This window comes from Hibiscus syriacus, unplaced genomic scaffold (assembly GCF_006381635.1).
Source record: "Hibiscus syriacus cultivar Baekdansim isolate YM2019G1 unplaced genomic scaffold, ASM638163v2 tig00116971_pilon, whole genome shotgun sequence".
Taxonomy (NCBI): domain Eukaryota; kingdom Viridiplantae; phylum Streptophyta; class Magnoliopsida; order Malvales; family Malvaceae; genus Hibiscus; species Hibiscus syriacus.
This window is the reverse complement of record NW_024063495.1, coordinates 4,305,093-4,377,181: the sequence shown is the minus strand read 5'-3', so window position 1 is coordinate 4,377,181 and position 72,089 is coordinate 4,305,093. Positions and strand designations below refer to the sequence as shown.

Genomic DNA, 72,089 nt, shown 5'->3' with positions numbered 1-72,089 from the left:
GTGTTGGGTAATGGAAAAGCTCGTCTTTATCCTGCGTGGTGGGAGGTCGATAAGGTTAGTATTTGATGTTCATATTTAAAGGTGTTCATAAATTTTATTTGATATACTCAATTAAATTATTATTTATGATTGCAGGTGTTTATCCCTGTTATGGAATGTTGTAATTGGCTTCTCGTCGAGCTTCAGCTCCCATCCCTGAAGATGATAGTATATGACAGCATGTTGAATTACATATCATTGTTTGATTTAAAAGATATTATTTGTAAGGGATGGAGCGCTCATTTGGCTAAATACTTGGATGCGATTGATTATTGGACTAATTCTGGAAACAAGAAGCCAAAAAAGTTCAAAGTTACAATGATGAGAGACGAGACAACGCCACAACAAACGGCTGGAGCCAGAGGGGATTGTAGTCCTCTTGTCTGCATGTGCTTGAAACGTTTGACGACAGGAGGTAAACAATTTTTACCTCCCACAGATAGAGATAGAGGTGCAGTAGGGTTGTGGTTTCATCATTTTATGGCTAGAGCGATATATTACAGACGTTGCCTACCTGCATTCGCGTGCTGAAAGTGTGCATAAACAACCATTTGTTATTGGTAAGTTTGAGCAAGTGTTGTTAACATATATACTCTTTGTTGGTTTAAAAATGTTTGGTTTAAGTACCTAGAATTCAATAATTTATTGTTTGTTGGTTTTAGATACGTAGAAAGTGTTGTTTGAGAAAATGTTTGGTTTCTACAGGTTAATCCTGAAGTAAGCTGCGTGAATGTATTTGGATGTAAGCTCCCTATTGTTATGAGCATTTGGATGTACTGTATGGGACTAATTGTATCAATGTGTTGTTGATTTGTTATTTTTAGATGTGTAAATAAGAATTATTTTTTTCTTGTTTAATTGATTTGTAAAATTTGATTTGTTGTTTAAGTCCATCTCTATCTGTATTATGTTGAAGGAAAAAAAGACATGTTGAAGGTACACTTTCGCAACGCGAAAGTCAAATTCGCGTTGCGAATTCAAGGAAACCACCTTAAAAAAGATAACAGACAACAATCTGATAAGTAATAACAACTGAACATATCATAGAAATATTCAAACTCAAGTTACTAATGCATGTCTAACTGAAAATGTATGCATTCACAAATAAAATACACATAATACAACGTTTGTATTTAAAAACCACCTAAGTTAATAAGTCCCAAAAGGTGAAGCCGGTTGTGATTAGGATTTTTTTTATTGCGATTTTGATTTCCTTTTGCTTTGCACCATATGTGCTTTGGATTTTGATGAGGATCCATATTTGGGTAGAGGAAAAGATGATTGTGATGGCACTGGTGATCCACATGTCAACCTTGTATGACCACTTTCCTTGCACCGACTACATGTCGATATCCTCTTCTCTTCACCCTTAGACGATATACGATCGTGATATTTTGGTCGGCCATGTAGCCTGCTGTCCATGACTGGTGGCAAAACTGTTTGTAAGTAATCTGGTATGTCGCACTCAGAAGGATGTGGAATAGGGTAGACAATCTCAGCATAAGTCTGTCGATATACTTCTGTAGTGTAGCAATCCATAGCGTATGCGCTTGAATCATCTTGGTTTAGATGAAGAACAACTTTTATAACATGGCCACACGAATAATCAGATGTTTGCCATTTTATACAACTACACGTCTTTGCATTTAGATCGATAAGCCCATTTAAGTTATTATCCAATACATCAAACAAAGTGTTTGAACATGGTTCAACTCTCCATGACGTTGACTTCACAACACGTTTCGTTATCTTTTTTTCAGTCCATTGTGTAACACGACGTTCCAATGTTCCTGTAAATTTAAATAAATAATACTTAGTAAAATATATAAATATGATAAGTTACGAATTTAAAGAAATAATACTTGCATGGTTTCTTTTCTTGTAGTACCACTGTTGAATAGAGGCTCGAAAAAACTCCATTAACATAGTAATGGGTAATTTTCGGGAATGACGACTTAGAGCGTTGATTGATTCTGCACTATTAGACGTCATGAAACCATATCTTGCTCCAAGTTGATATACTCTTGACCATCTTTCAAACCCGACATCTTCTAGTGTTTAAGCACATTGAGGCAAAACACATCTTAAACAATTTATATGCTTATTAAAATCCACTTCCCGATAAGCTTTTACAGCCTTCCAGTATGTCCATTTGTGATTTTTTATACCAACAGACCTTGATTTTAGATTTCTGTACAAATGAACACCACAAAGTCCATGAAAAGCATCTGGGAAACACCTTCTAATAGCATTGTCAATTGAGTTTGCCCTATCAGATATGATTTTCAGATTGCTAATAGGACCTATGCAATCCCTAAGATACCCCATAAACCATGTCCATGAATAAGAGGTTTCAAATTTGCCAACCCTGTAAGCTATTGGCAGTAACCCATTGTTAGCATCCATGGCTACTGCTAATAAGTTTACTCCAAGGTATCGACCTTTTAAATGTGCTCCGTCAATTATAATAACTGGGCGCATGGAAGTAATAAACTAACGAATCTACTAAATAATATACACAAAAAATATAATCATTTAAATGTGAAATGCATGTAACTAACAAAAATGAGTCAAAAAAATTATATTGATTTACTAACCGCAACACCAATGGTGATAAACAGCAACTCAAAGCGTCCATCTCTATCTATTTTGATATGAGTTACTGACCTAGGATTTTTCAGCTTTAAATTGTGACACTAAGCCGACAGTTGGGCAAACGATGTTTTTGGGGACCCCCTCAACAATTCCAAGGCATAAAATTTGGCTCTCCAAGCTTGAGAATATGAGATACTAATCTTGAACCAATCATTCATCTCAGTCATAATTTCATGTCCCCGATATACTCTGCCATTCAAAAACATTAACTTAGCCAAAAAGCCACCCAACACCTTTTTGTTTGCCTATCTATGGTGAGGAAAAACTTGGGTTCTTGAACATGTATGTTTATCAATAAAATTCCTAACTTGAAACATTTCGTAATCTTTTATCCTCTTTGCAATCATACGCCACGTACAATTTTTATCAATCATACACTTTGTTTCGAAACGATCTTTGCTTGATTTGTTAACTTTTAGTTGATAGCCATCTTCCACACATTTCGTATACAAAGCTATCTTCAAGTCTTCCTTTGTATTAAAACAATCATCTTTCTTGATACAAATAACTTTTGTGTAACAATCAACTGTTATCTTTACCAACTCTTCTTCCGGTATCTGAAGTAATTCTGGCATATTCCAGTTATACTCCTGTGATATTTTCTTCTTTTCCTTTTCTTCGGGGACTTCTTCTTCTTCTTTTTCTTCTCAGGGTTATATGAATTACAGAATGGATGTTCAACATGTTCATTCACAGTCGTAACTTCCTCCTCATTATTATCAACAACATCTTCCTCGGCAGCGGCTGTTTCATCATCAAAATTCAGGTATTGACCAATATCAAATCATTACACGCAGGGTCTGTTTCTTCTTCTGAAACATCATCAAATCCGAGTATTGACCAAGATCAAAGTCCGGGTATTGACCAAGATCAAATTTTGAATATTGACTAGTACTCACAATTTTTTCTATTGGCTCATAATCGTCTAACAGGTCAATACGAAAACCAAAATTTGGTGCTGAGTATTGACCAATAAAATCATACACGCAGGGTCTGTTTCTTCTTCTGAAATCATCAAATCCGAGTATTGACCAAGATCAAAGTCCGGGTATGACCAAGATCAAATTGAATATTGACTAGTACTCACAATTTTTCTATTGGCTCATATCTAACAGGTCAATACGAAAACCAAATTTGGTGCTGAAAGTTGATTGTGATTTGGATTAGGAAAAGGTTATGGGTTTTGAGATTGTGTTTGGTATTAGAAATGTGGTGAAATAAAATATTCTTGGTGATGAAATTGTGGTGGAACCATTAAATTTTGAGGTTCATAACAACGTTGTATATTGTGAGCACCATAAACTGGGGTTAAAGAACTTAGGTTACTACCCGCTACTCTGACCAACTTCACTACTTCTAGGTTCAACAACTAATGTACATCATCTTCTTACAAAACACTAATGTAAGCAATGAATCGTTCAACATCTTCATTGTCGGTTAACAAATAACTTTACCTTTTCTCTGATAAGATAGCCTAAATCCACTTAGAGGTTGTAAATTCAATTTCTTTGCAACATGTACATTAGAGTTTCATAAGTTAACTTTTTTAATGTAGTTTTAGTTGAAGATTCATGGTAAAGACATATATTGTAAAACACCATGAACATTCTCATGACCCTCCAAAAAAAATCTATCCAAACATGATCAACATTAGATGATTTCATTCTACAAATGTAAATTAATTTACTAAACAAACGAGCTAACTACATATCATATCACTAACTTAGAGAAAACATTTTAAGTTGATAGTTGATAATTTGGGAGAGAAATCATTGAAAAATTATATAGAAATAAAATTATGTAAAAAAAATAGAGATGAGGAAGGATGTCGTTGGATATAATAACGGATGTCGTCGGAGAGAGTGATAGATAGAGATGAAATGAGTTGTGATTTAGGGAAATCGAGTTGGGAAAACAAAATTCGCATTGCGAATTCAGAAATCGAGTTGCGAATTTGAAATTCAATGTTGCGAATTTGGAAATCGCGTTGCGAATTTGGAAACTGTGTTGCGAAATTGGAGTTCGCGTTGCGAATTTGTTGATCATTTTTGCAAATCCAAAAAAGTTGGTTAAAATCGTATATTTTAAGGCATTTTCGGTCATTGAAGTTATTTTCTCTTCAAAAAAACCCATGAAATTATTAAAATTCTAAAAAAACACCTTAAATTCCATAAAATCTCAAAAAACTCCTAAGTTCCTAAAAATCTCATAAAAAACCATAAACTCTAAATCGTAATCTCTAAAAATCATAAGATTCACTTTTTTAGGGAGTTTATAATTTTTTGGTAATCCCTAAATTCAATTTAAAAAATAAATCTTATGATTTTTATGATTTTTTGGGATTACGATTTCAAGTTTATGATTTTTTTTGGTAATCCCTAAATTCATTCTAAAAATGAATCTTATGATTTTTAGGGATTTTGATTTAGAGTTTATGTTTTTTAGATTTTTAGAAACTTAGGAGTTTTTTGAGATTTTATAGAATTTAAGGTGTTTTTTAGAATTTTAATAATTTCGTGGGTTTTTTAGAAAGTAACTTTTGGAATCCTGACTAATATTATCTATGTTATGTTTGTAGGGAAAAAATCAAACTTTAATTTAGTGCAGTGGTTAAGCCTTGTTTTTTTTCCCAATAGGTCCTGAGTTCAAATCCCCTCAAAAGCATAATTTTATTAAATTTTCTCAAACAAAACTACGTCGTTTTGGGTTTTTTTAGCACCAAACACAGTCATGTCAAAACAACGTCGTTTTGGTGAGGGAGCCACGTCAGCAACGTCACGACACAAAGATGTAATGTCATCGTGTCGTTAATCCATTAACGGCGGAGTGACATAATTGCAGTTAAACTTAAACGTTAGTGTTAAAATTGGCAAAATTGAAAAGTTGGTGGCATAAACGAGCCCAATCCTAAAGGTGAGTGGTATTTGAAGTAGTTTACCATATTAAAAAATATAAGGATTTTGTTAACAAAAAAATATAAGGATTTATTTAAAATTATTTATTTATTAAAATTTAATTATAATTTTAATAGAATTATGATTTTTATTAAAAATAATAATTAATTTAAATAATTTAATTTGTTTAGAATTAATATTTTTAAGTTATATAATTTAGAACTGGCCATCAACATCAGTCACCACCGACGATCATCTTCACTCATTGGAAAATCAACTGCTACAGCATCCGGTGCTTCGATCTGTCGGAAAATCAATTGCTCCTGGTAAACTATACGTTTAGTACCTAAACTATTACTTTATTCCGTTTTAGTATCTCAGCTTTCAATTTTTTCAAAACAATACCTAACGTTTATTTTTTTTTGTTTAATTTTAGTATGAAACAAAAACAAAACAAAAAAATGTAGGTTTCTGTTTATACTTATTTTTCTTGCACTTTCTCTCATTTTCCATGTAAAATAAAGATAACTCATTTCACTATATCACCAACCAAACAAAAGCAACATTACCCCTTTTTACTTTCACGGACCTAATCATAAAATCAAAATGAAAAGAATAAAAGAAAGAAGATGATATGGACTGCAAGGTTATTTTTTATTTTTTGTGTAGTTCCACTCAATTGTAGCACTACCTCTAGGGAAAAGAAGGGAATGAAAGAAAAAACAAGGGCTAATCTAGGTTTTTGGGTATTATTTGTTTTATGAAGATGAAGTTAGGGATGAATTTAGATCGGCATTGGGTTTGGAAATTTAAGATTAAGATTAAGAATTTTGATTTTGATTTTAAATTTTATTTGACATTAATAATAATAAATTTGTTATGTCATGCCAAAAATAATAATAAAATAATTCACGTCATCAAGAGAGATCAAAGTACAAGTAATTTGAAAGTTTATTGATTAAATTGAAAATCTTTAAATTTTAGTTAACAAAATAGAACTGAGAAGATAGTTGACTGATGAACCGTGTAATTTACCTAAATAAAAAACGCCACGTCAGCTATGCCGTTAACTTTTTAACGGCGTGGTACTAAAATGAAATAAAAAATAAATGTTAAGTATGATTTTGAAAAACATGAAAGTTGAGGTACTAAATTGGAACTAAAGTGATAGTTTAGGTACTGAAAAATAGTTTACCCTAAAATCATAATTTAATTATAATTCTATTAAAATTATAATTAATTTTTAATAAATGATCAATTTTAAATAAATCATTATACTTTTTAATATTTACATAATAAGGATAAAATTTGCTTGTGGTATGTTTCGGTACATCGCTTTAGTGGTATCTTATAGTATGCGACGTGCACTGTAGAATTTTCCCTGCGGTGATACATATAGTATTAGTTATTTTTTAATTTTTTTTTAAAACCATTGGATAATTATTTGTATTTTTTATTAAAAATAACAAAAAGATAGTTTTTATTAAACAAATTGCATTTCCTTTTATAAATAAATATTTAATTTAATTATAATTAAAATTAAGTAGGAGTTAAAAAGTTGGGTAAATTATGCCAATAATCCCTTTTGTTTGGGTATGTCCGACTTTGATCACCAATTTAAAAATTAAGGGTAAATTGTCCCGGACATTATCGGTCCATTTGGTTTAAGTCATTCCGTTTTTAACCTTGAACGAATATGTGACATAGTTGAGGGACTAAAATCAAACGGGATTTAATGGCCGAGGGAATAAAATTGAACGAATTGATAACATTAGGGACTAAAATTGAATGAATCGATAACGTTAGGGACCATGTACCCTTAATTTTAAATTGGTGATCAAAATCGATCAGACCAAAAATAAAGGGGATCATTCGCATAGTTTACCCTAAAATGTTAAGAGGCAAATTTATCAAATAGGCTTCAAAATTTAACAATGTTAGTCTTATAAACTAACTTGTGTCCGTTTTCCAACCTTAGGAGCTAGTTTGACCAAAAAAGTTCCGTGATCAATTTGATAAAATTACTAAACTCAAGGGCCAATTTATGTATTAAGCCAAATATAAAAAACCTTTCATTGGATTTGAGTAAACTCTTGATAAAATCTCGTCCTGCTTTTTTCAGTCGTTGCCCTACTGCTCCCTTGCTTTTGCAACAATTACAATTTTTTCTCCCTAGTTTTTCTTTTTCTTCTTCTTGTTGACTTAATTATAGGTTAAAATTTATGAATAGTCCCTACAGTTTACTTGTATTGAAAAATTACCCTATATATATTTTTAATTATATGGATCCTGTATTATCCCCTATTAACTTTGATACCATATTAGTTATTTTTTTAAGATTTTATTGATTTGACATTTTCTTAAATGTCAATTGATTGTTAAAGACACGATGGATTTTGAAAATAACAAAGTATTAAAGATTTCCAAAGGTTTCATTTATAATAAAGTGGAAACTTAACTACTCCGACAGTCATTTGACAAATAAAATGTTGGCAAAATGCTAAGTTAGTAAAGTCTCATAAAACAACCAAACCCAAAAATCAAAATTAACGGCGAAAGCAACAAATAATCGTGAATTTTAGATCGAATCGAATAGACTCGAATAGAAAAAATACGAGTTAATTAAGTTTATAATTATTATTTGAATCGAGACGAATTAAATATATTTGTTTAAATTTTTATTCAAATTTGAATATAATTATTCATAATGTTATATATTGATTGGTTCTTAATTAATTAACTCTCTAATCATATTTTTCATATTTTTGTTTCACATATGTAAGTAAGATTTTAATATTATTTATTATATAATTATTCTCTTAAATTATATAATATATTTATAATATTATTTTTATAAAAGAATATATTTTGAGTACAAAGTATAAAGGAGTCAAAGAATTGATGGAAGAAAGAAATTGTAAAAGGGTTGCTATCAAAGGATCAAATTGAAGAAAATACAAAATTGATAAATTAAATTGAAAACAAATAAAAAATTTGTTGTCAAAAAGAGGTGTGGAAATTACATAGGTATTCTACCGTAGTTGAAGAGCATATGGTTCAAATTTGGTCGAAACAGACTTAAAACGAGTGAAGAATGGGAAAAAGAGAAATCAAGAACCAAATCACAAATAATCAAATTGTTTAACTATAGACCAAACCCATATCATTTTAATTTTCAGTGTTTTAATTATTCAAAAATATCAAATTTAATTTGAACTCAAAATCTAAAAAAAAAAATTAATTAGCTCAAATAATTTCAAAATAAAAATAATATTTTAAATAAAATTCTATTATATATTCGAGATATTTTCTGTTATACTTTATAAAAAAATATAAGTTGCCAATTTTGACTAAAATAAATATTTGAAAACTCAACACTGTATTGACATATATGTGTATGAATTCATATTCATTATTTTCAACCAGCAAGTTGGAACAACTTGTCTTTACCGTCAAAACATATCAATGATTTGAACATTATCTCATCACCTTAAAATATCTGTCTGCTGCTCCTTTGTTCATCTTCTGCTGCACCTTCATGGAGGAGCCTCAAATGGGTGTTGAACTGCAAACCAGAGGTTTGTACCAAGTAAATTCCTTCTTTTCTCGGTCGAAGAGAATTTCGATAAAGTTTAAAGTCGAGTCAGATTCGAGTTCGACCCCTTCTGTTATCTGCAAATTTCTTAAAATTTACTGTTTTCTATGTATGTTTTATGTTATAGTTCATACCCAGAATCAAGATAAAGACCTTTCTTCTGCAAATCAGCCTCAGTCTTCAAGATTCAGGCATTACAAATGGTGGATTCGTGTGATAAGTTATATTGTTTTTCTTATCGCCGGCCAATCGGCGGCTACGTTGCTCGGAAGATTGTATTATGACAAAGGAGGGAACAGTAAGTGGATGGCAACGTTTGTTCAATCGGCAGGGTTCCCAATTTTACTCCCTCTCTTGTTTTACTTCTCGTCACCATTCTCCAAATCAAACCATAGGGGTGTTTCTTGCACCACAAAGCAACCGACGATTTCGACCCTTGTTGTGCTCTATTTCGGTTTCGGTTTACTCTTGACGGGAGACAACATGATGTACTCGTATGGCCTTCTGTATGTCCCGGTGTCGACGTATTCGCTACTCTGTGCGACTCAACTGGCCTTCAATGCCTTCTTTTCCTTTTTCCTCAACTCCCAAAAGTTCACTCCTTTTATACTCAACTCTGTTATCTTACTTACCATCTCAGCAGCCCTCCTAGCAGTCAATTCAGGCTCAGAAAACACCTCAACCGTCTCGAAAGAGAAGTACGCGATCGGATTCATATGCACCATCGGGGCGTCGGCGGCCTACTCTTTATACCTTTCACTTGTACAGTTTTCATTCGAAAAGGTCATAAAAAGAGAGACCTTCTCCGCGGTCCTGGACATGCAAATCTACCCTTCATTCGTCGCCACCTGCGGGTGCGTCGTCGGGTTGTTCGCGAGCGGAGAATGGAGGGGTTTATCGGATGAAATGAACGAATACGGAAATGGGAAGGTATCCTATCTGATGACATTGATTTTTACGGCGGTGACATGGCAGGTTTCGTCGATCGGATTGCTGGGATTGGTTTTCGAAGTGTCGTCTCTGTTCTCGAATGTGATTAGTACTTTGAGTTTGCCTGTGATCCCCATTCTTGCTGTGATGTTCTTCCATGACAAGATGGATGGTGTTAAGGCCATGGCCATGGTTTTGGCCATATGGGGTTTCATTTCATACCTCTATCAACACTATTTAGATGATTCTAAATCCAAAAGGGCAAATTCCAATGAAGTTGCTCAGGTCTAGGGTATTTCAATATGCCATTGAATCCAGTCTCTTTTTTTTTTACAAGAATACCTCTCAATGTTTCGCTTCGTTTCGTTTCGTTTACCATTCACGAACATATTAATTTATATGGTTTGGGTCTCATAGGCAACCAACACTCTATTTTTATCCTTTTATATGCAAACTAAAAAATGGTGAAATTACTTCACTAGTCTTTAACCTCCTTAGGTTTCACAATGTAAACTCCAAAGTTCACCCTTCAATTTTAGTCCATACCTTCACTCATATTTCAAATGTGAAAAAATAAAATGAAAAGGAGAATCGGGTAAATGAGCTTATAAACAGATTTATAAATGTTTCGATAAATGAATCTTCAAATAATTTTGTTCACGAACATAAACGAAACGAACACACCTTTGTTTTTGTTTGTTTGTTTATTAAATAAACATGAAAATTTTGTTCAAACTCGTTTATTTAACTGAATAAAAAAACATAAATAAATAATTTACAGACAGTTCGTCGAACGATTTGTATATTTACACCCCTAACTAAATATAAAACTCTTTAAAATGTGATTAAAATTCTAAATGGATCCAAATATAAAGTATCTTTTAAATTTGGTACTTTAGTTATCGGTTCGGACATTAAATATCAACTTACATCTAATGTGTTAAAAACTATTTATTAATCTATGAGTATTTTTTTAAATCAAATCAGTTGATTGACGAAATGATTTCATTGGAAAAATATTTTAATTTTGAGGATTGAATCAGTTTCAAAATATTAAGACCAATTTAAAATTTAACATACATCTCAGTGATGTCTAGTATTATTAATCCTAATTTTAGTAACCCAACAACTTTAACCGAAAGGGCAATAATGGCAAGAATTAAGATTGCCATCCTGTAAGGAAATAGCAAAGCTTAGATAGAAGGCGTCCTTCGATTTTGTACATACCGAGTCTCTCCCTCTCTTATTTCCCAAAAGATCATCTCAGTTGGCAATTGTAAGTGATCTATTCAATTTGTTTTTTGTTTGGTTTGTGCGATCTTAGCTAGAAATTACATATATTTTAAGCATTGGGTTGTTTTTGATTTCACTTGTAAAGATTATTGCATAAATGAGATAATTTTGTCGAGCAATTCCTTGGGGATTTGACGATACCAAGATTTCAGGGGACCCATTTTTGTTTCCTTACATTTACCCAGAAAAAAAAGGAGAAATTTTGTTCATTTGTTTATAGAGGATGGCTTGTAGAGGATGCTTAGAATGCTTGTTGAAGCTCTTGAACTTTTTGATGACTGTTGCTGGTTTGGCAATGGTTGGATATGGGATCTACTTGTTTGTTGAGTACCAAAGAGCTGCTGATGTTGCCACGCTTTTGTTGCCTGCGGGCCGTGATCAGCATTTGAGACAGCTCGGTCGGCCCATGCTCGTGGTGGCCGAGTATGTTTCGTCTGATATTCTCGATCGTCTTCCAAAAGAATGGTATTGTTTTTTTCATTTGCTCGTAGTTTGAATGTTTGATGTTGTTACTTCTTTATTTTTCCTTATTAGTTTAGCAATGCTTGCAATAGTTGAATTAAAAATGTGTTCATGTAGCATTTGTGATATTTCCCCATTTCTTTAGTGAAATACCGGTATGTACTATAATTTTTCACGGTCCACTTGAATTCGAGTCATACTAGATTGAATGAAATCTGCTTCCAAGATCCCCAGATGAATTGGACAAATCGGTATTTGAAATGTCATTTGGTGCTTCCTTGTAGGTATAGTTAAGACAATTCCGAGGCAGCGAGAAGCAATGCCAACTATTCTTTTTTGTCTAGTTTTTCTATAACTCATGCGAAAAAGAGCCTCAAGCATGTTAGATAATTTTGGGTTGAGAGTGGAGACTGGGTAGATCTTGGTTCATATTTCAAGGCCAGCTAAGCTGGAGCTTGAGCAGCTGTAATTTGTGTGTAGTCTTCTATCACATGTTATATTTTCTAGTTCATAACACGTTAACAGTTTGTTTTTCTTATGGTCATGTGTATTGCTGAAGAATCTTCTGCATGTTTTCATGTGTTTTAACTTTTCAATCTCGATTTTGCAGGTTTATATATTTATTCATTGGAGTAGGTGTGGTTCTATTTGTTATATCTTGCTGTGGTTGTATTGGAGCTTCAACTCGGAATTTATGCTGTTTGTCTTGTGTATCCTCATTATCTGTTTGATATTTTCGACAGTGGTAATTTGGACATAGATAAATCATGTAACGTCCTAGCAAAATTATAATCTAGTAGTTCTTAATTTTATTTTATCCCAATCATTTTTCTTCTCTTTCATGATGATCGATTTCCTTAAGGCAACCTAGTATTCAGTGTTGGTGTTTCTGTTGATCTTGGTGGAGCTGGGATGTGCAGCTTTCATAGTCTTCGACAAAAGCTGGAAACATGTGACTTTTGCTTACTTTTTGGTCCATTCTCCCTTCTATTTAATCGAAGATAGTGTGCTTGATTATCTAATTGGTGCTAATTTCTTTAGGAACTTCCTGCGGATAAAACAGGATACTTTGATATGATATATCATTTTCTGCAAGAAAACTGGAGTATTGCTGGATGGGTAGCTCTTGGAATTGTTGTCTTAGAGGTAAACGTAATGTGATACTGATCTATATCCTGAGAACTTGCATATTACTTCACATTCATGAACAATCACTTTCAACAGTATGCAAAAAAAAAAAAAATAGAGCAACAATCTAATAGACTGATAGAGGTTAAATAAATGAAGTTGTTTTCTAATAAAAGGCTTTCCTATTTGATTACTAATCGATTAGAGTTGTATTCTTTATTCTCAGCCCTTATAATTTGTTTTTTTTTCCGTAGCGTCATTTGGCTTTCAAACATATGGTTCTTTGTGATAACAATGCACAGAAGAGTCCAGGGCTTTCTTATCCTTACTGAGTAGATACAACTTAGTCTTGGATATCTATCTGTTGCAAATAAATTTGGCATAAGAAAAGAGATACGATCTTATTTAAATTCCATAATCAAGTGTTAAAGTTGAAAATTATTCAATTTAACCGTACTAAAGGAAAGTTGAAAACTTCAACTATAGAAAATTTGGAATGCCGCATGTCCAGTTCTTTTCGGTATTTATTGTGGTTAAGATGATTGCATATGACATCATTTTAGTCCTAGATAACTTTTAGGAGGGTTCCATATGGAGAAAGATGTTGGATTATGATTCACCGAGGGAAAGTTAGTTGACAAATTGCACCACGTAGTACTTTAGATTGATGGTGATTTGTTTTATGACTTGTTTATCTGCTGTATGATACTGGTATAGTTTCTCTAGGCTTTAACTTATTTGTATTCAAAATCAACTTCAACTTGCAGGTTCTTATTTTCTTGTTAGCCCTTATGGTTAGGGCTGCCAATGTACCGGCTGATTATGACAGTGATGATGAGTTCATTGCACCAAGGCAGCAAATCAGACAGCCTTTGATCCACAGGCAACCAGTTCCAGTTACAGGTGTACCTGTTGCTGGCGGCCTTGATCAACGGCCCGGAAGAACTGATGCTTGGAGTTCACGTATGAGGGAAAAGGTGATTTCTTTTCCATAAATTCTTTCTCTTTGATATAAACATATAGTTGTCTTGTCTGGTAAATCTTTGCTTAGACCAATTCTTACATCATGTCTTGGTTTCCTTGAGGCTTCAAATCTCAACATTGAATCAAGTAATCCTCTAAACATCTAGGGTTTGTGATTATCATCTAATTTGTGTAGTAAAATCTTGAATCATATGGTCTGTTTGGACATATACCCCAAACTACAAACTGATCCAACCCGAACACCGCCACTCGTCCTCTTCTATTCCAGCATTTTGTTCTCCTTATTATATCCCTTTGTCTCATCTTTTTTTTTCTCTTAACCTTTTTCCTATTTGTTTCTCTAACATTGTTTTTCACTGGATGTATATCAGTATGGGCTGGATACGTCCGAGTTCACATACAACCCTTCAGAGTCAAACAGGTATCAGCAGGTGGCCCCTCAACCAGCAGAAGAAAGCAGCCGTTGCACCATTATGTGACGATCATCTGGTTGATTTGGCTTCCGAGGCTATTGCATTGTCGATTGAATGACAGCTTCAATTTATTTATCATTCAGATTACAGTCTTATTTTATGTGTTTCCCACTCATTGATTTCTTTAGAAAACAAGTGTTTCAAAAACGCATAACCATTTTGAGTGTAAAAATTGGACTGCTAGTCTGCTACATTAAGGTTGGGCAATGAGTTGAATCCTGAGCTAAATGCAACTCTGCCTTTTACTTATATGTTCCTTCTCATGTTATGAATATATATGGCAAAATAAGTATAGATTCGAGACATCAATGCAATGTCGATATACACCGATGTCTCATATAAACCACTGAAATAAGTTCTTTTCTTTAGACAAGTGATTGAGCACTTGAAATTTACAATCAGAAACAGAATAAAAATGGTTTCTTTGAAAATTTATGCTAGGAGATACCCATTTTCAGCCCAGGAACAAGGAGATTTTTTTTTTATTTTTAAATTTGATAGTTACTGGGTTTTATACGTTTCTTCTAGTGTGCTTTGATCATAGACTCAAATTATGCAAGACAATAGAAAGTTGCATAGGATACCTTTTTAATGGTGTTTAAATGACCAACACTCCCTTGGACTAATTACACCCAACTCTCTAGATTTTGATGTTTTGAACAAGGATGGTAATAGGTCGGGTCGGATTTGTGGGTTACTTAAACCCAACTCGATAATTGAAATCCCCTATTCATATTTGTTTCAATTCAGATTTAGAAGGGTCCCTGTCCGATCCGAAATTCGATTCGATATTTTTGGTTAAAATTTGCACTCGATTCAATCTGATTCAACTTGAATCATTTATATATAATTCATTTTTATTAGATAAAATAAGGATCTGATTGAATAAAAAAAGAAAAATAGAAAAGAGTATTATTGTAATAGCCTCTAAATATACAAAGGATGATTATAATATTATGTCAGATCAGATCGTGTCAGTTTTTTTCACCCTAAACTTGAACCTAACTCGACATAATCAAATCCTAAGAAAGCTTGATCAGGTCTGACTTGAGCCTGAAATTTTAAAATGGAAAATTAATCCGATTAAGCTGAATTGGATCAAAACCCGTCGGTCCGGATCATAAAATGTGCATATCTAGTTTGAAGATGAATATAAAATTTGGTTCATTGGTTGAAGGATGCAATTAACCCTAGGAATCTAAAACCTGCATAGTTGCATATCAATCTGTAATAAAAACAAAAGTCATTTAATCTGACTAATCTCGTAACATACCGCCATTACTGAAAAGCTCCATCGACATTTAAGAAATCTGTATAAATTCCCAGCTTCTCGTTCCAAAAGAAACCAACCAGTTTCTTGCTCCTTCCGCAATGGGTTCATTTCAACGGTACCTCTTTCTCTTCACAACCATGGCATTCGCCATAGCCATCACCCCAGTTTTCTCGGTTCTCGGATGGGAAGAGAGATACTCGCCGGACCCGACGGTGTGTTGGGCGGAAACAGTGATGAAGGTAGATGGGTGCCAGCACGATATTTTCAAATCCCTGGTTGAGAAGAATATAAACCTCAGCTTTGGATGCTGCGAAGCGATTTATAGTATGGATTACAGGTGCAGGAACTGGATTTTCAACCATGGAAGATTCACGCCGGAGTTTGGTAATGAAATCAAAAGGTTTTGCGGTACCTTGGGCGTCACTCTTCCGCCCAGTTATCTGATTTATTACCCTGATCACGACGCTCCCGGTCACGATGACATGAGGGATTGAATCATTGTTTAAAGAGTTGAACGATGCAAGAGTGTTTTTCATATGTAGAAGCAAAGTGGATAAAATTATAATTTAAAACAGGGTAAACTATACACATAGTCACTTATGTTTTAGTCTGGTCAATTTTAATTATTGATTTTAAAAAATGAATAATTTTAATTTTTATATTTTTGATCCGTTCGATTTTAATCCCTCAATCGTTAACTAGATTAGTATTTAAAATTACCGCCGTCACAATAAATTGAACACAAAATCACGAAGAAAATAACAAGAGGAAATGAAGTAGTAATTAAATTGAAGAAAACACAGAAATTTGAAACGCTTAATGAAAAAAATAACAAGAAAACATACTAGCGACTTTTCCTGCGCAAATCAACTTTAAATCCAAACAGCTAGAAGATTTGACAGCGAATATTAAAGAAAAGAGAAAATAACCTCAGTGATCGAAAATGTCTTAAAATATACGATTTTAACTAAATTTTTTTAGATTTGACAAAATGACCAACAAATTCACAACGCGAACTCCAATTTCGCAACCCAGTTTCCAATTTTGCAACACGAATTTGTAAATCGCAACACAGAAGTCAAATTCGCAACACGATAGTCAAATCCGCAACACAAAAGTCAAATTCGCAATGCGATAGTCAAATTCGCAACGCAATAGTCAAATTCACAACACAGAAGTCAAATTCGCAACGCAATAGTCAAATCCGCAACACGATAGTCAAATCCGCAACACAAAAGTCAAATCCGCAACACAAAAGTCAAATTCGCAACACAAAAGTCAAATTCGCAACACTGAATTTCAAATTCGCAACACAAAAGTCAAATTCGCAACGCGATAGTCAAATTCGCAACGCGAAACACAATATTAATTTCGCAACACAAATGTAAACAGTATTATCGTAAATCATAACCTAAAACCTTAAATCACAACTCAGTCCCATCTCCATCTCTCACTTTCTCCGGCGACATCCGTCCCTATCTCTGGCGAAATCTGTCCCCATCTCCGACGAAATCCGTCTATCTCCATCTCTCAGAGCAACCCTCACAACCATTCACGGTCAGAAATGGAAAATCAACCACCGAGGGTTAGTTTTTTAATCTCTTATTTTTTATTTTGAAATTTTTGTATTATTATTAGATTTTTCTTATATTGATGATAAATTTACTGGTAATTTCAATATATATAAAGATTAACCATTTCACTGAGATTGCTTAATAAATTCATTCGGTTGCTGCCAATACTGCTAAACTCTTTAGTCTTTAACCCTGTGAAGTTAGTATTTGTCTTTGTTTTGTCTTTTTGTTGAAGAAATGCAATTCATTCAAGTTTTAATTTGCAGAAGAATAGTTTTTGAAACTTAAATTCCCAACACGAAAATGAAAATCGCAACACCAAAATCACAATTGCGAATTTAAGTTTCAGAAACTACTCTTATTCTGCAAATTGAAACTTGAATGAATTGCATTACTTCAACAAAAAGACAAAACAAAGACAAATATTAACTTCACAGTGTTGCTAATTTAAGTTTCAAGAATAAACTACTACTCTTTATGTTGTCCTTGAACATGTACTAAACCTATATGTTGTCCTTTTAAATGTTTATATATAAGTGCTTACTTCTGGAATGTTATTTGATGCATTTTGTGAAATATGATGGAATAATGACAGCATGTGAATACCGTGCTAGTTTGAAACATATTTGGCTTTGTTTTCACTATTTAATATCATGTCTGTTTATAGTGTATAATTTGTAGTTTTTGGTATATCTAACTTGGTATGTTTATTGTTTTTGTAGAAATTTTTTTCGGCTGCATTGATCTTAAGGAATAAATTAAGCCTAGCCACTAAAATTGCGTTGATGCTTACACCTCTACAAAGAAAATTGTTTGAGGATACTTGCTTCGGGCCATGGCTGAAAGTACAACATACGGGTGGAGATGCTATGTTAACACATTTGTTTCTTCAGACCATGACTAACGATCTACCCGAGAGGATACAACGTGGTGATGAAGAGATATGGTTTCATTTTCCTCTGGCACCAGAGTATACTTGTTTTGGACGGGAGAAGTTTTGCTTAATCACTGGTCTACGCTTCGGACACGATGAAGTAACCCGGTACACTAGTCATATCTCCCGTCCATCATGGTTATCTCGGGTTTTTCCTGAGCTGGCAAAGTCAAAGCCGACTCGGATGGATGACCTTGATGTTGTCCGAGTATGCCATTTATTACTTTTGTACGTCGACTTTTTAGGCAAAGAGGACATACAACCTATCTTTGAGGACCTAATATTATTGGTAGATGACCTAAATGCATGGAACCTATTTCCGTGGGGTTCATATCTATGGAAAGCTACCTGGAAGAAGTTGTCATATGCCTTTGAGGACCAAAAAAGTTTGCGGGGCGATGGTTCTAAATACACTTTGACAGGCTTTACTTGGGCCTTTAAGGTAAGAATTTCTATATAATGTTTCCAAAATTATAATTAATTATTTAACAATTACTAATGTTTGTATATTATATTGTTTGTAGATTTGGATATTTGAGGCTTTCCCCAGCATGCGGACATATGCGATAAAAAGATCAAATGATATTCCTAGGGCTATTACCTAGAAGAGGATCCGCATGTTGGATTGGGAAGAGTTACTCCCATATACGACGATGAATAATGTAAGTTAACACACAAATAATACCATATATAAACAAGTTATTACTAGTACAGGTTTAACTTTGTTTGAGCTTTTATATTGTTAGGAGGTCAACTATCTATTACAGAGGCTGACACCCACAAAGGCTGATCTTGCCACTGATTGGTGGCAAGCTAGTAAGCGATTTTTTGATGGGACGGATGATGAGCACCCCCCACTTCGAGAGCCATCACCTGATCGGGCCGATTCTACAGCTCGACACCCGGAGCCATCACCTGATCGAGCCTCTTCTCCACCTTCACCATCACCTATTCCATCACATCATCGAGCCTCTTCTCCACCATCACCTCATGATAGGCGACCGACAAAGAGGCCACAACATTTATCTCTCTGTTCTCCACCTCCACGGGATGAGTTAGGGGAGTTACGTGATGAGGTTGGTGCTTTGCGTCATGAGGTCGATACTTTACGTTAAGATAATGGTGCATGGCGTGATAAGGTTCGGTCTTTACGTTGTGAGGTGGATTTTTTAAGCGACGACAATGGTGCGCTACGTGGTGAGGTATCTACTTTATGTGATGAGGTTGTCGCTCTACGCGAGATTATTTCATCGTTGCAAAATGAGGTTCATACTCTACGCAATGAGGTAAATTTGTTTAATACTATACTAAAAATGCAAATAACCTTTTTTCGGCATTATTTATTTATTTACTGATTTATGTATTAATTTATTTTCAGCGGCCCGATAAGGTAGATGCTTTACATCGGGTTTTTCTTGCACGACGGGGTTCACACATTAGACGTCGTGCACGTGCCATTACATCTCTGTTCACCCCACTAGTGCCAAGACTCCGTAACTCATATCGTTCAAGAGGCCCCTCTCATCATCGAAGAGGCCCCTCCCACCGTTCAAGAGGCCCCTGTCATCGTTCAAGAGGTCCCGACCGCCGTTCAAGAGCCCGATTCACACGGCGTCATATGTCGATATATTGATAAACCCCCTCCCGTGCCTGATATGATGGATGCGAGTTGTCTTTCGTATGTGTTACCGGCCAGTACCATTCCTCAGCAGGAGAGGGAAACACTACTAGACACAATTACGGATAATGCCCTTTGGGCTAAGACCGCAATTGATTTTTATCTACATGAGCGGAGCAAGGGGTATTATTCTGACTATGCCAACTCGACGATGTTATGTATTTGTTTCTTGATCGGTCTTGGTGGGGTATTTTATTAGGGGTTGAAGATAATGGCTATCTCGAAGGGGTGGTAAGTCTTATATTCTTCTTATATTACATTTTGATTAATTTTTTTTAATTATTAATAAATTTACTAATATATGTATTTTTTTATAAAACAACATATTGATGCATGAGTGTCACGTCTTCTAATAATAAGGAAATTGAGGAAAATAAGAAATACTCGATGGACTATTATGCCAACGTCTTTTCACGTAGCTCACTTGAAGGATCCGAGAGATGCTTCATATACGTTGGGTAATGGAAAAGCTAAACTTTATCCTGCGTGGTGGGAGGTCGATAAGGTTAGTATTTATTTTTTGAATATTTTAAAGGTTTTCATAAATTTTATTTGATGTGTGCAATTACTTATGATTACAGGTGTTTATCCCTGTTTTGGAACGTCGTCATTGGCTTCTCGTCGAGCTTCAGCTCCCATCCCTGAAGACAATTGTATATGACAGCATGTTGAATTACATACCATTGTCTGATTTGAGAGATATTATTTGTAAGGGATGGAGCGCTCATTTGGCGAAATACTTGGACGCGATTGATTATTGGACTAATTCTGGAAACAAGAAGCCAAAAAAGTTCAAAGTTACAATGATCAGAGACGATACCGCGCCACAAAAAATGGAGGGAGCCAGAGGAGATTGTGGTCCTCTTGTATGCATGTGCTTGGAGCGTTTGACGACAGGAAGTAAACACCTTCTACCTCCCACAGATAGAGATAGAGGTGCAGTAGGTTTATGGTTTCAGCATTTTATGGCTCGAACAATATATGCGAGACGTTGCCTACCTGCATCCGCGTGCTGAAAGTTTGCATAAACAATTGGTAAGTTTGAGTAAGTGTTGTTAACATATATACTCTTTGTTGGTTTGAAAATGTTTGGTTAAGTACCTAGAATTCAATAATTTGTTGTTTGCTGGTTTTAGATGTGTAGAAAGTGTTGTTTGAGCAAGTGTTTGGTTTCTATAGGTTATTCCTGACGTGAGCTGCGTGAAATTGATGTATTTGTGCATAAACAACAGTCTGGGGTACACTTTTTTTGATTGTTTAATTGAATTTTACATTGAAAGTTGATTTGTTTAATTGATGGGGAAATAAGAATTATTTTTTGCTTGTTTAATTGATTTGTTTAATTTGATGTGTAAATAAGAATTATTTTTTTGCTTGTTTAATTGATTTGTAAAACTTGATTTGTTGTTTTAAATTCAATCTGCATTATGTTGAAGGCAAAAAAGACCTGTTGAAGGTACAAATTCGCAACGCGAAAGGTAAATTCGCAACATGAAAGTCAAATTCGCAACGCGAAATAAGCGTTATGATAGTCAAATTACAACGCGAAAGTCAAATTCGCGTTGCGATTTTCGGTTTGCGATTTCGCGTTGCGAATTTAACTTTCGCGTTGATTGCAACATACAACATCAAGTTATATACAACATCAAACACATTCCAAGCTATAAATACAAGCTAAGGACACTTGAAGAAGAAAGAGAACAACTATCTAAGCAATCAAACATAAGAGAAAATCCCAACATGATAACAACTGAACATATCATAGCAATGTTCAAACTCAAGTTACTAATGAATGTCTAACTGAAAATGTATGCATTCACACATAAAATACACATAATACAACGTTTGCATTTAAAAATCACCTAAGTTAATAAGTCCCAAAAGGTGAAGCCGGTTGTGATTGGGATTTTGATTTTAATTGCGATTTTGATTTCCTTTTGCTTGGCACCATATGGGCTTTGGATTTTGATGAGGATCCATTTTTTGGTAGAGGAAAATATGATTGTGATAACACTGGTGATCCACCGGTCAACCTTGTATGACCACTTTCCTTGCACCGACTACATGTCGATATCCTCTTCTCTTCACCCTTAGACAGTATACGATCGTGATTTTTTGGTCGGCCAGGTAGCCTGCTGTCCATGACTGGTGGCAAAACTGTTTGTAAGTCATCTGATATGTCCCACTCAGAAGGATGTGGACATGGGTAGACAATCTCGGCATAAGTCTGTCGATATATTTCTGTAGTGTAGCAATACATAGCGTATGCGCTTGAATCATCTTGGTTTAGATGAAGAGCAACTTTTATAACATGGCCACACAGATAACCAGATGTTTGTCATTTCTTACAACTACACGTCTTTGCATTTAGATCGATAATCCCATTTAAGTTATTATCCAATACTTCAAACAAAGTGTTTGAACATGATTCAACTCTCCATGACATTGACTTCACAACACGTTTCGTTATCTTTTTTTCAGTCCATGGTGTAACACGACGTTCCAATGTTCCTGTAAATTTAAATAAATAATACTTAATAAAATATATGATAAGTTATGAATTTAAAGAAATAATACCTGCATGGTTTTTTTTCTTGTAGTACCACTGTTGAATAGAGGCTTGAAAAAACTCAATTAAAATAGTAATGGGTAATTTCCGGGAATGACGACTTAGAGCGTTGATTGATTATGCACTATTAGACGTCATGAAACCATATCTTGCTCCAAGTTGATGTACTCTTGACCATCTTTCAAACCCGACATCTTCTAGTGTTTGAGCACATTGAGGTAAAACACGTCTTAAACAATTTATATGCTTATTAAAATCCACTTCCCGATAAGCTTTTATAGCCTTCCAATATGTCCATTTGTGATTTTTTATACCAGCAGACCTTGATTTTAGATTTCTGTACAAATGAACACCACAAAGTCCATGAAAAGCATCTGGAAAACACCTTCTAACAACGTTGTCAATTGAGTTTGCCCTATCGGATATGATTGTCAGATTGCTAATAGGACCTATACAATTCCTAAGATACCCCATAAACCATGTCCATGAATCAGAGGTTTCAGATTTGCCAACCCTGTAAGCTATTGGCAGTATCCCATTGTTAGCATCCATGGCTACTGCTAATAAGTTTACTCCAAGGTATCGACCTTTCAAATGTACTCCGTCAACTATAATAACTGGGCACATGCAAGTAATAAACGAACGAATCTACAAAATCATACACACAAGAAATATAATAATTTAAATGTGAAATGCATGCAACTAACAAAAATGAGTCAACAAAAGTATAATTATTTACTAACGCAACACCAATGGCGATAAATAGCAACTCAAAGCGTCCATATCTATCTGTTTTGATATGAGTTACTGACCCAAGATTTTTCAGCTTTAAATTGTGACAATAAGTCGGCAGTTGGGCAAACGATGCTTCTGGTGACCCCCTCAACAATTCCAAGGCATAACATTTGGCTCTCCAAGCTTGAGAATATGAGATGCTAATCTTGAACCGAGCATTCATGTCAGTCATGATTTCATGTCCCCGATATACCCTTCCATTCAAAAACATTAACTCGGCCAGAAAACCACCCAACACCTCTTTGTTTGCCTGTCTATGGTGAGGAAAAACTTGGGTTCTTGAACATGTATGTTTATTAATAAAAGTCCTAACTTGAAGCATTTCGCAATCTTTTATCCTCTTTGCAATCATATGCCACGTACAGTTTTTGTCAATCATACACTTTGTTTCGAAACGATCTTTGCTTGATTTGTTAACTTTTAGTTGATAGCCATCTTCCACACATTTCGTATACAAAGCTATCTTCAAGTCTTCCTTTGTATCAAAACAATCATCTTTCTTGATACGAATAACTTTTGTGTAACAATCAACTGTTATCTTTACCAACTCTTCTTCCGGTATCTGAAGTAATTTTGACATATTCCAGTTATACTTCCGTGGTATTTTCTTCTTTTTCTTTTTTTCGGGGACTTCTTCTTCTTCTTTTTTTTCTTCTTCAGGGTTATATGAATTACAGAATGGATGTTCAACATGTTTATTCACAGTCGTAACTTCCTCCTCATTATCATTAACAACATCTTCCTCGGCAGCGGCTGTTTCATCATAAAAATTCGGGTATTGACCAATATCAAAATCATTACATGCAGGGTCTGTTTCTTCTTCCATCACATCATCAAAATCCGAGTATTGACCAAGATCAAAGTCCGGGTATTGACCAAGATCAAATTTTGAATATTGACTAGTACTCACAATTTTTTTTGTTAGGTCATAATCATCTAACTGGTCAATACGAAAACCAGAATTTGGTGCTGAAAGTTGATTGGGATTTGGATTAGGAAAACGTTGTGGGTTTTGAGATTGTGTTTGATATTGTGTTTGGTATTGGAAATGTGGTGAAATAAAATTTTCTTGGTGATGAAATTGTGGTGGAACCATTAAATTTTGAGGTTGATAACAACGTTGTACATTGTGAGCACCATAAACTGGGGTTGAAGAACTTAGTTGATTACTACCCGCTACTGACCCAACTTCACTACTTCTAGGTTCAACAACATACAATGTAACATCATCTTCTTGCGAAACACTAATGTAAGCAATAAATCGTTCAACATCTTCATTGTCGGTTAACAAATAAACTTTACCTTTTCTATGATAAGATAGCCTAAATCCACTTAGAGGCTCTAAATTCAATTTCTTTGCAACACGTAACATTAGAGTTTCATAAGTTAACTTTTTTAATGACAGTTTTAGTTGAAGATTCATGGGTAAAGGCACATATTGTAAAACACCATGGAAATTCTCCCATGACCCTCCAAAACACAAATCTATCCAAACATGATCAACATTAGATGATTTTATTCTACAAATTGTAAATTAATTTACTAAACAAACGAGCTATAAACTAGATATCATCACTAACTTAGAGAAAAACATATCTTTATTAAGTTGATAATTGATAATTTGGGAGAGAAATCATTGAAAAATTATATAGAAATAAAATTATGTAAAAAAATTAGAGATGGGGAAGGATGTCGTTGGATATAGGAACGGATGTCACCGGAGAGAGTGATAGATGGAGATGGAATGAGTTGCGATTTAGGGATTTAGGTTATGAGTTGTTGCTGTTGCGTTGTTATATACCCAAAACATTTGTGTTGTGAAACTAAAACTTGTTGCGAAATTAAATTCGTGTTGCGAATTCGAAAATCTAGTTACGAATTTGAAATTCAGTTGCGAATTTGAAATTTCGCGTTGCGAATTTGACTTTTGTGTTGCGAATTTGACTATCGCATTGCGAATTTGACTTTTGTGTTGCGAATTTGACTTTTGTGTTGCGATTTACAGATTCGCATTGCGAATTTGGAAAGTCGCAATGCGATTTACATATTCACGTTGCGAAATTGGAAAATGGGTTGCGAAATTTGAGTTCGCGTTGTGAATTTGTTGGTCATTTTGACAAATCCAAAAAAAAGTTGATTAAAATCGTATATTATAAGGCATTTTCGGTCACTGAGGTTATTTTCTCTAAAGAAAAGAGTCTATTGGTGATAACGAAGTAGGTACGCTTGTGTTAACGGAGGAGGAAGGAGAAGAAGACATGCAACACAACACGTGGATTTTTTTAATTGCTACCTAACATTTCCATTAAAGATTTAACGAGAGTTGATGGCTGAAAGATTAAAACCGAAACGGATCAATAACACAAGAGATTAAAATCACTCTTTTTTAAATTGATTTGACCAAAATTGATCGGACCAAAAATATAAAGGACCATCTATATAGTTTATCCTTTAAAAATAAAAAGGTAGTATTTTGAATAATACTGTAATAGTATCATAATTTATAGTAATTTGTTATTTAGCATTATCGAGCAAAATTTTAATTATTGTGTGTTTTAAAATAATTTATTATAACATAAAAATAATAGGCAAAAGAGTATGTAAGACACTTGTACATTTCCAAAAAAAAAATCAACGTAGCTTTCGTCATTTTTTTCCACCGAATGTGATCCTCAAACTTAAAAAACAAATTCAATATGATTTTTTGACCAATGATTTCCGTTGTTGACAGTTACGGTGTTGATGGCGGTCCACAGTGACTATGACATGACATATGGGTTAAATTGGTTTTTTTGGTCGAGTTCGATGGTCAAATTGAGTTTTTTTAAAAGTTCAAGGACTTATTTGTTTTTAAAAAAATTAATTTAGATTTTAAATTTTAAATTTAAACTATAAAAATATAGAACAAAATTAAATATAAAAATGCTAAAAATAAAAATTAAATATATGTATATTTAAAAATTTTAGAAATAAAATTACTAAGGAAATATGAAGAACCAAAATGAGCAACTTAACTACCCGATCAAATATTCTTGCTCGGGACTTTTTTTAAAAATTATAATACTTAAATTATTTTTAAATCTCAACCTTTAAGTTAAAAATAATAAATTTACAAAACCACATTGAGCAAGTATATTTGATCGGGTGATCAAGATGCTCATTTTTATTCTTCATATTTCCTTAGTAATTTTATTTTTAATTTTTTAATATATATATATTTAATAATTTATTTTTTTATATTTGAATAGTTTAAATTTAAAATCTAAAATAATATTTTTTTTGTAAAATCAAATAAGCTCCTAAATTTTTTTAAAAAAAACTTAATTTGTCCCTCGAACTCGACCCAAAAAACCAATTTAGCCTATCTACCATGACACCAATTACTGTGGACCGCCACATCAGCACCGTAACAATTAACGAAGAAAACCATTGGCCAAAGGGTCATATTAAGTTTGTTTTCTAAATTTAAGGGTCACATTAGATGCAAAAGAACAATTAGGGCCACATTAGTTTTTTTTAAAGTACAAGGGCCTCACATAACCTTTTGTTAAAATAATATAAATCTGAACTTAAAATTAAATAGAAAGTGAAAAACAATACATCATTAAAATATATAATTCACAATCATTCTCTTTTATTCAAATTCACTAATGTGAGTGACAAAAAATATTAAATGAAGTTAATTTACGATTAACTCATAATATTTTTATTAATGTAAAAATGTTTATAAAGTAGTATATATTTTAATTACTTTAAATTATTTGACAATAAATGTTCAATTACATTTGTAGTTGTTGGTGCTCGAATTTATGATCTCTAAGAATAACAATGATTCCTTTAACTAATAAAATAAGTTAGGTTGTACGACTCGTAAAATTAAATACTAGAAAAAACAACATTTTATCAAATGCTGCATTTTACTTTGCCATTCGGTAATTGAATAAAAAAGGCTTAGTATAAAAAAAAGGTTCAAATTATATCATTTTCCCATTTAAGTGCTTAAATTATTTTTCTATTAATTCAGGTGTTTAATATTATAAACTTTACTATTTTAAGTATCTAGACTATAACGATCTTAAAGAACTCTATTAAGTAACACATTGTGTATTTATATAATTTTAAAAAATTTATTTTATAAAATAAAAATATTATTTTCTAAAAACAAAAACAAAAATCCCAACCCGCTTATCTCTCTCAAACCCCACCTGTGTGCCACTTGTAACCTCCCATTGATTTACGGTCAAAGGCATAGGTGGCCAAACGGCCGAATGTCACAGCCGACCAAAAGGTCAAACGGTCAGATGGGAGAACTCCTGCTGTGATGCGCCTAAAAAACGGCTAAAAAACGGTATGATCTGTTAAATAAGTGATCGGTTAAAATTTAAATCGGTTATGTTATATCATTTAACCAGAAATATTATCAAGTACAATAATATATTAGGTAGCGCTTATATAATGTAATAGGTAGCGCTTATATTGACCTATTTTCTAACTAAATAGGTATATTTAAACCGGTAACATTACAAATCTACCTATTACATTATAATTATCGATTTTGATGTTTTTGGAATTGATACAATTTTATATGTATCGACACTTTATGCGTGCACCTAGTTGTGCTTTCATTTTAGGAAAAAAGTATCGATACATATTTAAAGAGTGTCGATACATAATGTAAACCTATTTGCTAATTATCGATTTCAATGTTTTTTGAATTAACACTTATGCGTGCACCAATTTGAGTTCTTCAATCTACAGTTTAAATGACACAAAATCCTAACCAAAAAAAATAAAACTAAAATGACCTAACTTTATCCTATAGAGATAATAAGAGTATATCATAAATTTGCGTTGAGAGATGTCTGTTTCTGAGTTTTTGTTCTTTGAGAAACTGATAACATGGTGGGTTTCCCAATGTTATTCTTTTGTTACTGCAAAGTTTTTGTTCTTTTCTTACTGGGTTTTGCTTAAAATATCTAACTTTTTGTATTAAAAAATGAAAATTCTGAAATAAAAATGACCACACAAGCACACTTTTTTACTACCGGTTTTGTCATTTCGAGACCGATTTTGTCATATTTTTTACCTGTTATATTATTATCGATCGATACATTTTTATAAAGTATCGACACTTTATTGTCGCTATAACTTTTTTTTTCTTTTAAATTCCAAAAATGTCGATATTTATAATAAAATATCGACACTTTCAACATATCTGGTAGCTCTTTATCGGTTTTGTCATTTCGAGACCGGTTTTGTCATATTTTTACCTGTTATATTGTTATGAATTGATACATTTTTATAAAGTATCGACACTTTATTAGCGCTATAACTTCTTTTCTTTTAAATTCCAAAAGTGTCGATACTTATAATAAAGTATCGATACTTATAATAAAGTATCGACACTATCAACATATCCGGTAGCGCTTTACCTGCTTTGTCATTTATAGACCGGTTTTGTCATTTTTTACATGTTATATTGTTATGGATCGATACATTTTTATAAAGTATTGTTAGGTTTTGTCTATTATAAATAGAGATGTAACCTAGACCTAAAATATCATTGAATAAAACTTCTAGCGTCGCCTAGGCACCGAGGACGTAAGCACATTGCCGAACCTTGTAAAATTCTCGTGTTCTTTTGTTTTCTTTACCCGTTTTCGTCAACAAGTATCGACACTTTCAATATATCCGATAGCGCTTTACCTGTTTTGTCATTTATAGACCGATTTTATCATTTTTTTACCTGTTATATTGTTATAGATCGATACATTTTTATAAAGTATCGACACTTTCAATATATACGATAGCGCTTTACCTGTTTTGTCATTTATAGACCGGCTTTGTCCTTTTTTTACCTGTTATATTGTTATGGGTCGATACATTTTTATAAAGTATAGACATTTTCAATATATCCGATAGCGCTTTACATGTTTTGTCATTTATAGACCGGTTTTGTCATTTTTTTACCTGTTATATTGTTATGGATCAATATATTTTTATAAAGTATCGACACTTTCAATATATCCGGTAGCGCTTTACCTGTTTTGTCATTTATAGACCCGTTTTGTCATTTTTTACCTGTTATATTGTTATGGATTAATACATTTTTATAAAGTATCGACACAAACCGACAAACTAAGTTTGCCGGTTGCCAAATTTTTTAATATTTCTTCATGATTTCCACTTATTACATTATTATTACTCGATATTTTCGGTAGCGCTAAACCGAATTTATCAAATATCTTTTAATGTATCTGGTAACGTCGTATATTAGTCCGCCTTTCTTGAGATAATCCCGTCAGATGGTTGGTTGGTGACAATTAAGAATTTGAATATTTGAGATTTTAAGGATTTAAATCTAAGAATTTAAAGGAGTGGGGCGACCGCCGGTCACTGAATGGCCGACGATTGGATTAACTGTTCACTGATGATTGATCGGGACCAAGGTGACGGTGATGGATGGTGTTTGGATTTTGAAATTAAGATTTTTAATGATTTGGGGTTTTTAAAGATACAATTGGGGTTTTTTTAAATTATAAATTTTAAGTTCTTTATTTTAAATAAAAATAAAAATTCTGTAAATGTGATATGTGGCAAATAACATAATTTTTTAATGACTGTTACGATCAATGCATTTAAATGATATTTTGTAACACTAGGCATCTTAATTGACCAAAAAATAGTTTAGGCAACTAAATGGAAAAATGATATAATTTGAATACTTATTTTTATATTAAGACTTAAAAATGTAAGCTATTTAATAGATCTTCAAAGAATAATTTAATATTTAATTAAAATGTTAATTTTTTAAGGTTTAATTTGAAAATTTGAAAATTAAACTATTAAATGATTATTTTAGAAAAGGTTGAGGATAGATTTTAAATTTCTTTTAATAAATTTTAAAAGTTTGAGAAATGTACTTAAAAATCCAATATTTGAGGGTATATTAGGCAAATAATTTTTAAATTATAAGATATTTTCTGTTGAGTGTGTATTTAATAGTTTAGACAAAATTTTAAAAAATTAACTGTAACGTTTCAATATTTTTAAAAATTAAAAGAGATATTAAATTGTATAGAAAATATTTAAGGGAAAATTAAGAACGTGAAAAATATTCATCGTTACTTATATTTAAGGGAATATTTGTATAGTCTGCCTACTGTTTTATAGAAATATTTAATTTTATTAAAAATAGGAAATACCTAAATTACATAGTAGGTTTCAACCATAACTGTAAACTAATCGATAACTATATAAGTAAAATATAAAAAAATCTTAAAATAAATTCGAATAAAAGATAGATACGAACAAATCTAATTGAATAGGCAAATGACCCACAAAATGAGATCAAACTATTAAAAAACTATAGACAAATCATAAATCAGAGTCGAGTGACGTGAAAAAATTATCCACATACGCAAATCAAGTATATAAATCCAATATGAGGGTCTAAAGAAGAGAAAATCAACATGATAATTGTCGCGGCCGTTTTTTGGTTGGGCCCCGAATTTGAGCTTCGACTAGAATTGATTGGGTTAGAGTCGCCACCGACCACTTTAAGAAAATTTAGGTAGGTCGGACACCATCTTACATGATATGCGTTACAACAGAAACGTGTCGAGTTCGGAAGTTGGTTACGGTCAAGGAAGAATTAACACCCTTGAACCGTCATTTCGGTACTAATTAATTTATCGGTTGTCTTTATTTACGAAAATTAAAAAAAAAATTAAAAACCTTTGATTTGAATTAATTTCCTCTGATTATTGGAGTTTCTCTAAAAAATAAATAAAAAAGAAATAAAATAAAATAAATAAATGGTAAATCAAGAGGATATATATATATATATATATATATATACACACACATAAATATATAAAAAATGACCCTAAAAAAATAAAAATAAAAATTAAAGAAAAATTAAATAAATCGAGAGATGAGAAAAATGAAAGAAAGAAAAATTCAAAGGAAAGAAAGAAATAAAAATAGAATATATATATATATATATATATATATATATATATATATATATATATCAAAGAAAAAAAGTAACTGCTTAGAGGACCAAATTAAGACAAATTGAAATTACTGGCTTAAATTGGTATTAAATTGAACTGCAAAAGTAAAAAACGATAATGGCCAAATCAAAAAATATAAAAAATATAAACATGGACAAAATTGATTAAATTGGGAATTCAGAGGCGAATTTACAAATGGTGACCAAATTGCAAAGCGATTCAAAATACCAGGGATGGCGGAAATGATTTAAGAATCCTATATTTTCACTTTAGTCCTCGGTATATAAATACCCAAAATAACTCTTCTCTCCTTCATTCTCACCATTTTCTCAGATATCACTCCCCCAGAACTCTCTCAACCTTTCTCCCGGTCATCCCCTCCAATGGCAACCCAGCCGTGCCAGCCTCCACCAGAAATCGCTCCGGTCGTCGGACAACCCCAAAACCTCACCAAGTACCCTCCTCGTCACCCTAAATGCAAAAACAAAGCCTAAATCACCTAAAACTACCCCGAATGCAGTAGATCTAGCCCGAAAGGTTCGACCTTTTTACCTTCCTCGCTGACGACCCTTTGGTTTTCCGGTGGTTTCATCGGTTGATGCTTCGACTTTATGTTTTTTGTGTGTGTGGGTGTTTGGTTTTGGTCTGTTGTTTTCTGTTTTCATTGGTTGATGTGTTTCGATCTTGCTATTGTTTTTCTCTGTTGATGTTTGGCTCACTGTGTTTATCTGCGTTGGTATTTTGTGGTCGTTGACACTCCGTGGTTTCTTTGTGATGGTCATTTTTCAGTGATGGTTCTTGGTGTAAACTGTTGACTATGGGTTCGTCGTATTTGTTGGCCGATATTCTCTCGGTGTACCGTGTCTTCCCTGTCACCGTGGTTCTGTTTGGTATTTATAGGCCTTCATTGGCCGTTGGTCTGTTCCAAAATACGGGGCTCTCGTGGACGTTGAGACCGGACACCCCGAGATGGGTCAGTCCCGGGGATCTCAGCCGGCCGCTGACACTGTTGACTGTTTGGCTACCTGACTTTGCGGCGTGATAAGGGTTGAATGAAACCCTAGTCTTTTACAACCTTGATCGTTGATCTCCATCTTGATCCAACGACTATGAACTGTGCGGCGCTGGACTTAGATAAAACCCTATCTTGCTACTGGGCTGGTTTAGGCCCAGTGTTTGGACCGGACTGTTATTGGACCCTGAAAAAAGAAAAGAAAAACATAAAAAGAAATTAATAAATAGAAAATAAATAAATAAAAATAATATAAATTATATAATATATATATTTCAAAAATATTTTAAAAACTATATATTATATAATTTTTCAAAAATGTTTTTAAAACTATATATTATATAATTTTCCAAAATCTTTTTAAAACTATATATTATATAATTTTTTAAAAATGTTTTTAAACTATATATTATATAGTTTTTCAAAATTGTTTTAAAAAACTATATACTATATAAGTTTTCAAAAAATGTTTTAAAAACTATATACTATATAAGTTTTCAAAATGTTTTAAAAACTATATAATATATAAATGTTTTCAAAACTATATATTATATCTTTTTAAAATATTTTCAAAAACTATATAATATATAAATTTTTGAAAATCATTTTCTGAAAATTATATATTATATTTTGTCAAAAACATTTTCACAAACTATATTACTATATACACACATTTGTATAAAATAAAAAATATAAAAAAAAATAACTCTGGATGAAAATGAGTGTCTACAACTGCCCCTCTTTGTCCTTTTTCGTGAAACGAAAAATAGGACAAAGATAAAAGGACATAAATTTTCGCTCGGTGAAGCTGAAAATTGATTTGAATTATGAATAACTCCTTGTCTAATTTGAGTTGTGGATGACCTCTCCGTCGCGAAGTCGAGTCCACCTTCAAATGATATGGAATTGAAGTCGTAGTTCAAAATTTGAATCAGAATGTGGCTTCTCGTTGCCAAATTGTAGTCAATCTCGGTATTCTTCTCGGTTTAAAGACCTTGGTTAAAATTCGACTGGAAAGTAGTGTATTGACTCCAACATGTGGTTGATAGACCTTTGAGCTGAATGACATCGAACTCGAAAGGTATTCGTTGACAGATAGCTTTTCTTGACTTAAGCTATGCTGTCGGAAGGCGGTTTCTTGCCACTAAGGCATGGCTAGCCCAGGTCTTATTCTCGACTTGAATGCCTCGATTGCAACAGGACAGTAGTGAATGATGTGTCATCGAGCTGGATGAAACCGAATTCGATAATTTTATTGACAGATAACCCTTCTTGCCTTGAGTTATAATGTAAATGATGTGTCTTAGAGCTGAGCGTAGTCGAACTCGAAGTGACAAATAACCCTTCTATCCTTGAGTTATGTTGTAAATGATGTGCCCTCGAAGCTGAGTGTAATCCAACTCGAGGGTCTTTGGTTGGCAGATAACCCTTCTCGACTTAAGTTATACTGTAAATGATATGCCTTGGAGCTGAGCAAAGTCAAACTCAAAGGTCTTTTGGTCATAGATAACCCTTCTAGCCTTGAGTTATACTGTAAATGATGTGCCCTCGAAGCTGAGTGTAATTGAACTCGAGGGTATTTGGCAGATAGCCCTTTTCGACTTAAGCTATGCTGCAAATGATGTGCCTTGGAGCTGAGCGTAGTCGAACTCGAAGGTCTTTGGTTGGAAGATAACCCTTCTCGACTGAAGTTATGCTGCAAATGATATGCCTTGGAGCTGAGCGAAGTCAAACTCGAAGGTCTTTTGGTCACAGATAACCTTTCTAGCCTTGAGTTATACTGTAAATGATGTGCCCTCGAAGCTGAGTGTAATCAAACTCGAGGGTCTTTGGCAGATAGCCCTTCTCGACTTAAGCTATGCTGCAAATGATGTGCCTTGGAGCTGAGCATTGTCGAACTCGAAGGTCTTTGGTTGGCAGATAACCATTTTCGACTTAAGTTATGCTGCAAATGATATGCCTTGGAGCTGAGCGAAGTCGAACTCGAAGGTCTTTTGGTCACAAATAACCCTTCTAGCCTTGAGTTATACTGTAAATGATGTGCTCTCGAAGCTGAGTGTAATCGAACTCAAGGGTCTTTTGTTGGCAAATAGACCTTCTTGCCTTGAGCTATGTTGCAAATGTTGTCTTAAAAAATGGCTTCTATTCACAGGTCTAAGCCGATCATAGTTCTTCAAGTGGTTCCTCTGAGCGAGTCTGAACCAAATGAGATGATCTTTGAATGACTCCCCTTTTACGGGAAAGCTCACTGATGAATTATGTCAGCCGGATATCTTCCGTTGTGGAATTAAAATCTGGCTTGAAGACATTAACTTGAAATATATTGTTCGTTGTTGAGTTGAGCTGACCTGAATTTGTTCTGAATTGGTTCTCGAACTTATCTGAAATTGACTTTGAGATCTGTAGATATGCCAAGTCAGTTGAGGTATAGCTTCTCACTGCTGAGTTAAGCAACCATCGTTCTTGAAAGGTGCTTGCGAATCGAGTATCCTTTATCCTGAAGTCGAAACTTGACTCTAAAAGCTGCAAAAATCATGTATGCTAAAATGATGAATGTAATGCACCTAAGTATGACTAAGATGCATGCAACATGAATGAATTATGTGATATCTCCTGGATGGAGTCTCGTCCTTTGTCTGTCAATCTGGTCCTTGGAACCGATCGTGCCCCATTATCTTTTCGAGCTTTGGCTTTACGGACCTTTCATATCTGAGACTGTTCTGTTTGAAAATATTTTTCTCCTCTTTCTTGTTTTAGGAGGGAAAATGATAAAAATGATGTAAAATATTGTTCGCAATTGAATCAAATTATAAACGTGAGTTCAAAGAATATCAAAGGAATCAAGAGCTCTTTTAATGCTTTCAGAGTTACAGCTCTTTGAAAAATGTTCAAATGGATGAGTTGGCTTTAGGTTGGCCTCATTTATAAGATTTCGGTAACCCAAAATGTCATTTTTTTTAAATATCGTAACATGCTTTAGCATTTCAATTGGGTGCGGAAAAAATGACGCAACTAGTATGATCAATTACTAGACCTTTTATTTCGGTCCTCTGAAATCTTCCATTTGTTCAAGTTTTGTAAGCTCCTCTAACAAAGATAGTGTATAAATATCGGTCTGAAAATGAAATTCTTGAGTGCTCGTGTGAAATTGACTATAACAGGTGTTCCTTAACTCCCTTAGTTCATCATTACCAAAAATTTCGTGCTTATATAAATTTGCCGTCATCTGGCTAGCTGAATCCATAAAGTCAGGGCGTTTAACCAATTGCTTTAGAGGGACAACTTAACATTATAATCACTTTTATCAAGTTAACTGAAGGGTTCATCTCATCACAGAGTCTTCGGCCTGACAAAAGCAGTAGAGCAAACATCGAATTGCCAAGTGTCCGAGCAATGTCATGGTTTGAATGCAATCTATTCATAAAGCCAAGGCTTTCGAGTTTCCTCTGTAACCAATTGCCTTAGTGGAATAGCTCAGCTTTACGGATTTTATTTCTTAAGATTGTCAAGAAGAACCTGTTATAGCCTAGGTGTTGTTGAAAGTAAAAAAAATTCATATTTAGAGTTCAATTTTCAAGCAACTGGCCTAAACTAGATTCACTTACTCGACTATTCCATCTGTAAAGACAATGATCATCATTGAACGTCTTAAACGAAAAGTATAGTAATTGTCATATGCAAATGATGCACCATGTTGTCCCCACCTTATGAAAGGAAAAAGGTTAAATTTCAAGAGCAGGGTACGGTGTTTGAGTGTATATTCTGGGTAAGGCCAAAGTCCTTGTTTTAAATCATGTTACTCCATCAAAGATCTGTAACTTTGAACCATTTACAAAGTTTTTTTAATTCAAATGATATTCAAAGAATTGCAAGTTTGCAAATGTGATTCATTGCTTAACATCTTTAAAGCAACATAAGTTTATTCGAATGTCCTTACACAAACTTGAGAGAAAAAAAAACAAATTCAAACAAAATATCTCAAATGATGAAATGGTATTCTTCACTTGGATGCCCCCAAGTTGTTGAAGTCGATCCAGTTCTGGTTACGAAACTTTTGTACGACTCTCTTGAATGAGTAACAGTTCTCAATTGTGTGCCTTGGGACACCGCCGTGATATTCACAATGTGTATTCTCATCATACCACTTGGGGTATGGGGGCTTCATGGGTTCCACCGAGTATGGTGACACTACATGGGTGTCAAGAAGTTGATGGTAAAGCTCCTTGTAGGTCATGAGAATAGGGTCGAAATGTTCCCTTTCCCTCATTGGTTCTTTGGAATCTTGATTAGAAGTACCTGACGGTACAGCTGCAGTTGATTTTGGACGGAGATTGTAACACCTTTATTGACGTGTTTGATGTTGTTAATTTGTCCATCCCTTTTCCTCGTAAGAGGTTTCTTACTGGCTTCCCCATCCTTAATCTTACAATGCTTTATGGCCGACTCGACCATTTATTTGGCCATAACCAAGTCTGAAAGCTTCCTAATGTGATCACAACCAGGTGTCTGAAGTATGGAGTCTTCAGGGTTTGTACGAAAAGTTTTCAGGTTTCATTTTCATCCAAAGATGGATGAACTTGCATAGCCAAGTCCCTCTATTTTTTTGCGTATTGCCTGAAACTCTCGTTATGCTTCTTTTCCATGCTTTGTAGCATAACTCGATCTGGCCTTATGTCATTGACATGCTTGTAGTGTTCCAGAAATGACTTGGCCAGGTCCTTCCAGGTCTTGATATTTGATTGGCTTAGCTGGTTGTACCACCGGATGGCTGAGCCCAACAGACTCTCCTGGAAGCAGTGGATCAGGAGTTGGTCATTTCCTCCATATCTTGTCATCTTTCGACAGAATATGGTGATGTGAGCGGATGAACAACTGTTCCCGTCAAAGTTCTCGAATTCTGGGGACTTAAATTTAGGAGGAAGAACCAAGTTCAGGACTAGACTGAGTTCCGCGACATCGATTTCATGGTAGTCATGGTCTCCTTTGACTACCTTTATTTGGTCCTCCAATTGTTTGATTTTTTCCTCCATCTTCTTCGCTTTGTCCTCTTCGTCCAAATCTGGTACATGGTAATAACCCAGATTGTTCTTAGGGTTAAATATATTAGTTTTTATCTTTGTATTAGATGGGGTTTTTACTTTTGTAGTGGATAAGTCCCCTTGAAGTTCAGGTAAAATTCCAGGTGTGATAACCACTTGCGGGGTAGGTGGTATAATTACCCCTTCCGATGAACCTGCCCCAGGTGCACTTGCTTGATGTAGACCATACAACTTGGCAACGATCTGATCAACCAAAGATTCTTGGTTCTTCATGATTGTATTCAGAGTACTCAGACTATTCTAGTTTATCTTATCTTCAAGTTCTTTCTGTAATTTTGCCATGTTCTCATCGACTTTCTCGATTCTTGTTTCCATCTTCTTCTTTTTCAAACGGGTGTTATGCGGATGGGGTGTGTCTAATACTTGAGGTGGTGTATCCAGTATGTTCTCCTTCTGATGATACATGCATATGTTAGTTAATACGAATGTAAAGAAAAATAACAAAATACAAAATATGTCTAGATGCATAATGCATGCAATATTCGAGGCATTAATCCAAAAAATGTGTATGTTATTAGAAATAATCCTTATTGGGGACAAAAGTGTTTTATCTTTTAAGAAACAAAATATTCTGACAGCTTTTGACATGTTGACTAGTCTTCCGTCTTCGTCTGTCACCGGTTGAATAACCTGTCGAACCGCTCTGGCTTCTCTGGATGAACCGTGCAAATTTTGTATTGGCCCAAGAAGTCTTGAATGACTACATCTCTGGCATTTATCTTTTGTTGAATTTGTTCCCAACGAATACATCATTAGAGCCCTCAATTGATAGAAACTATGTGAAGTTCATTTGTATGTTACTTGAATTCGTCAGCATTTGTCTCCAATTTCTGCTATCGTTTTGCCATTAATGTCTTTGAAGGGACTCTCTAGATCAATAAATTTCATCTTGCCCCTGTAACCTCTGCCAGTCAGTTCTTCAAATATAGACTTTCATTGTGCTTGATGTAGACCCAGTTCATTCTGAGTCCTTTATAATGCAGTAGAGTGATATACTCTTCAATTGTGGGCACCACGTCATCTGGATTGAAAGTGACATATAGTCGCCTTGTAGATTGTCCTCTGTATTTTCATCTCTTGTATTACAACCCCTTTGTCCATTAATGCAGATTATTCATGTTTAACAAACACGTTTTTGGTGGATCAACACCTCGTTTTAAATGATGCGAATGATGAAAACAAAATAAAGGAGAATAAAAAATAAAAAGAGTTAGTGAGGTAAATCAAAACAATAATAAAAATGAAAAATCCTACCCCACATGATATCTACCCCACATGCTTTAACTCATACCCGGACATGATCTCTATCCCGCATGCTAATTTCAAACAAATCCTAACCGCATATTTGTCTAGTTCGCATGCTTTGAACAGAAAATAAAGCAGGAAACAAAGTAACCTACGGTTTGGAATGAGGTCTTGGGGTGGGCTCTAATTCCTTGTACTCTCCCGGTTTAGGTTCTAAAAAAAGGTACTCGAGAGGACACATTCCCTTATGTCTGTGCGGTGAATAAATTCACACGAAGACATAAGGTATATGAATCCCGAAGGCTACTTGCTAGGCCTGTGCGGTGAATAAATTCACACGAAGATGTCGTTTTTACCCCCGCTTAAATAGGGTTCGGAGCTCGGGTATAGAGCATGAGATGAAAATTTTGAAAATATGAAATCATTGAAAAAACGTCAGTACAACTATTTACTTGAAAAAAATAATCATAGATAAATAATTGAATCGAATAAATAAATTTAAATTTACTATTTTCGCATAAAAAGACAATCGAAAAATTAATTCTAGCATGTCTCACTTACCTGTCCCCAGCAGAGTCGCCAAGCTATCACGACCTTCTTTCGGTTGGGCCCCAAATTTGGGCTTCGACTGGAATTGATTGGGTTAGAGTCGCCACCGACCACTTTAAGACGAATTTAGGTGGGTCGGACACCATCTTACCTGATCTGCGTTACAACAGAAACGTGTCGAGTTCGAGAGTCAGTTACGATCAATGAAGGATTAGCACCCTTGAACCGCCCTTTCGGTACCAATTAATTTATCGGTTGTCTTTATTTGCGAAAATTTAAAAAAAAAATAAATTTAAATTTAAAAACCTTCGATTCGAATTAATTACCTTTGATTTATTGGAGTTTCTCTAAAAAATAAATCAAAAATGTTAGGGGAAAAACTACATAGATAAATAAATAAAAATGAAATAAAATGAAATAAAATAAAATAAATAAATGGTAAATCAAGAGGAAATATATATATATATACACATAAATATATATAAAAAATGACCCCAAAAAAATAAAAAAATAAAGAAAAATTAAATAAATCGAGAGATGAGAAAAAGAAAGAAAAATTCAAAGGAAAGAAAGAAATAAAAATAGAATAAATAGAAAAAATATATATATATATATATCAAAGAGAAAAAAGTAACTGCTTAGAGGACCAAATTAAGACAAATTGAAATTATTGGCTTAAATTGGTATTAAATTGAACTGCAAAAGTAAAAAACGTTAGTGGCCAAATCACAAAATATAAAAAATATAAACAGGGACAAAATTGATTAAATTGGGAATTCAGAGGCGAATTTACAAATGGTGACCAAATTGCAAAGCGATTCAAAATACCAGGGATGGCGGGAAATGATTTAAGAATCCTATATTTTCACTTTAGTCCTCGGTATATAAATACCCAAAATCACTCTTCTCCACTTCATTCTCACCATTTTCTCAGATATCACTCCCCAGAACTCTCTCAACCTTTCTCCCGGTCATCCCCTCCGATGGCAACCCAGCTGTGCCAGCCTCCACCAAAAATCGCTCCAGTCGCTACCACCGGTGGTCGGACAACCCCAAAACCTCACTGAGTACCCTCCTCATCACCCTAAGTGCAAAAACAAAGCCTAAATCGCCTAAAACTACCCCGAACGCAGTAGATCTGGCCCGAAAGGTTCGTCCTTTTTACCTTCCTTGTCGGTGACCCTTTGCTTTTCTGGTGGTTTCGTCGGTTGATGCTTCGACTTTATTTTTTTTTTGTGGGTGTTTGGTTTTGGTCTGCTGTTTTCTGTTTTCATTGGTTGACATGTTTCGATCTTGTTATTGTTTTTCTCTGTTGATGCTTGGCTCACTGTGTTTATCTGCGTTGGTATTTTGTGGTTGACACTCCGTGGTTTTTCTGTGATGGTCATTTTTCAGTGATGGTTCTTGGTGTGAACTGTTGACTGTGGGTTCGTCGTATTTTTTGGCCGATGTTCTCTCAGTGTACCGTGTCTTCCTTGTTACCGTGGCTCTGTTTGGTATTTATAGGTCTTCATCAGCCGTTGGTATGTTTCGAAATACGGGGCTCTTATGGCCGTTGAGGCCGGACACCCCGGGATGGGTCAGTCCCGGGGATCTCGACTGGCCGTTGACATTGTTGACCGTTTGGCTCCCTGACTTTGTGGCGTGATAAGGGTTGAATGAAACCCTAGTCTTTTACAACCTTGGCCGTTGATCTTTATCTTGATCCAACGACTATGAACTGTGCAGCACTGGACTTAGATGAAACCCTATCTTACCACTAGGCTGGTTCAGACCCAGTGTTTGGATCAGACTTGGACTGTTATTGGACCCTGAAAAAAGAAAAGAAAAGAACATAAAAAGAAATTAATAAATAGAAAATAAATAAATAAAAATAATATAAATTATATAATATATGTATTCAAAATATTTTTAAACTATATTATATTTTTAAAAAAGTTTTTAAAACTATATATTATAGTTTTCAAAAATGTTTTAAAATATTATATAAGTTTTCAAAAATATTTTTAAAACTATATTTTATATAATTTTTCAAAAATGTTTTAAAACTATATATTATATAATTTTCCAAAATCTTTTTAAAACTATATATTATAAAATTTTTTAAAAATGTTTTTAAACTATATATTATATAATTTTTCAAAATTGTTTTAAAACTATACTATATAAGTTTTCAAAATGTTTTAAAAAACTATACTATATAAGTTTTCAAAATGTTTTAAAAACTATATAATATATAATGTTTTCAAAATGTTTTCAAAATATATTATATTTTTTAAATATTTTCAAAACTATATATATAAATTTTCGAAATTGTTTTCTGAAAATTATATATTATATTTTGTCAAAAACATTTTCACAAACTATATTACTATATACACATATGTATAAAATAAAAAATATATAAAAACAAAATAACTCCGGACGTAAATGAGTGTCTACAAACAATTAAACACCATCTTGATTAGTCGTAACAATTATAAATTCAATCATAGGAAAAAGATTAATGAAAACAACGACCAAAAGATCGGAAATGTGCCATAAAAACATAAGAAAACGAGCCATAAAGACATAAGAAAACGTGTTATAAAGAAAAATATTAAAAATTAAAAAACAAGAAAAAAAATAAAAATACACGATAATAAAGTAAAAAAAAAAATAACGAATATCAATTATCGGTGATCAATACCAAAACTGATATCGTTATTGATCATAAAAATGAAGAAATAATACTAAAAAAACAGAAAGGAAAAATTAGGACAAAACCTAATATACTTTAAAGTTTACCCAAAAATTTAAAACTTATGTTTGGTCTTAATTTGGAATTTCTAGAAGACAGAAACGTGCATAGAGATGCAAAGAAGATTTTATTTCTTTTTATTAATAATAGAAAAGTCATTTAATTAGTAGTATTTATTAATCAGGAGGGGTTATAACTGTAATTTCATTTAAAACGGATGAGATTTAAAAGCTTCGAGGACTTGGTTCGGACACAGTCAAACCAGATTATCCAGTTTTACCATCCAAAAAAAAGGTACGGTTTCCCCCCTCATCTTTTACGGTTTTTAATTGGCTGATGCAACGATCCCTGTCCCGTGATCTTCTTAACTGCTTAATTTCCCCGTTGGGTTCATCGGAAACCCTAAAGAATCGGCAAAAAAGGGGTCTTTTTTCTTGGGGTTCTAATACTTTTCTTTCGAAATTCCGGGAACCCCTATATTTCTTCTTGTTTTCTCCCGTTGATTCAAAATTCGTGAGTTTGACGGGAGATCTGATGTGGGTATTACGTGGAATTTGAAACCCTTTTTTAATTTTGGATATATTGAAATTGATTTCCAATGGAAAATTTGTTGGCAGCAATATTACATTTAGATTCTGTTGTTTGCTGTGAATAGAAGCTTTAGCATTTAACTTTTAGATGGAAATTCTTTCTATGATCATGTAGATGCTTTATTGAACAATTTTGTGAAAATTCTTTCCATGATTTTGCTTTCGAAATTGATCTTTGTTTGAGTCTTCTTGCGTGCGAGTTCTAGTGATTATGTTGTCCATGCTCGTTCCTTGATGGCAAATTGTTTGTTGGTTGACTTGTTTGTCTGATAATAAGGGTTTCAAATAGCGGTCTACGACCGCGATTACACCCGCAATAGTGCCCGCTATGGCGGCAATCGCAGTAAACACAAAATGACCTAAAAGGCGACCGCGATTTGAAACCCTTCATAATACCTCGCCTTTGGACACATAGACTGTGCGATCGTTCGAAGGAAGCGCGGTTGTCTTGAATCACCTAAAAGGCGACCGCGATTTGAAACCCTTCATAATACCTCGCCTTTGGACACATAGACTGTGCGATCGTTCGAAGGAAGCGCGGTTGTCTTGAATCAGCTCATATGAAATTTTATCTCGAAAATGTAGAATGATTATGTGAAGATTGTTCTAATTGTTTGGTTTGTAAATACATTCTAGATCGGAAGGAAATGCAGATATTCTTTTTCGGTATATATGCCTGACCTAACTCCTAATTTAGTGCTTTTGATGTTACATTGGGCTATATATGAAATGTTTCATTTGGGGATGTGATTGAATGGCCAAGGTGACGCTTCAAATCTCAGGAATCTGTTTTAATGATGGATGTTCATCTCCGCTGTATATGCTATCCTGTGTTCTTTTACTTGTGGATTCGTCCTTCTTTTATCAAAATCGGGTTTAAGTTTGCGTTTCCAAATGCAGGAGAAAAATTGACATTATATGGATAGTAAAGTTCCGCATCAAAAGGTTACTCAGGAGATAGCTCGCGAGTTGCTTATTGCAATATCTTATGCTGTACCTGATACTGATCCGAATTCAGATCGTTCATCAAAGATCGTAGATGGTGCAAATGGGGCTGTGGCTGCAAATGTTGATGAAGTTGAAAAATATAGGTCTGAACTGATTTCTATATCCAATGCACAGTCACCTGATGCTCAAGTGCCTCCAGTTGTGCTTGAGAACCATGTAGGTTAGTGGAAACATATTTGTAATGGGAGACTTTATTACATACAGTGGATTTCTATCCAATGCACAGTCACCTGATGCTCAAGTGCCTCCAGTTGTGCTTGAGAACCATGTAGGTTAGTGGAAACATATTTGTAATGGGAGACTTTATTACATACAGTGGCTGTTGATGTTTCCTAGAAGTTCCTGTTGTAGTGTTGTCTGATTTTACAGATAATGTTGTTCTGTTTTGTGCGTGATTCTCTCCATACGAATGTAATTAAGGAAATGTACTTTTGTAGACATTATGTTGCGTTAAAAACTCGGAATTCTGGATATGATATCTGTCTCGTCCACCGTATGTTTGCATCGGTATCCTCTGGTTTTGTTTATTTTATTATCTGTAACCAAATTTCTTTATGCCCTAATCTATGTTTTTCCTCAGTGTCAACTTCTTTCTTTGGATGTCCTGCAATGGAATTGTTGAAAACGCAGGAATAGGATCGTGTCGTCAGGCGGTCATTGGAACGACCTACAGTGATTGAATATTAGAAATCCCAAGAATTTTCCAGCTCCACTTGCAATGTTTAGCATAAGGTATGTAAGAGTAGGGTTGCACATAATTCGGATTTCAATCCGATCCGGATCGGTTTTTATCCGATCCGGTTTTTTCCCATAGAAAAAAAACCGGTTTATAAAATAACCGGTTCGGTTTCTAACCGGTTTGGAGGGCCGGATATCCTAACCGGTGTAACCGGTTTCGGTTTTAAAAAAACCGGTTTTTTAAAAAACGGTTATATAAAAAAACCGATTTAATATTCCAGATTGCTCATAGGGAACCGATTCCCCAAGGGGTACCGATTCCTCACTGAATGGTTTGGCTCCGAGATTTCCAGAATGCTCGGAGGGAACCGATTCCCCCATAGGGGTACCGATTCCCCCCTATTCAACGGTCGAAATATTTGAATTTTACACTTAGGGAACCGATTCCCTATGAGAGGGTACCGATTCCCCCACGCTCTAAGCATTTTTATTAAATGTTTTCACACTTAAACGCTATATTATCTTCATTAATTATCACTAACGTTCAGAGTGATTCAAGGTGTATTTAAGCAAGCGTAGAAGTCATTGATCAAAGACAAGACACATCAAGCACTAGAATCAAGAGATAATCAAAGAGAAAGCATCAAACCTCAAGTTCGATAAATTCAAATACTTAATTGAAATACTTAATTAACTCAACATAATTGAAATACTTAAATACTTCCAAGTTTGATAAATTCAATACTTAAAAACTCCAAGTTCGATAAATTCAAATACTTAAAAACTTCAGTTCGATAATTGAAACAAAGTTACGATATTGAAATAAAGTTATAAAATAAACTACATTGCCATCTCTTCTTCATCATCTTCTTCTTCGTTTGGAGGAGATATTCCAAGTTCGACTTCTTCAATGTGTAAGTTTGCTTCCAAATCGGCATCAATTGCATCTTCTAGGGTGGTGATATGTTGCTTACGAGCCGCTCCATCCAAATAATCCTTTAAACAATGCATACTTCCACCGACTCGGGACTTAGTTGATCTCCGTTGCGATATAACCCTGCCACTAACAAAAAAGCGGATTCCGAAGCTACCGTAGAAGCTTGGACGGTTAGTAAATCACGGGCCATGGCGGCTAGAATCGGAAATTGTGCTTCCTTTTCTTTCCACCAAGCCAAAATATCCAAACTTTCAAACTCTTCAATGTCATTTTGATAGAAAATCGCATGACATATAATTTCCCAACTCGCTACTTGGGGTGGTAGTACGTGATCGTTTGGATTGGGAATTTACAAGAGTGTTAAAAGATTCAAATTTATGTTACTTGGAGTCTACTAGATGATTCCGCATTCATTCTCATTTGATCGTGTATTACACTACTTGATCCGTATTTATTTAAATAAATTGCAAACATGTCTCGAAAACATTTGTTAAAATAATTATTTGGTTTTGGACAAAGTTGGGTTCATCATCGGTTAGATTAAAAGCAAACGCAATTTGTTCAATTAGTGTTTCAACCCCACCAACATTTAACGTTGGGTTTAAAGCGGCGGCACAAGTAAAAATGGGGGGAATCTCCTTAAATATTTTAAAAGTTTTTCCTTCATTGCAAAGCCAATTTCTTGAAAACTTCGGTTTCAAATTCAAAGTCATTTAGTCGGGGTAGCCAACAAAAATATTTGATTAAGAACCAACGGGCTAGTAGGGTAATAACACGGATAAAAAAGTTGTTGCATTTTTAAAACCTCAAGCAAATCGGTTATTTTGGCTATAGTTTCCCAACTCGAATCCGGATAAATGTCTGGGACATGACCCCTCTCGAAAAGCCGATCGTGAAATGTTGCAATGTTTCCCTTTGCCTTAAGGCAGTATGCATCATCCAAGTTGAGTTCCAACGAGTTGGACAATCCAAATTAGGACCCAAAGCTTTTTATTAACAGACTTACAAAATCGTTTATAATCATTTAGTCTTTTGTTGTTGTTAAAGAATCGATTTTATCATTGTTTTAAATTCTAATCTAATTGGCTCAATAACCTCCAAACCGGCTTGCACGGATAAATTAATTATGTGTGCAACGCAACGGTATGAAAAAACGCACCGTCTAAAATCGTGAAAGTAATATTTTCAATCTTGGAATCGCGTTTGTATTATTCGATGCATTATCAAAAGATATAGAAAAACTTTATTTTCTAATTTATAAAGACAAATTACCCGTTTTAAAGTGTAAATAAATTAGCACCGGTATGCTCACCGAATAATTCAAACGCGATTGTTCTTCATCATTTGCCAATTATCTTGATCTAACCAATGTGACGTAACGGCTAAAAAAGAATTTCCGGTATTATGAGGGGAACTCCAAACGTCACATGTAAGCGACCATAACGGTGTTCTTGGAATCCTAAATCATTTTTCCCTCGCCGTACGCCACATTTTTATAGCATCTCTTCTAAGGGTAGTACGACTTACTTGAGTATAACGTGGTTGCTTAGTTGTTGAATTGTTGTCGTGAAATCTTCATCATCAAAGTGGTCGAACGGCAATGCTTTTGTAATCACGAACTTTGTAAACGCTTCTCGTAATTTTTCGTTGTCGTAAACAAAAACACCACCTTGCGGTGTAAGATTCGATTGACTAGGATCCGATCTTGAGCGAAGTGCCTTGCATGATTTGTCAAATGGTTCTTCAACGTTGTGTTTCCTTCCGATGCAAGAAACTTTAGACAAAGTTTACAACGCGCCCTCCTCGAGCCATTTGACATCTCACATAAATCGTAGTGATCCCAAATATCTTTGTTTCGAGTGTGTTCGATCACTCTCACGACTTCAAGGTTTCCCCCGACGGAAGATTCAGCACTCATGATGAAAAAAAATTACAAAACTAAGATTTGAGAGATGTTTAAGTGTTGTGTAATAAGATTTGAGAAAGTTGTAATCAACCAAATACATCCCCAACCTATTTATACATGTTTAGGGTGGTAAAATGGTAATTTTTTAAAGAAAAAAACGGTCAAAAACGGTCACAAACGGCTATATTAACGGCTAGTTTTTTAAACCCAGACCGGTTTTTTTTCCGGATAAAAACCGGTTTTTTTAACCGTTTTTTTCAAACCGGTTTTTTATCCGGTAAAAAAACCGGTCTAGGTTTTTTTTCTCCAAACCGGTTAAATAACCGGTTTAAAAATCCGATCCGGTTAAAAAAAACCGGTTTTTCCCAAAACCGGTTTCGGATATTTTTTTCGGATATTCGGATATTCGGATTTTTTGTGCACCCCTATGTAAGAGCAACCTCCACATGTTTAGCAGAGGACTGTAGGGATTCATTAACAAATTAATAATTGATTATAATTGTTATACTTTCAGACATGGTGTCTGGAAACCTTTCCGTCCAACAGATTCTCTGATTAGCCTACTTTGAGAAAAAATAAAATTAAATAACCGAATCAAATAAAGGAAAATGATGAAATAAGAAATTGTTTACTCGTATGTAGTCATGGAATCAAATGAACATAGTCGTTAGGTTTGTTTCTACAATAAATAAGAGATTCTCACCGAAGAATTATTGGAAAGTTCGAATAAAGGAGCGTTCATAGTTAATGTGAAATATTATGCTTTTACAATCTACAACACCCAAATTGATTCATGTATATAAACACCTTTCTCACTTAGTATCCTACTAATGTGGGATATAAACTTTTTATTTTTCATACAACACAATTTACAAGTGGCTTACTTTGAGTATCAATTTCTCATCCATCAACTTAATCATTTTGATTATGTGGTATAATGTTGTAAAGGTCTCAAGAAGTATAAGATAAAATCATAATTTTATGATTAAAATCTCCACCTTCACCTATTGAAAATATGCCTCAGAGTTTATATAATATTCAATTTTTCAACACCTACATTCCCATAAACATAGATTTTTGGGCAACTATAGTGTATAAAAAAGACTTCTGACAAACAAGTCCTCTGATAGGTTCACGTAATGCACCAGAACAAATTCGAAATCTGATTATGATCTATGAAACCTGTCGACCTACAAATAATCATGTTGACCTACGATTGAGACACGCACTACAGACTACTATAAATACGTCAATTAAGACGGGAAGCAGGAATGGACCGCCCATAATCAATCGACCCTCTTATTTCTTTTTGGGAATAGTCCTCCTTCAAACATCAACTAACACTCGTTCTTTTAATAACTGTAATTCTTTAAACAATTTTAAAAAAATAAACTACCAATAACCTACGAGTGATACTTGTTGTAATCAACCCGAATTAAAATAACGCCCCCTCCCCACCCTAATTTCAAAACATTTTTAGATTATTACCCATATTTTAATTATTTAATCTTTACGAAAATTATATACTAGGATAAAACATATTTATATATAAAATGTCACCAATATCAAAACCCTATCTCCCTTAATTTTATGTATTTCTCTCTCTTAGTTTCATCTCCAGCGGGCTAAGATCGATTCAAGGCTTCTCCGGGGTTTTATATTTCTTTCATTAGGTCTTGTAATAGTGTTGCCGATTGTCCAGCTAGATGGATTATTAAATCTTTGAATTCTTTGTTTTTTATTTGGTTTGTCTTGGAATCATCTCTTTGTTTTTGATTAATCTAGTTTGAGCATATTTTTTCCTTCGTAGGTCCAACACCTTGATATTACTTAGGAAAGATTTTTAATGAGACATGTTAATTTTAAAAAATAAAATAAAATAATGTATATTGTACAATTTCCTAAAATCAATGCAAGAAATGAAAGACAATCATATATATATATATATATATATATATTATATTTCACTACAAAATTTACTTTGGGAAGTCTTTATCATGTACTTCTGTTTATTCCATGAGAAATAAACGTTGTAAACGAGGAACATGGAATCGTATTATCTAAAGATGCTAATAAAATATTACGGTAAAGTACATAAATGGTATTCCGACTATAGGATGTTTTATTGAGTCATATGATTATTAAAAGTTTTAAAATGGTTACTCAACTATAGGACGTTATTTAGTTTGAGTCCTCTAACTATTAAAAATTATAAAATGGTCACTCGACTATTTATATGTTACAAACTTGTCATTTTCCGTTAAAAAAATTGTGCATGTCTGAGCTGAAAGTTAACATGCTGACTGAGAAGTGATAAAATCTGATCTTAGAACCGTTTTGAGTTGTATTTTGTGGATCAATTCTTCATTTATATTATGTCGTCGAGCCAGTGCTTAAAACATTATATCGTTGAGCCAGTGTTTGAAAGTAACAACGGTGCCAGTAGACATCACTAAAATATAATTTTATCCATATCCCAATCAACAGTTTAACATCCAGCTCAGAAGATCGTCAATTTTCTAACATAAAAGAACAAGTTTGAAACATATGAATAGTTAGATGACCATTTTGTAATTTTTAATAGTCGGGGGACTCAACAAAACAATCTTCGAAGGACCATTTTATAACTTTTGATAGTCAGAGACCATTTGTATACTTTACCCAAAATATTAATATATCAATAAATTTAAACCCATTAAATTGACTCAAGAATTATAGAGATTGCTATTTTTCCTAGACAATTCAATATATATATATATATATCAATAATTTAAAGATTAAATTATTAAAATATTAAATAAATAAATATTATTTAATTCATCGTCCACTGTTTCTTATGGAAAGAAAGTTGTTCAACCAAGAACGAGGACTAGATTAAGAAATCAGATATTCAAAATATTCAAAAATAAAGAAAATATTTTTAAACCTAAAATAAAACATTAGCTATGTAACAGTACCTGAGTTTACTTGCCATGCTTCAATAGGTAAATGGACATTGGGAGGCATATTGAGTGGCAAATTGAAGAAAGGCAACCTATCCGGTCCTGGACCGGCAAACATGTTATTTCCACCGTCATCGTCGTTGCCGGCTTGAATCTCATCCTCTTCTAAGGGAAGTTTCTCATAAGCCACATTCGTAAAAGATGATGCTATGAGAATAACAGGTCCAGCCGCCATCAGTTCCCCAACCACACTTCCCCCAACAACCTGCCCTTGTCCTCCAGCCAAAAAGATCGTCAAAGTGGTGGCGCCCGGAGGAGCGGGCGGCGGTAAAAAGGAACCCGAAAGCGATAATATCTTGAATCTTCCATGAAGGTTTAAAACAGCTCAGGTTGTCTAATGCTGACGTTCGTCCCCGTACCACTCCCACTCAATACACATATCCCTCTTTGCCTCCTCCGGGCGTAGCTCGCGACGCAGTCGAAAACATCGCAGCCGTTCGAAACTTCGAGAATGTGAGTTCGGAGCGTGTTGGCACTCTCCCTAGCGACGATAATCTGTGGCTTCGGCTTGTTCTTCGAACCTTGTGGACGACCCCTCGGCCTACGGGCTAAAACAAGTTCACCCGAGTGGACACCGTTGATAAAGTCCTGAACTTAGTCTGAACCGACACCGCGGTTGTTTGAAACGTCGTGGCCTTCGTGTTGGTGGTGGTGGTGAAGGTCGCGGGCCTTTGAAGGTGTTGAACGTAGCGAGAAGCAGTGGCTAAATCGAGACCGGCCATGGGAGCATCAAAGGTAAACAATAGTGGAAAAAATGGATTAAAAACGGTTTCAGAAAGATAATAATAATAATGAGAGAAAGGGTTTTATTTTTTAGAAAGAAGAACACCGAAGAAATTATAAACAAAGAAGAAGAGGAGATCAACTGCTCTTCACGGAAATATGAAAAAGGACGAAGAGGGGACAAAATCCCGAAAAATCGCAATCATTTCTCATCCCAAAGGTTTAAATAATATATATATTAAGCGATAGGTTTAAATAATCATTTGTTATAGTTCGTTGATGATATAATCGTATATATTTATATTTATATTTTGTTTGAAATTTTTTAAATAATTTTTTAATATTTCACTTGTATGATTATTATATAATCTTAATTGATTAATTTTTTGTATTAATAATTATAGGAAATATCATAATGATGTGTTTAATTTACGTTTATAATTATAAACATTCATTGTAATTTTATTTTATTTTTTTTATAATTTTCTTAATCGATTGACAACACATATTCTATAGATACAACTATTTGAATATAAATCTTTTTAAAAAATAATATTTTTTATCACCGAGCCAATTAACATGTCAAAATCAAGGTGTTTTCTCTTTTAGTTATACTCAGATTTAGGATCATTATATAAATAAAAAGATATAATTAAAATTAACAGTAAGATATAAAAAATATTCTCTAAAAAATAATGAATTAATTTTAATTATTCAAAAATTCTAAATTTATGTAAAATTAAAAAAAAAGTATTTAGGAGGATCCTAGCACCCCCCTCTCTCTGTACAAAGACAATTAGTGGGAGGAACAGGGAAAAGAGGGCAATGGTGGCGCGGCGCGTGGGTCTAATTCTTGTCGTCTCCTCCTCACTTCGGCCCCACTTTGGACGGCAACCCTTAGCCGTCGCGCTGCCCCTTTGCTTTGGCTCGACTTTGAGCAATTTGGAATTATAAATGCTTTATCTATTACTGTCTATCTCAGTTGCCTGCATTATTGTTCGTCCCTAATCCTCTTTATAAACTAAAGGGATAATGGCAAAATAACCCCTGTTTTTAGCAAGTCTTTCAATGTGATACTTTCATTTTAAAAAGTCAATTTCGGTAACTAAAATCTCATTTCAGTTTATCATTGTAGTACCTTGATTGAAAACAGTGTGTTGATTATTATCTCAAGTTACTCTAAAGTTCATTCCCACGGGTGAAGTTCAGGTTTTTCGTTAGATTTATTGATTTAGGAACGAGTTTAAAAAATAACAGGTTAATACGAGGTTAAAACCTGTAGAAATTGATTGTAACTGAAAAATTCACTAAGAGTCTAACTTTTTAGGGTAAATTGGTTCACATTTTATGTTGAAACCAAAAATATTAGATTTTTCATAATAATTCATGTAAATTGCATAACTATTCCGGTTGAATCTAAAAAATTACCGTCAAGATATTTTTAATTTTAATCAAAATTATTATCAATTATATAAAATTTTAAATAAATATATAACATTTTAAATTAAATACCAGTGAACATTATTGATCGTAATCGAAATTATCGTACTTTCAAATTCCGTGTGTGGATCTTAAAGGAAAACTAACATAATTTATTCTAAATGTTTTTATTTAATATAAATTTGATTTTAATAAACTTTGTGAACGATGTATTAGACTTCTATGCGATAGCGTTGGGTTAGTTGATCGAAGTCTCTTAATGAGTCCTCATAAGTTATTTTATTTTTTCTAGAGAAAAGATGGGTGTCATCGACGGATGTGTCGTGTAATCTTTTTACCCTTAATAGTGTTACTCAACAGGATGACACGAGACTTTCATATTTTTCACAAAGGTATGAGAAAGGACTCTCGAGTTCGTATTATCGATTAGTTTAGGACAACGAGATATTAAAATTTTAAATAAAGAAATTTTAATAATTAGAAAGAATATTATTTTTTTTTTATAAAAGTTTTAAATTTGAGTAATTATATTTGTAGATTGATTATATGTGTTTTTATTTAGTGGCAGATATAAAAGGAACATAGGTTGGGCATATATCACTCTGAAATCTGAATTTTTTTATATTAGTTGTTTATTTTATTGATAATGCTTATTTTGAAATTTCATTTGTTTCTACTCCATATGAAAAATTTATGTTATTAATATATATGTGTCCACCCTAAAAATATTTATAGATTCACATACTGTTAAAAAAATCTTATAATCATCACAGACTATTAAAAAAAAGCCTTTTAAATAAGATTATTCGTTCAAATAAAAACATAATTTTTACGAAATGCATTCACAATAAATCTTTATAATATTTAATTTGAATTAAAATATTAATAAATTAAATACAAATAATTATAAAAAATCTAGCTATCTTAAATGATATAACTTTGTCTTGCATATTTATAATATATTTTTCCGTTTAATGTTTTCGAAATGACCCAATTATATTATATTTCAAGATAAATGTGTATTCTTTTAGGGGTTGTTCAAATAACGGTACGTAATATGTACTCAATTTTTTTTCAAAAAAATTTATTTAAATAGTGAAAGGTATTATTGAAAAACATTAAACTTTATTCCTTATTTGATAATTTTAACACACTAAACCCTTAGTGGGAACCTTCTAATAATATTCTTGCCCAATTGGATTTTCATTTTTGTTGATTATTGCATTAATTTTCTTATTTTTTTAATAGTATAAGTCATTACAATATAATATTTATTCATAACTTGTTAAATTTATTGACAACGATACAATATACAACCTCACAAATATAATTGCGTAAACCCATAAATTTTTAAAAGAATAATCTTTACTTTTATCACTAAGGTCACGTAGGAATAAGGTTGAATTTTTAAATAATTTAATGTGATTAAAAATAATATCTGTTTTTTTAATCACTTATAATAAATATATACTTTATAAATATAACTATTCAAAAGAAAATGTTGAATTATGTTTCGATATAACAAATTTAAAGGCAAAATATTTTTGGACTTGAATTGAATTTATTCAAAATTTTAAAAAGGTTTAAAAAATAATTCAAAGTCCATTTAATTTGAAATTGAACACAAAAATGTTTTGATGAACAGTAATGAATAGTATCGATACACTGCTACAGTGTACCGATATACTCACTGTTCACTGCTACAGTGATAAACAGTACCGATGCTGAAAAACATCGAATGTAAAAGGTGTATCGATACATTGCTACAGTGTACCGATACATTCACTGTTCACACAGCCCAACGGTCATAAAATTTGAATTTAATGAAGGGGTACCGATACACCCTGTGATGGGCAGCCTATTTGAGCAGAAAAATAATCCCCAAACGACTCCAAAACATCCCCAACGACTATATACGACTTCAAACTCATTTCAAGCTATAAATACAAGCTGATGACACTTGGAAAAAAAAGAACAACTATCCAAGCAATCAAACACAAGAGAAGAGTTTTCATTCTTATTTCATCTTTCTCTCGTAAATATTTTGTTCTTGTGAGCTTAACCTTGTAAACACCTACCTTAGAGAGGTTTTCTTGTTTACGTTTCTTATCCTTTGTAAAGGGGAAAGGTTCTAGCTAAGCCCGTGTAAAAGCTAGGGAAATGTTCTAGTTTAACCCGTGAAAAATTAGGGAGTTGTAAAGGTTATCTCTTTGTCCTTGAAAAAGAAAGAACAAATTAGTGAATTTGTTGGAAAATCCTTGGTGAGGAGCTAAGGTAGTGGTTGTAGACTTGGTTGAGAATTCGAACCACTATAAATCACTGTACAATTCTTTATCTTTCAATCTCCTTACTCCCTAATCACAAAAACCGTTCCGACCCCTCTTGGCGAACCGTTCCGGTTGTCGATTCGAGCTTCCGAAAATCCCAACAATTGGCATCAGAGCCTAACTCGTTAGAAGGCTTAACATCCTTGAGATGATCCTCGAAGAAGCTCTACCAATTCCCGACGCAACCGACAAAAAGATGGCTTCAACCTCCAGTGCTTACTACATTGATGAATATCCTATTATGGATTCACAACCGGTCAATAAGCCACCATTCTTCAATGGAGAAAATTATGCACATTGGAAGAATAAGATGATGTACTTTATTCGAGCCAATGATCTAGGAGCTTGGAACTCAATCATGAACGGTTACTTCTCTCTACCCGGTAAGTACGTCGATTGGAGTAAAGAAGAGCAGAAAAAGTTCCAGTTTAATTCTAAGGCTATATATATTTTCTTATGTGCTTTTTGCCCAAATGAATATGGAAGAATCTCATCTTGTTCCAGTTCCAAAGAGATTTGGGATAAGCTCCAAGTCACTCATGAAGGAACCGACGAAGTGAGAGAATCAAAGAAAAGTCTTTTCAACCATAGCTACGGGAACTTCAAGATGAAACCCGAAGAAGACATCAAAGCTATGACGGATAGATTTTTTCGTGATTGCCAACAGTCTCAAGGGATTTAGAGAAGGAGAAGCTTGTAAGGAAGATGATCTACTCTCTTCCAAGTTCATGACAATTGAAGAAGACCGCCATTATCGAAGCTAGAGACCTAAAGTCTCTCACTCTCGACGAGCTAATTGGTTCCCTTCTCGCTCATGAGATGATGTTGAAGGAGAATGAAAAGGGTTAAAAGAAGAAAAACAAGAAGAAGAAAGAGGTAGGGATTGCCTTTAAATCCATCAATGAAAGCTATCAAGATTCAAGTGATGAGGTGGATGAAGACGATGATGAACAAGAAGAAGAGATGGTCAAGCTCTTGAAGGAACTCAAGAGATTCATGATTTCCAAGGAAGTGAAACATGAATCAACTAAGAAGAAGAGTCCCCCGGTGTGCTTCAATTGTCAAAGAAAGGGGCATGTCAAGTATGAATGTCATCTTCTAAAGAAAAAGAGGAAGAAGACATTTGTTGCATCTTGGAGCGACGAAGATGATTCCAATGATGAAGATGAAGTAGTCAACTTATGTCTCATGGTCACTCAAGAAGAATTCGAGGTATCTTCTAACTCAAATAAATTTAATTCATTTACTTTTGATGAGTTACAAGATGCTTATAATAGGTTGTATTTGGGATTTGAGACCATGAATTCCAAATATACAAAATTAATTTCAAAACTCAAAATTGAAAATAAATCGATTTTGAAAGCTAGAGTTGATTTTGAAAATCAAAATGAAATTTTGAAAAATGATTTAGAGCTTTCAAAAATCAAAATAAATGATTTAGAAAAGAAAAGTTTTGAGTTAGGATTTAAGCTTGAAATCTTAACAAAAGAAAAAGAATTAATTTCTAAAAATAACCTATTATGTTTAAAAATGGCAAAATGCTCACATTGCCATTATCATGGTGTTTGAAAACATTTTGACGTTTCGATATAACAAATTAAGGTAAATAAATTTTAAGATTTTACAAAATATTTTCTAAGTTTATTCGATATAATTATTCGAATATCAAAATATTACTCCAAGTCTTTCAAAGTTCAAGTTTAATCCTTACTAATGTGTAAAATTATGTTTTGTACTTAAAATATTTTTTAAACAATTTTCACAAAGTATTTCGAACAAAAAACGAGCCAAAAATCAATTTTCAGGTAAGTGTACCGATGCATGAATCAATGCACCTTTGTTTTAATTGAATATCGAATGGCTTTTGTGTACTGATGCACAAGCCATGCATCGATGCACCTAGGCTTTTTCAAAACATCGAAGCATATTTATGCATCGATGCACTATCAGTTTACCGATGCACTAAGGGTCCAAAGGTTGAAATACTTGAATTTTACACATAGTGTACCGATGCACTAGCCTTATGCATCGATGCACCAGACTCTCCCACTGATTTTATTAATTATTTTCACACAATAACGGCTCCATTAACTCCACTAATCATCCCCAATGTTCAAAACCAATTGAATGAGTATTTAAACAAGCTTAGAAGCCATTGATCAATAACAAGAAATAACAATCAACAAGAATCAAGAGAGAATCAAAGAGAAAGCATCAAACCTCAAGTTTGAGCATTTTCAAGCCTATTTCATTCAATATTTATTTTTGCTTTCAAGAACACTTATTGTGCTCAATTGTATTATTTTTGAGTGTTCTTTCTTTATTCTAGAATTGTGCAAACACATTTGCCTTGTGAGTTTTTTCATTAAGTTTGCGAATTTGTGATCTTCTCTTTGAGAAAGAGTGTTCTCAAGAATTGGGGTATATTCTTGAGGGAGTTGTAAGGTTATCTTTTTGGCCTCAAAAGAAAGAACAAATTAGTGAATTTGTTGGAAAATCCTTAGTTTGGATAGCTAAGGTAGTGGACGTAGACTTTGGTTGAGAAAGTCGAACCACTCTAAATCGCTGTGCAAATTACTTTCAATTTTCTACAAAAGCTTCCACCAAATTTTTAATTACCAATTCACCCCCTCTTGGCCGATTCCATCGATCGATTAACTCAACAATTGGTATCAGAGCCTCACTCATTTGAAGGTTTAATTGCCTCTTGAGTCAATTCGGGAAGAGTTACATCGATAATCAAGTCATCAATGGCCTCCACTTCAAACTCCGACTTCGGTCTTGATTCATTGCCCGTTAACAAGCCTCCTTTCTTCAATGGAGCTAATTATGCTTATTGGAAGAATAGAACGATATATTTCATTCAAACAAGTGACATGGGAGCATGGAATATTATAGAAGACGGATACTTCAAACCTTCCACTCATCCAAGATTGTGGAGTGAAGGAGAAACAAGAATGTTCCAGCTCAACTCCAAAGCCATCCATATTATCTTTTGTGCTCTTGGACCGAATGAATACGGGAGAGTTTCATCTTTTACAACCGCCAAGGAAATATGGGACAAACTACAAGTCACTCATGAAGGCACCGATGAGGTAAAAGAATCTAAAATTAGTCTTCTAACTCATAGCTATGAAAATTTCAGGATGAAACCGGATGAAGACATCAAAGCTATGACAGATAGATTTTCCACGATTGTCAATGGTCTTAAATCATATGGAGAAATCATTCCAAATGAAAAACTTGTGAGGAAGTTGGTTTACTCACTTCCAAAATCTTGGCAATCAAAGAAGACGACTATCATCGAGGCTAAGAACTTAAAGTCCTTAACCCTTGAAGAGTTAATCGATTCACTCCTCACTCATGAAATGATGCTTCAAGATGAGGTAGACCTCGATAAGACTGATGAGATACCAAAGGAGAAGAAGAATAACGTTGGAGTTGCTCTCAAATCCAAAAAAGATGAGAGTGATTCAGATGAAGATGACGATGACGAGGAAATGACATTATTTGGCAAACGGTTCAGAAAATTAAAGAGGCCCAACCGAGGAAGAAAATTCAAACGAAATGAAGGCTTCAAAACTGAACCAAAGGAGAAGGACCCGATCATTTTCTAGGAATGCAAAAAGCCGGGGCATGTCAAATACGATTGCCCTCAATTAAAGAAAAATGGTCAATCCAAGAAGAAGCACAAGGCTCATGTGGCTACATGGAGCGATAAAGAAGGTTCCGATGAAGAGGAACAATAAGTAGCAAACTTGTGCTTGATGGCATTAGGGGAAGATTCTCAGGTAACCTCTAGCTCATTTAATTTTGAAGATTATTCATTTGATGAGCTATTAGAGGAATATAATGGGTTGGCTTCGGATTATGAGAAATTATTTTTAAAATATAAAAATGATATTTTGAAATTGAAAAATGAAAATAATCTTATATCCAAGACCAACAATGATCTTGAAAGTAAAATAAAAAATTTGCAAATCAAACTAGAAGAGTTTGAAAAGAAAAATTTTGATTTGCAAAATTTAATTTCAAAGGTCAATGATGATCATCAAAAGAAAATTTATGATCTTAAAGCTTCTTTTGATAAAGTTGGAACAAAACGTTTTGAAAATGGAGAAAATTCAAAATCCAACTTTATTAGAAAAAGTTTTAAAAACTACAATCATAGAGGTCCCCAAAGAACCTCTAATGGAAAAGTCGTTAGAAGTATATGTGTTCCTAAAGAACTCATTACTACTAAAGATAATGATATCCTACACAAATGGATACCTAAGGGGACTAGGATTTTGGAAACTAATGAATATGGACCCAAAAGAATTTGGGTACCAAAAATCAAAAATTAATCTATGTTTGTAGGAAGGAGCATTGCTACAAGGCACATGAAACAAATTCAAACTCATGATACCTTGATAGTGGATGCTCAAGACACATGACCGGAAACAAAAGCCAGTTCATAGAGCTCAACGGAAAAAATGGAGGAGATGTGACTTTTGGTGATAACTCAAAAGGTCACATTGAAGATATAAACACTATAGGTAATACCTCTTCCATACAAATTAAGAATGTTTTATATGTGAATGGATTAAAGCATAATCTATTGAGTATTAGTCAATTGTGCGATAAAGGATTCAATGTCATGTTTGATATTAATGGTTGTAAAGTCATTGACATTGCATCTAATCGGATTATGCTTATTGGTCATAGAATAGGAAACATTTACATGGTGCATTTAGATTCCATAGATATGACTAATTTATGCCTAGTTGCTAAAGATGAGCATGACAGTTGGTTATGGCATAGGTGACTAGGATATGCTAGTATGAGTATTTTGCAACGGTTAATTCAAGGAGATTTAGTTCGAGGGTTGCCTAAACTAAAATTTGATAATGATAAAATATGTGATGCTTGTGCTAAAGGAAAACAAAAGCGAATTTCTTTTAAATCCATTAGTGACGTATCCACTAGTAGGGTATTACAATTGATCCATTTAGATCTTTTTGGGCCATCTAGGACTACTAGGTTGGGTGGAAAACAATATTCATTTGTATTGGTAGATAACTATTCTAGATATACTTGGGTTCTATTCTTAAGTACTAAAGATGAAGCATTAGAAAAATTCATCACATTTTCAAAAGTAATCCAAAATGAAAAAGGTTACTCTATAACTAGCGTTAGAAGTGATCATGGAATTGAATTTGAAAACATTGGATTTACTGAATTTTGTAATTCTAACGGTATTAGCCATAATTTTTCAGCACCTAGAACCCCTCAACAAAATGGAGTTCTTGAGAGGAAAAATCAAACTTTAGAAGAAATGGCTAGAACCCTGCTTTGTGAAAATAATTTGCCAAAATATTTTTAGGTGGAAGCCACAAAAATCGCTTGTTATGTTATTAATCGAGTAATGATTAGGCCTATTTTGAAGAAAACTCCATATGAACTTTTTAAAAATAAAAAGCCTAACATTAGTTATTTTCATCCTTTTGGATGTAAATGTTTTGTTTTAAACAACGGTAAAGACAATCTTGGCAAATTTGATGCTAAAAGTGATGAAGGAATTTTTCTGAGTTATTCCTTAAATTCTAAAGCTTTTCGAGTATTTAATAAAAGAACTTTAGTTGTAGAAGAGTCTATAAATGTTATTTTCGATGATAATCCCCTTCTGAGGAAGGATTCTTGTGTGAATGATGATGTAGGCATTATAAACATAAATGAAGTTGGACATGACATTGGAGAGCCATCATCAAAAGAAGAAACGAAAGATGAGGAAACTTATGATCCCCTCGAGAATCCAACCATTGAAGAAAGGGAAGTATCTTACCCAAGAGAGTACAACTATATCAAGGATGGTGAGATTATAGGAGATCCATCCAAAGGGGTAATAACTCAATCTTCTCTTAGAAATATTTGTAATTATGTTGCATTTATCTCATGCATAGAGCCTAAAAATATTAAAGAAACATTAAATGATGAACATTGGATTATGGCTATGCAAGAAGAGTTAAATCAATTTGAGAGAAGTAGAGTATGGACATTAGTTGAAAGGCCTAGTAATAAGTCTACTGTAGGTACTAGATGGGTATTTAGGAATAAGCTTGATGAAAGTGGTAATATAGTGAGAAACAAGGCTAGACTTCTTGCTCAAGGGTATACTCAAGAAGAGGGCATAGACTATGATGAAACATATGCTCCCGTAGCTAGGATGAAAGCAATTAGAATGCTATTAGCATTTGCATGTTTCAATGAATTTAAATTATATCAAATGGATGTTAAAAGTGCATTTTAAATGGTTTTATAAAAGAAGAAGTGTATGTGGAACAACCTCCTGGTTTTGAAAATTCAAAATTTCCAAATCATGTTCTTAAATTGACAAAAGCGCTTTATGGTTTGAAACAAGCTCCTAGAGCTTAGTATGAAAGATTGTCAAACTTTTTAATTGAAAAAGGTTTTTCGAAAGGGAAGGTTGACACTACATTGTTTTTTAAAGCATAAAGGTAAAGATTTATTAGTAGTTCAAATTTATGTTGATGATATAATATTTGGTTCTACTAATGATGTTCTTTGCCAAGAATTTTCTAAGCTAATGCAGAGTGAATTCGAGATGAGCATGATGGGGGAGCTCTCATTTTTCTTGGGACTTCAAATCAAGCAAAAAAAAGATGGCATCTTCATCAATCAAGCTAAGTACGTCAAATACATGCTCAAGAAGTTTGGACTGGGAAAATGAGAAACCTCATGATACTCCAATGAGCTCATCTACAAATCTTGAAAAAGGTGAAGGAGGTAAATGTGTGGATGTTAAATTATATAGGTCAATGATTGGTTCTTTGCTTTATTTAACCGCAAGTAGACCGAACATTATGTTCAGTGTTTTCTTATGTGCTAGATTTCACTCATGTCCTAAGGAATCACATTTACTAGCTGTTAAGAGAATCTTTAGATACCTTAAGGACACTCCTAGTTTAGGACTTTGGTATCCTAGAGACTCTAGCTTTAGCTTGCATGCCTTCTCTGATACGGATTATGGAGGATGCAAATTAGATAGGAAAAACACCTCTGGTACTTGCCAATTCCTTGGAATATGCTGATTTTTTGGTTTTCAAAGAAACAAAATTGTGTTGCATTATCTACCACTGAAGCGGAATACATTTCAGCTGGTAGTTGTTGTGCATAAGTTTTATGGATGAAACAACAACTTTTTGATTATGGAATTGAAGTAGGTACCATTCCTATCAAGTGTGACAATACTAGTGCTATTTGTCTCACTAAAAATCACATCCAACACTCTAGAACTAAGCATATTGAAATTAGACATCACTTCATTAGAGACCATGTCGCTAAGGAAGATGTAGTTCTAGAATTTGTTGATACTTTGCATCAATTAGCGGATATATTTACAAAACCTTTAGACAAAGAAAGATTTTGGACACTTAGGAGAGAATTAGGTTTAACCGACCTGTCTTCACTTAGTGTTTAAAATAAGTTTAGCACTTTTAAATTAGATTTGAAAATGCTTATAATAATAATATTGTTTGATTGCATTCTTTGCTATTAGTTAGGGGGAGTTTATGATTCTTTGGCGAAAATTAATTATAGGTTCAAATAAAGTTTAAGGATAAAATTGATTGATTGAACATGATTAATTTTCAATATATGAGTTGCCAATACCCCTAGAGCTATATTATTTAGCATTTTAAAACGGATTTTTGACATTTTTGTGCATAATGCATCGATACACTATTAAGGTGCATCGATGCATCCCTTTGAATGTGCATTGATACATCATGAAGATGCACCGATGCACTCCTTGAATGTGCATCGATGCACAAGGCCATGCATCGATGCATCTGTCGGGTTTTTGGTTAAAAACCCTATTTCTTCTTCATTTTCTCAAACTCTCTTAAACTCTCTCAAACTGTCGCCGCTCCTCTCCCTCTCCTCACTCTCAAAATTGCTCCAAAACCTACGTTTTTGATCGGAAATCATTCATATTACTTCTCCAAATCCTGCTAACATCATTAAATCGTGCAAAACATCATCACATTCCACTCAATCCGAATTTTTCAAGGTATTTTTCCAAAAACCTCTATTTTATCAAATTTTGATTTTATAACTAGTTTAGATTAGTTATAGGATGAACATTATATCGGGCATTGATTATAGTATGATTCTAAACTATATTTTACAATCAATTTCGTCAAAAACAAACAATTTTTCAAAATTTTCTCTGAAATTTTGAAATAAAAAAAATTAGTTTAAAAAAATAATATTGATGTTTTTGATTTAATTGTGTTATTTTTATGAAAAATATACGTATTATGATTTTTCAAATATTATTTTCAAATAGTTTTCAAAATCTTGCCCATTAGGATTCGGTTTAGAGAATCTTGAATTATTGCGGACTCTTTTGAGCTTTGGGATTGATTATATTGCATACGTGTTTTTAAATTTGCAGGTTACCCATCCAATTCCGATTCCTAAATCATGTCCTAAATCATGTCCAACCCGAAATGCCTTAGGACTTCTTCGAGTCGTTCTAACCGACCTCCTAATCCTATTCCTCCTCACCCTCCTAATCCAAACAATCCCAATATGACCATTCTAAACTCATGTTTTAATATCTCCGGTTGTCATAGAGAAGAACTCTACCATAGATACATGGATTCCTTTCGAACATACAAAATCCGGGAAGAACATATTCCCTCTATTCAATCCATGGTAGATATTAACTTTGAATACCTTCAAACTCTCAAATCCTGGAAGTTTGATAAACCGTTTCACCTTAAACCAATTGTCTATCATTAGCTGGTCCGCATTTTCTACTCTAATGCGGTATGTATTCAAAACGAGAGTCAATGTATGACTATAAGAATCATATCCTACCTTTTAGGGCAATATATTCATATTGACTCCGACACTATAGCTAAACAGTTTGGGCTAGATGACAGTGGTTTATATAATGAGAAAGAAACTGTGGCATGTGGTTTCGACCATCCGGAGGTAGGTACTATACTCTTCGGGGGTGTTTGGATGGGGGAATGTGGGATTCCCATGGGAATGGAATCCACATTCCCCCGTTTGGTTAGCCCAGGAATTTCATTCCCAGTAATGTAAGATTACCAATAGTGGATTTTTTTGGGTATATTACCGGGAATGTCATTACCTCCCTTTTCTTAGGTATTGTTGGATTACCGGTGTTTTGGACTAAAATGTCCTTAAAAAAATTTTCTTTCAAAAATATCACTCTTCTGTCATTGAATAATAAAAATTCTACGAAGGTTAAATTACAAATTTATTCTTAAACTATTTCAGATTTACAAAAAAAGTCTATAATTAAAATTTTATATGAACTTCAGGGGTTAAAATAAAATTTTACCCTTTCATTAAACCTTTTTATATTTTCAATTTTGTGAAAAAATTATATAAATTTTATGAATTTAAATTTTTTTAAAGAAAATATATAAATATTTTCTAACTTGTTAAAAAAACAAATATATAATAAGGACAATTTGGTCAAATATACATTCCAATAATCTTTTATTCTTTTAACCAAACATGGTAATCTTACATTCCTGCTAAACCAACCAAACACAAAATACAACATTCCCAGTAATCTTATTCCCTGGTAATCTTACATTCCCACTGGTAATCTTACATTCCGTGAACCAAACACATCTTTCGTGTCAGAGATTTAAGGTGGATACATTGTATCCAGTATAATAGAAAGATAAATTTTCCACATATCATTTTTAGTGAACTAGTAGATACCATAAATGTAATCCCATCAAAACATGTAGAAACTTTAGTTTATAGGTGTCTACTTAGTAATCTTTTTATCAAACTCGGTCTTAGAGTCTCTCTCGACAATCCCATCCCTCTTCAAAACCAATTCAATCTCACTTCCTTGAAGAAAGCTGACTGGAAACAGGATGAGGAGACTGGCCAATGGGTTTATCGACCCAATAAGCAAACTCCAGGAGCCAGTTCTTCACGAGCTACTCCTAGCTCTTCTCGTGCTCCTCCTCCTCCTCTAGCACCGGCTGCTGACGATGATCCCGAGCTTCAACAGTTTATGCAAGGTATTGATAATCACGTACCAGACGATGAGCCAGCACCGGATCCAATACAGCAAGAAGATCAAACGCCTCCATATTTTCTATCTTCATAGAATCATTTGATCTGAGGTTTGCTTCCATAGAGTCTCAGCTAACTGAATTTCAACGGGAGATGCGTGAAGGTATGGACGCTCTCACTCTTGAAGTACGAGCACATTATCCTCCTCCTCCCGACCCTTCGATGGAATAGATCTTTATTTTTCCATGCTTTCTTGGTCTTAAAACTTGGATTTTTGCATTGTTTGGATGCTTGGATTTTAGAACTTATTATATATATTTGGTTGTTGAACTTATATTGGTTTTTGCATCATTACCATATATAACCAATTTTCCATTACATATCTATTTATGAATATTGATTATAAAACTAATGGCTAACTTTTCTCTTGATTGTGATCTTAGCAGCTTAAACTTTAAATTTCTAAATATCAATTGGCTAATTTTTCAAAACCTTCTTTAAAAACATTTTAGAGTCTTTTTGATTTAACAAAAAGGGGGAGAAGTGTTAAAGTAAGGGGGAGTAATTTCAAAACTTTATTTCAAAAAAAAATCTTAAAATTACTAAAATGTTTTGTTATATCAAAAAGGGGGAGATTGTTGAAATCATTTTGATGTTTCGATATAACAAATTAAGGTAAATAAATTTTAAGATTTTACAAAAGATTTTCTAAGTATATTCGATATAATTATTCGAATATCAAAATATTACTCCAAGTCTTTCAAAGTTCAATTTCAATCCTTACTAATGTGTAAAATTATGTTTTATACTTAAAATATTTTTGAAACAATTTTCAAAAAGTATTTCGAACCAAAAACGAGCCTAAAATCAATTTTTCAGGTAAGTGTTCCAATGCATGAATCAATGCATCGATGAACCCTTGTTTTAATTGAACATCGAATGGCTTTTGTGTACCGATGCACATACCATGCATCGATGCACTCCATATATATTAAAACATCGAATTGATTTTATGCACCGATACACAAGCCATGCATCGATGCACCTAGGCTTTTTCAAAACATCGAAGCATATTTATGCATCGATGCACTATCAGTGTACTGATGCACTAAAGGTCTAACGGTCGAAATATTTGAATTTTACACATAGTGTACCGATGCACTAGCCTTATGCGTCGATGCACCAGACGCTCCCACTGATTTTATTAATTGTTTTCACACAATAACGGCTCCATTGACTCCACTAATCATCCCCAACGTTTAGAACCAATTGAAGGAGTATTTAATCAAGCTTAGAAGCCATTGATCAATAACAAGAAACAAGAATCAAGAGAGAATCAAAGAGAAAGCATCAAACCTCAAGTTTGAGCATTTTCAAGCCTATTTCATTCAATATTTATTTTTGCTTTCAAGAACACTTATTGTGCTCAATTGTATTATTTTTTAGTGTTCTTTCTTTGTTCTAGAATTGTGCAAACACATTTGCCTTGTGAGGTTTTTCATTACGTTTGCGAATTTGTAATCTTCTCTTTGAAAGAGTGTTCTCAAGAATTGGGGTATATTCTTGAGGGAGTTGTAAGGTTATCTCTTTGGCCTCAAAAGACATAACAAATTAGTAAATTTGTTGGAAAATCCTTAGTGTGAATAGCTAAGGTAGTGGACGTAAACTTTTGTTGAGAAAGTCGAACCACTCTAAATCGCTGTGCAAATTACTTTCAATTTTCTGCAAAATCTTCCACCAAATTTTTAATTGCCAATTCACCACCCTCTTGGCCGATTCCATCGATCGATTAACTCAACACATGGTTATTTGAAACATACTTGTCCTTTGAAGAAATGAAAACGTTTTAAAAATTAGGCAAGTATGGGTTCCGAAAGGAACAAGAGGCATTGAAACTAATATTCAAGGATCCAAAGTAATTTGGATACCTAAATCCACTTAAATGTCTCTTGTAGGTGTGTGAGAGAAATGGTGATGAAAGTGCTGATATTCAAGATGCTCTAGTCACATATAAAAAAGGAATGGGTAACCTCTAAACTTAATGCTTTTAATTTTGGTTATTTGGTTCCTCATTTGATTTTAATCATGCATGAGTTTTTGTTTTAAATGATTATGCATTATTGTTTTAATCTCATGTTTGTTAAAAATATTTTATGATGTACATTGTAAAATTTTAATGATTTTTCAGAATTTTTAGTTCATCATAATAAAATTTTGGTCAAAATTTGTTTTAATGCAAATGATATCTCTCTAATAATTGACATCAACTTTTCAAGTACCTTGATTTTATAAAATTTTAAATTTTTTACCTTAATTTTTAAAATGTTTATGCATGTGATTTAAAATGTAAATGATATCTCTCTAACAATTGATATCAAAATTTTCAAATGCATAACATTTTGGGAAAACTTTATGCATATGCATTTAATTTCAACAATTGATATTGCATAAAGTATTTTAGACTTGGATATATTGAATTTCATGTGCTACTAACATGTTTGTTATTCTTTGTTGAAATTCAATTTTGTTTAAGTGTCAAAATCTTTAAAGGTACATTTTGTTTGGAATGTTATTATTGAGGGGGAGCTTTGATTTTTCAAATGATTTTTAAATGTTAAATTTATCACTTACTCTCCAAAGTTATTTTGAACTTCAAAGATTGAATTATTTTTGATATAACAAAAAAGGAGAGAAATTTGGTTTGAAAAATTTAATTTCTTAATGAAAAATGGGGATTTTAACATTTTCATATATTTTCCAACAATTGGTATCTTTTTAACAATTGATATCCTTTTGTTAACAATTGATATCTTTTTCATTAAACATTTTATTAAGGGGAAATTTTGCCAAAAACAATTTTTTAAATGGTTTGTTATATCAAAAAGGGGAAGATTGTTGAATTATGTTTCGATATAACATATTTCAAGGCAAAATATTTTTGGACTTGAATTGAATTTATTCAAAGTTTTAAAAAGGTTTAAAAAATAATTCAAAGTCTATTTAATTTGAAATTGAGCACAAAAATGATTTTATGAACAGTAAGGAAGAATACTGATACACTACTACAGTGTACCGATACACTCACTGTTCACTGCTACAGTGATAAACAGTACCGATGATAAAAAAAATCGAATGTAAAAGATGTACCGATACACTTCTACATTGTACCGATACACTCATAGTTCACACAGTCCAACGGTCATAAAATTTGAATTTAATGAAGGGGTACCGATACACCTTGATAGTGTACCGATACACCCTGTTATGGATAACCTATTTGAGCAGAAAAACAATCCCCAAACAGCTCCAAAATATCCCCAACGACTATATACGACTTCAAACTCATTTCAAGCTATAAATACAAACTGATGACACTTGAAAAAAAAGAACAACTATCCAAGCAAATAAACACAAGAGAAGAGTTTTTCATTCTTATTTCATCTTTCTCTTGTAAATATTTTGTTCTTATGAGCTCAACCTTGTAAACATCTACCTTAGAGAGGTTTTCTTGTTTACGTTTCTTATTCTTTGTAAAGGGGAAAGACTCTAGCTAAGCCCCTGTAAAAGCTAGGGAAATGTTCTAGTTTAACCCGTGAAAAATTAGGGAGTTGTAAAGGTAATCTCTTTGTCCTTGAAAAAGAAAGAACAAATTAGCGAATTTGTTGGAAAATCCTTGGTGAGGAGCTAAGGTAGTGAATGTAGACTTGGTTGAGAAGTCGAACCACTATAAATCGCTGTACAATTCTTTATCTTTCAATCTCCTTACTCCCTAATCAACAAAACCGTTCCGACCCCTCTTGGCGAACCGTTCCAGTTGTCGATTCGAGCTTCCGAAAATCCCAACAATTAGCATCAGAGCCTAATTCGTTAGAAGGCTTAACATCCTTGAGATGATCCTCGAAAAAGCTCTACCGATTCCCGACGCAACTGACAAAAAGATGGCTTCAACCTCCGATGCTTACTACATTGAAGAATATCCTATTATGGATTCACAACCGGTCAATAAGCCACCCTTTTTCAATGGAGAAAATTATGCACATTGGAAGAATAAGATGATGTACTTTATTCGAGTCTATGATCTAGGAGCTTGGAACTCAACCATGAACGGTTACTCATCTCTACCCGATAACTACGACGATTAGAGTAAAGAAGAGTAGAAAAAGTTCCAGTTTAATTTTAAGGCTATACATATTCTCTTATGGGCTTTAGGCCCAAATGAATATGGAAGAATCTCATCTTGTTCCAGTGCCAAAGATATTTGGGATAATCTTCAAGTCACTCATGAAGGAACCGACGAAGTGAGAGAATCAAAGAAAAGTCTTCTCAACCATAGCTATGAGAACTTCAAGATGAAACCCAAAGAAGACATCAAAGCTATAACGGATAGATTTTCTGTGATTGTCAACGGTCTCAAGGGATTTAGAGAAGTAATCCTTAACGAGAAGCTTGTAAGGAAGATGATATACTCTCTTCCAAGTTCATGACAATCGAAGAAGACCACCATTATTCGAAGCTAGAGACCTAAAGTCTCTCACTCTCGACAAGCTAATTGGTTCCCTTCTCACTCATGAGATGATGTTGGAGGAAGAGGAAGAAGGTGGAAAGAAGAAAAACAAGAAGAAGGAGGAGGTAGGCATTGCCTTTAAATCCACCAATGAAAGCTATCAAGATTCAAGTGATGAGGTGGATGAAGACGATGATGAACAAGAAGAAGAGATGGTCAAGCTCTTGAAGGAACTCAAGAGATTCATGATTTCCAAGGAAGTGAAACATGAATCAACCAAAAAGAAGAGTCCCCCGGTGTGCTTCAATTGTCAAAGAAAGGAGCATGTCAAGTATGAATGCCATCTTCAAAAGAAAAAGGGGAAGAAGACATTTATTGCATATTGGAGCGACGAAGATGATTCCAATGATGAAGATGAAGTAGTCAACCTATGCCTCATGGTCACTCAAGAAGAATTCGAGGTATCTTCTAACTTAAATGAATTTAATTCATTTACTTTTGATGAGTTACAAGATGCTTATAATAAGTTGTATTTGGGATTTGAGACCGTGAATTCCAAATATACGAAATTAATTTCAAAAGTCAAAATTGAAAATAAATCGATTTTGAAAGATATAGTTGATTTTGAAAATCAAAATCAAATTTTGAAAATCAAAATCAAATTTTGAAAAATGATTTAGAGCTTTCAAAAATAAAAATAAATGATTTAGAAAAGAAAAGTTTTGAGTTAGGATTTAAGCTTGAAATTTTAACAAAAGAAAAAGAATTAATTTCTAAAAATAACCTATTATGTTTAAAAATGGCAAAATGCTCACATTGTCACTATCATGGTCATTTGAAACATACTTGTCCTTTGAAGAAATGAAACATTTTAAAATTAGGAAAGTATGGGTTCCGAAAGGAATAAGGGGCATTGAAACTAACATTCAAGGATCCAAAGTAATTTGGATACCAAAATCCACTTAAATGTCTCTTGTAGGTGTGTGGGAGCAATGGTGATGAAAGTGCTGATATTCAAGATGCTCTAGTCACATATGAAAAAGGAATAGGTAACCTCTAAACTTAATGCTTTTAATTTTGGTTATTTGGTTGCTTAATCATGCATGGGTTTTTTTTTAAATGATTATGCATTATTGTTTTAAGCTCATGTATGTTAAAAATATTTTATGATGAACATTTTAAAGTTTTAATGATTTTTCAGAATTTTTAGTTCATCATAATAAAATTTTGGTCAAAATTGGTTTTAATGAAATGATATCTCTCTAACAATTGATATCAACTTTTCAAATACTTTGATTTTACAAAATTTTAAATTTTTTACCTTAATTTTTAAAATGTTTATGCATGTGATTTAAAATGTAAATGATATATCTCTAACAATTGATATCAAAATTTTCAATGCATAACATTTTGGGAAAACTTTATACATATGCATTTAATTTCAACAATTGATATTGCATAAAGTATTTTATACTTGGATATATTGAATTTCATGTTCTACTAACATGTTTGTTATTCTTTGTTGAAATTTAATTTTGTTTAAGTGTCAAGATCTTTAAAGCTAAATTTTGTTTGGAATGCTATTATTGAAGGGGAGCTTTGATTTTTCAAATAATTTTTTTAATGTTAAATTTATCACTTACTCTCTAAAGTTATTTTGAACTTCAAAGATTGAATTATTTTTTATATAACAAAAAGGGGGAGAAGTATGGTTTGAAAAATTCAATATTTTTTAATGAAAAATGGGGAGTTTAACATTTTCATATATTTTTCAACAATTGGTATCTTTTTAACAATTGATATCCTTTTGTTAACAATTGATATCTCTTTCATTAAATATTTTATTAAGGGGAAATTTTGCCAAAAATAATTTTTCAAATGGTTTGTTATATCAAAAAGGGGGAGATTGTTGAATTATGTTTCGATATAACATATTTCAAGGCAAAATGTTTTTGGAATTGAATTGAATTTATTCAAAGTTTTAAAAAGGTTTCAAAAATAATTCAAAGTCCATTTAATTTGAAATTTAGTACAAAAATATTTTGATGAACAGTAAGGAACAATACCGTTACACTACTACAGTGTACTGATACACTCACTGTTCACTGCTACAGTGATAAACAGTACCGATGCTCAGAAATATCGAATGTAAAAGGTGTACCGATACACTGCTACAGTGTACCGATACACTCACTATTCACACAGCCTAACGATAATAAAATTTGAATTTAATGAAGGGGTACCGATACACCTTGATAGTGTACTGATACACCATGCTATGGGCAACCTATTTGAGCATAAAAACAATGCCCAAACGGCTCCAAAACATCCCCAACGACTATATACGACTTCAAACTCATTTAAAGCTATAAATACAAGCTGAGAACACTTGAAAAAAAAGAACAACTATCCAAGCAATCAAACACAAGAGAAGAATTTTTCATTCTTATTTCATCTTTCTCTTGTAAATATTTTGTTCTTGTGAGCTTAACCTTGTAAACACTTACCTTAGAGAGGTTTTCTTGTTTACGTTTCTTATAATTTGTAAAGGGGAAAAGTTCTAGCTAAGCCCGTGTAAAAGCTAGGGAAATGTTTTAGTTTAACCGGTGAAAATTAGGGAGTTGTAAATGTTAGCTCTTTGTCCTTGAAAAAGAAAGAACAAATTAGTGAATTTGTTAGAAAATCCTTGGTGAGGAGCTAAGATAGTGGATGTAGACTTGGTTGAGAAGTCGAATCACTATAAATCGCTGTACAATTCTTTATCTTTCAATCTCCTTACTCCCTAATTACAAAAACCGTTCTGACCACTCTTAACGAACCGTTTTGATTGTCAATTTGAGCTTCCAAAAATTCCAACATAAAATATTATTCCTTTTTATTATCAAAAACGCTCAATAAGTTTATAAATGAAATTCATTTAATATTAGTTATGAGGATGTAATTCGAACACCAGGATTG

At 33.4% G+C, this 72,089-nt stretch overlaps 2 protein-coding genes and 1 pseudogene across 2 annotated transcripts; 2 read left to right on the top strand and 1 right to left on the bottom strand.

The window, feature by feature from the left end:
- Positions 1-9,056: 9,056 nt before the first annotated feature.
- LOC120192071 (probable purine permease 11) lies at positions 9,057-10,440 on the top strand. Its single transcript, XM_039194924.1, has 2 exons — positions 9,057-9,166; positions 9,311-10,440. The coding sequence occupies exons 1-2, from the start codon at positions 9,127-9,129 to the stop codon at positions 10,402-10,404; spliced, it is 1,134 nt and encodes a 377-aa protein (XP_039050855.1). The 5' UTR covers positions 9,057-9,126; the 3' UTR covers positions 10,405-10,440.
- A 1,166-nt stretch (positions 10,441-11,606) lies between these two features.
- On the top strand, positions 11,607-14,707 carry LOC120191699 (tobamovirus multiplication protein 2A-like). The gene is made up of 6 exons (XM_039194613.1): positions 11,607-11,871; positions 12,479-12,578; positions 12,740-12,820; positions 12,910-13,014; positions 13,764-13,973; positions 14,352-14,707. Exons 1-6 carry the CDS (start codon positions 11,630-11,632, stop codon positions 14,457-14,459), a joined length of 846 nt encoding a protein of 281 aa, XP_039050544.1. The 5' UTR covers positions 11,607-11,629; the 3' UTR covers positions 14,460-14,707.
- A 35,224-nt stretch (positions 14,708-49,931) lies between these two features.
- LOC120191973 lies at positions 49,932-50,782 on the bottom strand (annotated as a pseudogene).
- Between the last annotated feature and the right edge of the window lie 21,307 nt (positions 50,783-72,089).

What these genes read in the sequence shown, in the direction of transcription:
- LOC120191699 (XM_039194613.1), top strand. Translation starts at nt 11,630, where the DNA reads ATGGCTTGTAGAGGATGCTTAGAATGCTTGTTGAAGCTCTTGAACTTT. An exon ending in GATCGTCTTCCAAAAGAATG is followed by an intron (nt 11,872 to 12,478) that starts GTATTGTTTTTT and finishes TCGATTTTGCAG; the next exon opens with GTTTATATATTTATTCATTG. An exon ending in GTTCACGTATGAGGGAAAAG is followed by an intron (nt 13,974 to 14,351) that starts GTGATTTCTTTT and finishes GATGTATATCAG; the next exon opens with TATGGGCTGGATACGTCCGA.
- LOC120192071 (XM_039194924.1), top strand. Translation starts at nt 9,127, where the DNA reads ATGGAGGAGCCTCAAATGGGTGTTGAACTGCAAACCAGAG. An exon ending in TGTTGAACTGCAAACCAGAG is followed by an intron (nt 9,167 to 9,310) that starts GTTTGTACCAAG and finishes TTTATGTTATAG; the next exon opens with TTCATACCCAGAATCAAGAT.